This window comes from Oratosquilla oratoria, chromosome 33 (assembly GCF_046742065.1).
Source record: "Oratosquilla oratoria isolate Oo_2021 chromosome 33, ASM4674206v1, whole genome shotgun sequence".
NCBI classification, from domain to species: Eukaryota; Metazoa; Arthropoda; class Malacostraca; order Stomatopoda; family Squillidae; genus Oratosquilla; species Oratosquilla oratoria.
Genome location: NC_134809.1, coordinates 46,854,043 through 46,921,680, shown reverse-complemented (window position 1 = coordinate 46,921,680; position 67,638 = coordinate 46,854,043). Strand labels below are relative to the sequence as shown.

The 67,638-nt window shown below is 41.6% G+C and overlaps 1 protein-coding gene across 1 annotated transcript; it reads right to left on the bottom strand.

Annotated features, from left to right (window-relative positions):
- Positions 1–8,869: 8,869 nt before the first annotated feature.
- On the bottom strand, positions 8,870–59,427 carry LOC143017898 (stomatin-like protein 2, mitochondrial). Its single transcript, XM_076172940.1, has 8 exons — positions 59,314–59,427; positions 52,427–52,516; positions 46,333–46,480; positions 39,269–39,389; positions 22,197–22,324; positions 19,658–19,767; positions 13,086–13,218; positions 8,870–9,243 (listed from the first exon to the last, which is right to left on the bottom strand). Exons 1-8 carry the CDS (start codon positions 59,365–59,367, stop codon positions 9,020–9,022), a joined length of 1,008 nt encoding a protein of 335 aa, XP_076029055.1. The 5' UTR covers positions 59,368–59,427; the 3' UTR covers positions 8,870–9,019.
- Between the last annotated feature and the right edge of the window lie 8,211 nt (positions 59,428–67,638).

Here is a 67,638-nt window from a genome sequence, read left to right as displayed (position 1 = left end):
TACTATCCCATTTTATTAGATCCTCTCTATCAATAGTTTCTATGCCTTTCATGATTCTATAAATAGTTATCAAGTCTCTCTTCTTTGTTCTAATGTCTGTAGTTCAAGTTTTGTTAGTCTCTCTTCATGTGTGTGTGTGTGTGTGTGTGTGTGTGTGTGTGTGTGTGTATAACACCGATAAACTAATGAAAAGTGTCAGTAATTGTATATACCATGAAACCCGATATTGAACATATCTAGGTTCCGTATACTGATGGAAATGGATATACATTGTTAATTTCTTTGGTCACTACTTTTGGGGCCAGAAGAATTTTCCCACTATGGATGTTCGTTGTTAGCTGGCGGGTTTCCCGCCTGAGCCAATATCATCGGCCGATGCGACAACGTGAAGAGCCTTTAAAAGGCGCAGCAATTATATTGCTGTCACCGAGGCTCAAGCCAGAGGGGTTCGTCTCCGAATTCGTGCAGAGAAATTAATTTTGTCCTGCATGGATTTTTCAGCTTTAAAGAACGGGACTGAGTCCCTTGGCTCCTCGACAGTCTTTGGCGGCGCAGCAATTTGCCATCGCCAGGAGATTTGAACGTAGTGGCCGAGGCTCGAGCTGGGCGGTGATCGTTCTTGCGTACCTGTAAGAAAAAATATTTTCCAGCTCCAGCCAAAAGGACTGAACCCCATGACCAATACTACCGCCTCCATATTGTGCGGTGCAGCAAAGCTGTCGCATCTAGAAGAATCTAATACAGGAGGAACCCACATAGAACCTCGCTGTCAGAGGTCATGTAGCAGGGTCCCTCACAGGCGTCTTATTCGGCGCTAGATACGCAAGGTCTCCTGCAAAAAATCAAATGATGAGATGCAAACTGCTGGCTCCAGTTGACATACATTGAGTCAGTGCTACTCATTTTCCCACACTTTTAGCGGGTAACTTCCCTGTAGCCTGGGTTACATGCCAGTGGCAAAGGCTCCAGGCAATATTTTTCCAAGGACCCAGAGATGGCAAAGGCTCTGAGTAACATTTCTACAAGAACTTATAGGAACTTTGTAAAGAAACAAAACATTTGCACTTGAATATAATCATAATAAGTGCAAACTGGAGAAAATTTTAATTTTATTTAAAAATCAACACTTGAAAAAAATAAAGAAAAAATCATGAGTAGAATCTTTTTGGCGACTCTCATCGTATGTAAATATTTCACTTTTCTGAAAAGACTCTCAGGGATCAAAGTACATTCGAGTCTGCGCAAAATATTGACATTTGTTCAGTATCGAATTCTCATCTTGTCGACATTTTGAGCCTATACAAAACATGTCGACAAGATGAGAATTCGATACTGTAGTAATTATGATAATAATAATAATAATAAAAAAGTAATGATAATAATAATAGTAATGATAATAATAATAGTAATGATAATAATAATAGTAATGATAATAATGATAATAATAATGATAACTAGCGGAACCCGTGTAAATTACACGAAAGAGAAGAGGGTAAATCATTGCATCAAGATGGCAAGAGAGGTAGGATATCCTCTCCCTCTGTTGTCCTTCAGGGTACACTATAATGTCACGCTGGACAGGAGGTGCTCCATCATTACCGACAAATATTGCTGCAATTTCATCATTTGTTGGATTATTATATCTCCTCGCATCAGGGCCGGCAATAAATTGCATGGTTATTTTTCTGGGAGGAATATTTTGTAATGTAGCTCTTTGTTGCTCTTCAAGTTCGACAGTTCTCATTTTTTTATATGCCCCTATATAAGGATTATTGACCATTGCTTGAGATATTTTTTTCGAAAACTGAATATGAGCAATTAGAATTTTGATTAGCATTTGACCTCAGATTTAATGCTTCATTTGTTTCAATTATATAGAGCTGTCCATATTTTCTTTCTTCATTTTCATTTGGATGTAAATTTGTTGCATAATGATATATTTGTCCTTGCAATCGAAAACAACATGGACCATGTCCTGGAGGTGGCTTCACTTCAGCGCCGAAGGAAGCAAAGGCAAAGGAGGAGTTATAATTCCTAATGTTGTTTCTAAAGTTGCTAGAATCCCTGTCATTTCCTTCGAACAATTTCCTTAGAATGACCGGATATTCTTGGAGGGGCTCAAGTGATACTTTTCCATTATGACAACAATTCAGAGGCTCTCCCTGAAATCGGAGAGCCTGGCAGTGTTCACAAATAACATTCATTGGCCCAATATAGAATCTATCAGGATTTATAAATTGGACACCATCTGCATTATTTCTCCGTATTTTATTTCCATTTCTCCTATTTTCATGGTTCATCAGTCGTTCTTCTTCAGTCATGTTGTTTCTTCTAACTCTCATCTGCTGTCTGTTGATGCTTCGTTGCGATTGTCTTTCTTCTTCATCCATTGTATCTCTTCTTGTTCGCATCCTTTCTCTTGCTTGAGTGTTATGCAGCTCTCTTTCTTCTTCATTCATTTGATTCATTCTTCCTTGCATTAGTTCTCTACTACGATTATTAAATGCATTTCTCTCCTCTTCGCTCATTTGATTCCTCGTTCTTCGCGTTTGTTCTCTATTTCTATTTCGTTGGGCTTGTCTTTCATTCTCTCTGAACTGCTTTCGTTTCCTTCTTTGTCGTTCCCTGGCTGCCTCTCTTCGCTGCCTTCTTCGTTCGTTCATACTGAAGGTAAACACATAAGGAACAATTAATAACCGTCAGACTTTTTTCCCAATTCGATCGATCGACTAATTCAGATTTCGACGACTATACCTTACTTTATAAATGCTTTAGATTAAAATTGGTTCCAATTTATGATTAGCATACAAAGTAATTGAACTTTTTGAACAAATATTCGGAAGGTCGTTGCGGAACCCGTGTAAATTACACGAAAGAGAAGAGGGATATTTTGTAATGTAGCTCTCTGTTGCTCTTCAAGTTCGACAGTTCTCATGTTTTTATATGCCCCTACATAAAGATTATCGACCATTGCTTGAGATATTTTTTTCGAAAACTGAATATAAGCAATTAGAATTTTGATTAGCATTTGACCTCAGATTTAATGCTTCATTTGTTTCAATTATATAGAGCTGTCCATATTTTCTTTCTTCATTTTCATTTGATCTTCGAGACCTTCCAGAAGTTCGAGACCTTCCAGACCTTCAAGAACTTCGGCACTTTCGAGAACTTCGGCACTTTCGAGAACTTCGGCACCTTCGAGAGCTTCGGCACCTTCGAGAACTTCGGCACCTTCGACAACTTCGGCGACTTCGAGAACTTCGGCGCCTTCGAGAACTTCGGCGCCTTCGCGAACTTCGGCGCCTTCGAGAACTTTGGCACTTTCGAGAATTTCGGCACCTTCGAGAACTTCGGCACCTTCGGCACTTTCGAGAACCTCGACACCTTCGAGAACTTCGGCACGTTCGAGAACTTCGGCACCTTCGAGAACTTTGGCACCTTCGAGAACTTCGGCAGCTTCGAGAACTTCGACACCATGGAAGGTCGTTGCTTTTGATGTAAGCGTGACACACAATATAACACATACGCTATCGTATAATAATAATAATGATAATGATGATAATAATAATAATAATAATAATAATAATAATAATAATAATAACAATAATAATAATAACAACAACAGCAACAACAATAACTGTAACAGCAATAATAACAATAACAATATTAATAATAAAGTCTACTGAACAAACATGACTTATTTCAACCATACAATAAGCGTGACACACAAAATAACACACACGCTATCGTATTAATGTATATGATAATAATAATAATAATAATAATGATAATAATAATAGTAATAAAATAAAATAATAAAAACAATAAAGATGATTATAAATAATTAAATAATAATAGAGTAATAATAAAGATAATAAAAATAACTAAAAATAATAATAAAAATATTGATAAAACAATAATAAAATTATAATTAAAATGTTAATGAAAAAAAAAAAAAAATAATAATAGTACATACATATACCAAGGCCTTTTCCCCCTTACAAGAAAGGTAGCCCCCAAAAAAGGCATAAAACCATTCCCACCCATTCCATCCCTAAATACACTCCACTCCCCTTCACCCTCCCTCTTATCTTAGCACCTCCTGGATGACGGGTCATCCCTGCACCTTGTCCACTGCCCTGGGTCAGAGGCAGTGTGGCAAGACACAGCATATCCACAGCAAGGCCCCTTCATTAAATCGGCGACCCCCCATGCAGAAAAGGAAACGGGGCTGCGTCAATTTTTTCTCACACTACCTCACCCCCATCCCCCCACCCAATCAACCTCATGCTTCACAACATCATCCATATACAACCATTCTCCATTCACCCCTGTCTTCTGTCCTCTCCCGTCCTTCCTCAACAGACATTCCCCTCCTCACCAAAGCCTCCTTCACCCCATCCATCAACCTCATCCTAGGACGCCCCCTCATGTTCACTCCCTCCACATCTGCCTTCCATACCTCTTTTACTAGTCTTTCTTCACCCATTCTTTCCATGTGTCCAAACCATCCTAATACTCTTTCATCAACCCTATCTCCCAACTCCCTTTCCACCCCTGTTCTCCTCCTCATTTCTCACACTATCCAACCTAGTAACCCCATCATACTTCTCAGTCACCTCATCTCAAACACATTCAAACTCCTCTCTTCCTCACTTATGTCCCATGTTTCTGCCCCATACACAATCACTCCTTCATACAGTCTCCTCTTAGCATCCATTCCCAAATGTCTATTTCTTATTACACTTTTTAATCCACCAAGGCATTTACTTGCTTCTCTCAATCTACATTCTACCTCCACTCCACCCTTTCCTGCCATATTTGCACCCAAGTATCTAAAACTATCCATTTCTTCCAGTCTCTCTCCCTTAATGCCGCCCCAGGGCATATGCCCTGGGACGGCAATTCTAGTCTGGACATGCTGCCCACAAGGCTTGTAAAATAATTATAAAATAAAGGTCAAAGAAGCCCTGAATATTTTACCGTAATATACGAATTTTGCGTTATAATAAACAGAATATGAAATATTTTTCCCTTATCCTTTCTGCAATAGGGATATTAAATACAATTTTTAAAACCAGTCTGATTATTTCGCAAGCCAATGGCTAAAACAAGCTGCAAGGGATGGTGGAGATGGAGAAGGGGCGGGGGCATCACTGAGAACTTTGCCCCGGGGCGGCACTTTGCCCCTGGGGGGCATTTTGCCCCGGGGCGGTACTTAGGCATGTAAGGGCTCGGCTCATCACGCTACCCCGCCCTCAGGGTTGAGTCCAACAGGACCGACCTCGACCTCGACGAGGACCTGGCTGCAACAGTAGCTGCCGCAGTCTCTGCTGCAATCACGCAAGCAGGATTCGTGCTGGACGAAGACTGCGTCAGAGAGGCCGCTGCCGCAGACCCATTCTACCAGATGCTACTAGCGAAGGTCTCCGCTGGCAACTGGCACGCTAATAAATCACAAGAAGTGGCTTGCCTTTGCCCCTTCTATGGGGTTAGGGAGAGGCTGGCCGTCGCGACAGATGTCGTGACATACACGTTCGACCAAGGATGCATCCGCCTCGTCATCCCCAAAGCTCTCCGCCAACGAGTAGCAGCTAACCTGCACGCGGGTCACCAGGGCGTCGACTCCATGCTCCGCAGGGCCAGGCAGGCGGTCTACTATCCAGGGATAGAGGGCGCCCTCCAGCATCACAGGTGTAAGGGATGGTCTTGTGAGGAGTGCGAGGCCCACGCCCCGTCCTTACCAGCTGAAACACACACCGTAACCCCTCCCCCTGAATACCCATTCCAATGTACAATGGCAGACATGGTCCAGCACCAGGGCCACATGTACATGGCATATGTGGACAGGCTGACAGGCTGGCTGGAACTGGCCCACTTTCCCAATGGCACCTCATCCAACCGAATCAAGACGCAACTGCGGAGGTACTTCACCCACTGGGTAGCCCCAAAACAAATATCGACAGACGGTGGAACGAATCTGCACAGTGAAGAAATGGCAGAGTTCTTCATGAAATGGGGCGTCTCGGTAAAACTTTCGTCCGCCCATTATCCCCAATCCAATGGCAGGGCAGAGGCCGCGGTCAAGGTTGCGAAACGTCTCATCATGGCCAACTGCGACAGCGGAGGCAGCCTCGACACAGATACAGCCTCACTGGCACTACTCCAGTATCTAAACACACCACTTTGGGGAATCAACAAGTCACCCGCGCAGCTAGGTTTGGGGAGACAATTACGGGACAGGGTGCCCACCGCCGGCCGACACCTCCTAGTCACTCAACACTGGGGCAGGGCACTTCGCCAGCGGGAGAAACAGATGGTCAACAACGGCGAAATCCCGGTCAACAACGGCCCAGCAAGAAGCCTGCCAACCCTCCTCCCCGGTGCCCGCGTGCAAGTGCAGAACCAGGCTTCAACTGCCTGGGACAGGACCGGCACTGTTGTCGGGGCACTCCCACATCGGCAGTAAACCGTCAGGCTGGACGGGAGTGGTCGAGTATCCAGAAGGAATCGTCGCCACATGAAAGCCATGATCACGACACCCAAGGGACTATCTCCATCACCGCCGACATCACACAGCACACCCTCGCCCAAGTCGACCACATAGGCAATCACGGTCACCGGCATGGTTAAAAGACTTTAGTCAGAAATGATGCGACCACTACTCTCTAGAGTTCACTATACAGGGGTCGTGTACCCATGTCACGGGCACATTGTATACCTCTGTTCTTCTCTTTTGTCAAAAATTTGTTTATGTTCATGCTATTCCATATATACTGTATTATAATATTAGTTAACCCATGACAATTATCATGGTTTATCTCGGAGGGCAGCCGAGTGCTGCCCATATGTACCTGTATGCAAGCATGTAAGACAGTATACGCCTGGAGATCTATGGTGTTTGATTAACCCCAAACACAAAGGAATGTCACCTCAGCAACATACAAATATACACTTCAGGTCCTGGGCTGTTATTTACAAACAATGTTTTATTAGCTACACAGAGTGGAAAAGTGGACTCGGACAGCTCACTTGGGCTGTTATTTACAAACCTACCTATAAAAAGCAAAACCAGTCTTCTACCAGCTTCTTACACCCACAGTGCCTTCCTGTCATACACCTTTTCCAAATCTATAAAAGCCCCCCCCCCCAAAAAAAAAAAATCCTAAAACTTTCTCATGTGTCTGCCTTACCACAAAATTCTGATCCACACAACCCTTACCTGTCCTAAACCCACACTGTTCTTCACCAATTACTCCCTCTGTTCCTCTCAATCAAAACCCTCCTAAAGGAATAAGCCCTCCCAACTACACTCAACAAATTGATCCCTCTGAAACCACTACACTCGTACTTGTCCCCTTTTCCCTTGTACAGTGGAACTATACAGGCACTCTTCCAGTCCTCCAGCACTCTACCATCTTTAAGACAAACATTAAACAACCTCACCAGCCAGTCCACCATCACTGTACCTTCCTTTAGACTCTCCACATGAAAACCAACTAAATCTAGTGCCTTACCTGCTCTCATTATCTTAACTGCTTTCACCTCATCTTTCCTTATTTCTCCTCATTCATTTGTCATTTTCTTAGTGCTTCCCACTGCAACTACATTTCCTTCCCTATCCTCCTTCACATTTAGCATTTCCCTAAAATATTTTGCCTATCTTCCTCTTGCTCTTCCATTATCATATCTCCAACTTTTACTTTCTCTACTTGATTTCCATCCCCTTCCTCTTAATTTCCTTTCAAAACATCTTTTTACTTTCAAAATTTTGTCATACTCTTTATTTACCTTTTCTTTGTACCTCTATCATATTTTGTAACCAATCTGTGAATGCTCATTTCTTCTCTTCTACATACTTCTTTGCTTCATCATCCCACCACTATCCTTCCATTTCCTCAGGTCCTCCTTGTCCCACACATCTTTGCACACCTTGTGTCTCCCTCCTTGAAACATCCCCATTCCTTGTACTACTCTATCCTTCCACTATTCTCTCAGCTTTTTCTTGTACTCCTCCTCCTTTAAGCAGTTTATTCTAAGTACCTCCCTACCTTCTGTCCTTTTCCTTTCTTCATCTATCCTTCACTCTCAACTTGCCTTCCACCAAAAAATTACCTGATGTTCCCCTTTTCTATCCCCTTAGAACATGTACATCCAAAACTCTTCCTACTATTTTCCTGGTTACCACTACATAGGCATTAAAGCCCCATCTACCACCCTCTCCCACGTGTACTTATGCTTGACTTTCTTCCTAAACACTGTGTTTGCTATCATCAACTCGACACTTCTCCACCATCAGTTCTCCACTACACTTTTTTCCTGGAACTCCACACTTCCCAACCACTCCCTCTATTGGTTCGTCTCCTACCCTAGCATTGAGATCTCCCAATACCACTACAATGACATTTCTCCTTTAACCCTCTATGCACTCATTTAAATTTATCCAAAAAGACTCCCTTTCCTCTACATTCTTCTCACTACCAGGTCCATATGCACTTACAAAGCCCCACATCTCACTCCCCAGTTTAACTTCATCAACATTAACCTTGAAGAAACCTCCTTTCATCCCACCACACATTTACCTATCTCTTCACTTACTAGTATAGCCACACCTTCTCTTCATTGTCCTCTCTTCACTCCTGACACCCTCCCAACTACACTCACAAACTCAAACTCGTCCCTCCCTTTCAACTCAATGTACAATATGTACAAAATTCTGTCAAATACCATCCCATCTCACATCCACTCTCTTTTTGACCTCCATAACCTTGCATTTTGCTTCCAACTCCTTTACCTTTCATGTCTCCTCATCTGAAAAGCTCGCTACTAAATGCTGAAGATACACTTTTAGATGCTATTTCTGATTAAAAAGCAAAACAACTTAATGCTCCCTTTCCTTTATTTAAGATCTTGTACATATCACATGATAAACCGGTCACATAATTTAGAAACTACACAATAATCAATCTCAGATTCTTCCAAGGAGACAGCTCATTCAGGATTATTTCTTCTTCTATAATTAGGTTTCTTTATTTTCCTCTTCAATCTTCCTCTCCATTTTGCCCAAGTCTGAATTGGCAAGCATTGATTTGGACAGTGTTTGATAAATTCCAATTGCAGATCCTACAACACCAGAAATGTCACTTACATTTGATGGAAGAATGAGGGTATTGTTCTTCTTTGCAAGGTTTTCAAAAGCACCTATGTAATTCTGTGCAGTTGACAGGGAAGCAGCATTCAATCCTGCAAGATAAAAAATTATTATTAAGCACATTACACACTTGTTAGTTAAGATCGTTCTACATCATTTTCAGAGATTATGCCATATACATACATACTAAGGGCTTTTTCCCCCTTACAAGGGAGATAGCTAAAGTCAAAAGGCTCCCACCCATTTCATCCCCCACATACTCCACTCCCATTCATCACCCCTCCCTCCCTTTTTTCTTGGCTCCTGGATGATGGATCATTCCTGCATCTTGCCCACTGCCCTGGGTCAGGGGCAATGCAGCAAGAAACAGCACATCCACAGCAAGGCCACCTCATTTAATTGGCAACCCTCCTCTTCATCACCTCATGTAGGAAAAGAGAAGACAGGGAGAAATTCCTTTGGGCTCTGTCAAAATATCATACACTCATACTCCCTAACCCCCCATCCCCCACAGACTCCCTACCATGCATCACAGCATCATCCATACACAGCCATTCTCCACTCACCCCTATCTTCTGTCTTCTCCCTTCCTCAACAGACATCACCCTCTTTCCCAATGCCCCTTTCACCCCACCTATCTCATCCTTGGTCGCCCTCTCATTATGCCACATATGCCATGAAAACAGTAAAATAACCTGTACTTTATAATCATATGGCACAGACATGTACAATAATACTTAAAGATGGTTGGCCAATCATTTGGCAGGTACAAATGCTTATGTGTCATATAATGTCCAATCGTAGCATACCAGAATCTTTAGGAATGGAGTACCTCAGGGTTCCATTCTATCCCCATCTATATATGCACAATATTCCCACACCCCAGAAATACAAATATCTTTTTATGCAGATGACATAATAACATGCACACAACATAATACATACAGAGCCACAGAAACAGTACAACCACACCTCAACATGCTCAGCACCTGGTTTGCCACAACACTCAGAATAACCCCAACCAAATTGACAGCCACAATTCTCACCAACTGAACATCAGAACACAAATACATACCACTCCTTGGTCTTTCTCGACAATACCTTCATACCACACACACACACACACCCAAGATTCTTGGCATAACATACAATACATCCATGCCATTCAAACATCACATCACAAAGACAAAATGCACACCTAGACTCTATCTATATACAGTGAGTCCTCCTTATATGGTAATTCTTTATCCAGTAAATTCAGTTACGGCATTTGGTAATTACTACCCTCGATTCTATTTACAGTAAGAAAAATTCACAGATATGATATTTGCTAGATATTTTGAAGAGGAAACAGCAGGGAGAAGTTACATCTGCCATATCCTATTATTACATGTTATAATGGGTTCGGTATACGGTAATTTCGATTTGCAGTAAGGTTTTCAGGAACGCATATGTACCGTATAACAAGGACTTACGGTACCAAAGGCTTTTCCCTCTTTATATTGGATGTAGCCAAATCAAAAGGCACATACCCACTCCCACCCTTTTCACTCCCATCCATCACATTTTCCTTCCTCTAATCTTTCTTCTTGTAGATGATGGGTCATCCTTGTATACCACCCATTGCCCTGGGTCTGAAGCAATGCAGCAAGACATCCACTGCAAGACTGCTTCACTTAATAAGTGACCCCCCCCCCCTCCTCTATCCCCTCATGCTGAAAAAGATAAAATTATGAGAAATCCCTTCAGGTTGCATCCAAATATCATTTACACATAACGATTTCCTACTCCCCTGATCCCCCATCTTTGCATTATTGTATCCTTTATAAACAGCCATTCTCCACTCACCCCTAACTCCTGTCTTCTCCCTGCCTTGCTCAACAGACATTCTCATCTTGCTCAAAGCCCCTTTCACCCTATCCATCCATCTAATCCTCAGTCATCCCCTTCAAATTCACTCCATTCACACCTCTTAACTAATATTTCTTCACTCATTCTTTCCATGCATCCAAACCACCCCAATACTCTTTCATCAGCCCTATCTCCTATCTGCCATTTCATTTTCCACCACTGCCCTCCTCACTACCTTGTTTCTCACTCTATCCAACCTTATAACCCCTACCATACTTCTTGGACATTTCACCTCAAACACATTTAAACTTTTCCTCTCTGCCTCTCTTAAATTCCAAGTCTCCACTCCATTGAGTGCCAATTACAATCACCCCTTCATATAATCTCCTCTTTGCATCCATTCCCAGATGTCTATTTCTCATGACACTTTCTAATCCCCAAAGGCATTTACTTCTCTCAATCTACAATTTACCTCCACCTCCACTCTTCTCTTTCCTGCCACATGCAACCCATACCTAAAACTATCCACTTCCTCCAGCTTCTCTCCTTTAAAATTTACTTCCAATTCTCCCCCATTCACCTTGTTTTTACCCACATTCACCTTCAACTTTCTCCTATTGTATAACTCCCCAAACTCCATCACTAACTGTTTTAATCCCCCCTCTGCCCCTGCTACAAGCACAGTGTTGTCGGCAAACAACAAAAGGCTCACCTCCTATTTTTCCCAATTTTCATTAACCATCTCCAGTCCCCTGCCCATTACCCTCACATTTACCTCCTACAGCATCCATGCATGTACACATTGAACAGCCATGGCAACATGACATCCCTAGACTTAACTTGCTGAAATCACTTCCAGGTACAACATTCAAACACAATGAAGAAACTAACATTACAGTGTACAAACAATATATACACTCAGTGTTGAATTATGCAAGCCCCAAATGGGCCTCTAACATCATTGAGACACATCACAACACTCTGGAGACTATAGAGAACAAAGCTATAAAAACAAATACAACACCTACAGACCATCTATACCATGAAATAAAAATCCTCGAAGTCAAGCATCACCTTGGGGTGAGACGGACACAAGCATTTGACACAGCCTCCACAAACACAGTCCACTCACTACATCACATTGCAGAGCACTCAAACATACCAAGAAACATCACAACATCCAAATACTTATATCACACACAAATATTCTATTCTCTCACTCCACAACCAGATACCCAGGCCTCCAGAAGCATATCTATAATCATATCGCTCACTGTTTCATCAACAGACAGAAAGATGACACAGTTCTGCATGCCACACCCCCTGACATCCATCCCTCTGAATCCTTTCTCCCCCAACAAGGCAGAATCCACCTAACCAGGCTGTGGTGTGGCCGTCATCCAGCCCTTCTAAATCATCAGATGCAGATGGATGAAAGCTTTGTGGATATATGTCCAGGATGTAACACTTCACCCCATACTATTCAACACATTATGGAAGATTGCCAATGTACACATTTACACATGCCAGTAACACAACATACACTCTATAAGGGCTTTATGGGAAATCCCCGTTCCAGCCATGGTGTTCCTCAGGGAAACGAGACTGCTTGGCCAGACAATCTTGGGAATGTCAATATCATCATCCCCCTGATAAGGAAGGTAGCATAGTCAAGGCATGCACCCACTCCCACCCATTCCATTCTCATCCACCACTCTTGTTGCCCCAGGTCTCTTGCAAAAAAGACCTGGGGCAACTGGTTGACTGACAGCAACTCTGCCTGTACTTCTCTCTTCCCTCCTTCCCTGTTGTTCCCTGCCTGCTCTCACAAATATCCTCTTCACTCTCTTCTTTTCTGCACCAATTTCTGGAACATACCAATCCCTCTGAAACTACTACATACATATTTGTCTCCTTTCCCCTGGTATAGTGGAACTATACATGCACTCTTCCGATCCACCTGTGCACTACCCTCTCTCAGACCCATATTAAACAATCTCACCAGCCATTCCACCATAATTGCTCCTTTGTACTCATGAGCTTTATTTGCCCTGAAACACAAGAAAGAAAATGTCCAACTTACCCTGTTCATGTTGCAAAGCCTCACATAAGATACGTAATCCTTCTGCTTTGCCAAGAGCTGCATTTATCTGCTCCATTTTGTCTGCCTCAGAAGCTAAAATTCGTGCCTGTCTCTTACCCTCTGCTACATTAATCTGGCAGACACAAGAAAAAAAAAAAAAAAAGAGTATTTCAAGTTGCATATTTTGTTCTTATTACTCTCCAAGCATGACAATTATCACATAATGTGTACCCCTGTACAGGGGTACTGACTGCATATGCCTAGGTCTCTTAATCTAACACTTGGCAACCGCCACTTGTGTGGACATTTGGGCCCAGGACACCTAAGTTTATAACTATGGACTCAGTACTTTAGGAACTTATGTGAAGCCCCTACAGTAGAGTGGTTTAGTGATGCTACTTGGGCAAGAGATAAGGAACGAAGATGGTTCAAGGTTGCACGGTGGCAGGATAGTTCATACTAAGGGTATCATACTACATTTGGGGCACTGTCCTAGCCCTCTCTGCAAGGGGGAGTTCTATGACAACTAAATCATATCATATCCTATGGATAATAGCTACACAATATTATTTTGTCAGCCTTGTCTCCACTCACAGAGGAATTTTGACCCTCCCCCTTTCTTTCTGTCCCTACTTTCTACAGCCACCTTTAAATCTCTCATATACCACTCCAGTTTCCACCTCTTCATTTTTCAGTTCCCGAGGAGGATAAGTATGCCACCACTATGTTCTTATTCATATTATACACATATACCAAGGGCTTTTTCCCCTTTATCAGAGAGGCAGCCAGTCATAATTCCGCTCCCATCCATTTCATCCCATCACACTGGTTCCTCATGGATGACGGGTTATCCCTGCATCTTGCACATTGCCCTAGGTCAGAAGCAATGCAAGACACAGCACATCCACAGAAAGGCTGCTTTATTTAACTGGCAACCCCTTCTGTCTCTTCATGCAGAAAAGGAGATGGGGAGAAATCCCTTTGGGCTGCATCAAAATATCATTCACACATAACCACTCCCTAACTCCGCCCCCATCCCCCACCCACTCCCTTCCATTCATCACAGTATCATCCATACACAGCCATTCTCCATTCACCCCTATCTTCTGCCTTCTCCCTTCCTTGCTCAACAGACTACCCCTCTTGCTCAATGTCCTTTACACCATCAATTCATCCTTGGTCACCCTCCCTCATGTTCACTCTCTCCACCTCTGCCTTCAAGACTTCTTATATTAATCTTTTCTCATTCACTTTCCATGTGTCCAAACCATCCCAATACTCTTTCATCAACCCTATCTCCCATCTCTTTTTTCACACCGCTCTCCTCACCTCTTTATTTCTCACTCTATCCAACCTTGTAACCCCTACCATACTTCAGACATTTTGTCTCAAACACATTTAAACTCTTCCTCTCTTAGGTTCCATGTCTCTGCCCCATACAGTTCTGCTACCATGATCACCCCTTCATGCAATCTCCTCTAAGCATCCATTCCCAAATTCTACTTTACATAAAATTCACATTATATATGGGAACTAAAGGAGACCATGAATGTGTATTTCATCACCAATAACCAATGCTCCTGTCCCTTAGGGATAACATTGTGCTAAACACACGAGTCAAGGTGACAATGGGTAGATTTAAGGTGGGTAGCAGCAAGGAGGAAGAGTACAAGTTAAACTGATGAGTATTTTTATTTGAGTGGGGATAAGTCTCTAATCATAAAAGAAAATTGTGTGATTCTAATCCACAGGTGTGCCACTGAAATCTAAAATATTGACTGCATAAAACTTACATACACATACCAAAGGCCTTTTCCCCCTTATGTGAGAGGTAGCCAAAAGAAAAAGGCATAGAAACCACTCCCACCCATTCCATCCCTAACATACTCCACTCCCCTCTACCCTCCCTCTTATCTTCCCACCTCCTGGATGATGGGTCATCCCTGCATTTTGTCCACTGCCCTGGGTCAGAAGTAGTGTCACAAGACACAACACATCCACAGCAAGGCCACTTCATTAATTCGGCGACCCCACCCCTCCATCCCCTCGTACAGAAAATGAGATGGGGAGAAATCCCTTCAGGTTGTGTCAATTTATTTCTCATACATACTCCCTCACCCCCGACCCACTCTTCATGCATCACAGCATCATCCATACACAACCCTTCTCCATTCACCTTTATCTTCTGACCTCTCCCGTCCTTCTTCAACAGACATTCCTCTCTTTCCCAATGCCCCCTTTACCCCATCCATCCATCTCATTCTAGGATGCCCCCTCATGTTCACTCCTTCCACACTTCTTTTACTAATCTCTCTTCACTCATTCTTTCCATATGTCCAAACCATCCCAATACTCTTTCATCGACCCTATCTCCCAGCTCCCTTTCCACCCCTGTTCTCCTCCTCATTTCTCACTCTATCTGGTCTAGTGACCCCTATCATACTTCTCAGGCATTTCATCTCAAACACATTCAAACTCCTTCTCTCTTCCTCTTTTATGTTCAATGTTTCTGCCTCGTACAGTGCTGTTGGCACAATTACTCCTTCATACAATGTCCTTTTAGCATCCATTCCCAAATGTCTATTTCTTATTACACTTTTTAATCCACCAAGGCATTTACTCGCTTCTCTCAATCTACATTCTACCTCCACCCCTACTCTTCCCTTTCCTGCCACATTTGCACCCAAGTATCTAAAACTGTCCACTTCCTCCAGTCTCTCTCCCTTAATACTCACTTCCAGCCTGCTGCCACTCTCTCCCCTTGTACATCTCATCACCTTATTTTTACCCACATTTATCTTCAACTTCCTTCTTTCACACACCTTCCCAAACTCTGTCACTAACTTCCTCAATCCCTCCTCTGATCCTGCTACAAGCGCAGTGTCATCAGCAAACAACAACTGGCTTACCTCCCGCTTTTCTTCATTTTCTTTAACCACCTCCAACCCTTGACTCACTACCCTTGCATTTACCTCTTGCACCACCCCATTCATGTATAGATTGAACAGCCAAGACAAGATAACACATCTCTGATGAAGTCCCACCTTTCCCTCAAACCACTCACTTTCTCCATTTCTAATCCTAACACAAGCTCTACTACTCTCATAAAAACTCTTGACTACTCTTAACCCCTTCCATACGGTGCCGCACACGTAGGCGTCATGGACTTAGATCTCGGTGGCAGCAGGCAATGCCAGCCGTACGACGTGTCGTAATAATACTCGCATCATAAAATATAGTCACCGCTTATATCGATCGTTCTCTCTTCACCCGTGAATTTTGATAACCATAGAAAATGCGATTACAAAAGAATTAGAAAGAATGTCATTATGGAGGGGCGACTACAATAAATATAATCAAGACGCCGATATGGCAGCCTCGCGAATACACTCGCTCCCCATGACGCCTACGTGTGCGGCACCGTATGGAAGGGGTTAACAGCTTTCCTCCTATCCCATATATCTGCAATACCTCCCACAGTGCCTTCCTGTCTACCCTGTCATAAGCCTTTTCCAAATCCATAAAAGCCCAAAAAACATCCTTACCTTTTCCTATAGCTTTCTCACATACCTGTCTTACCACAAAAATCTGATCTACACAACCCCTACCTGTCCTAAACCCACACTGTTCCTCACCAATTACTCCCTCTGTTCCTCTCCTAATCCTCTCAATCAAGATCCTCCCATAAGCCTTCCCAACTACACTTAACAAGCTGATCCCTCTGAAACTGCTACACTCACACTTATCCCCCTTTCCCTTGTAAAGTGCAACTAAACAGGCACTCCTCCAGTCCTCCGGCACTTTACCCTCTCTTAAACAAATATCAAATAACCTCACCAGCCAGTCCACCATCACTGTATCTCCTTTTTTCAGACATTCTACATGGCATTCATCCAACCCAGGTGCCTTACCTGCTCTCATCATCTTAACAGCTGCTTTCACTTCATCTTTCCTTATTTCTCCTCCATTTTCCTCACTCATCACTATCATTTTCTTAGCGCTTCCCACTGCAACTACCTTTCCCTCCCAATCCTCCTTCACATTTAGCAGCTCCCTAAAATACTCTGCTCACCTTTCTCTCACTGCCTTCTCTTCCATTATCATCTCTCCATCTGCACCTTTTACCTTTTTTTCTCTACTTGATTTGCCTCCTCTTCCTCTTTCAATTTCTTTCCAAAACATCTTTTTATTATTTTCAAAAATTTGTCATACTCTTACCCCATTTCACATCTGCTCTCCTCTTTGCCTCCTTTATCTTATGCTTTACTTCTCTTTACTTTGTACCTCTCATATGATTCCCTCGTCCTAATTTGTAACCAATCTATGAAAGCCTGCTTCTTCTCTTCTACACCCTTCTTTGCTTCCTCATCCCACCACTCACTACCCTTCCTTCTATTTCCTCCTGTCCTCCTTGTTCCACACACCATCTTTGCACACTTTATGACTCCCTCCTTGAACCATCCCCATTCCTCCTCCACTCCTAGTTCTACTCTATCCTTCACTCCCTCCCACTCCTCTCTCAGCTTCTTCTTATACTCCTTCTCCTTTTCTTTCTCATTTAAGCAGTTCACTATAAGTACCTCCCCTACCTTCTGCCCTTTTCCTCTTTCTCCATCTATTCTCCACTCTCAACTTACCTTCCACAAGAAAATGATCTGATATTTCTCCACTCTCTCCCCTTAGAGCATGTACATCCTTAACTCTTCCTACCATACTCCTGGTCACCACTATATAGTCCATTAATGATCTATCTGACACCCTTCCATCCACCACCCTCTCCCATGTGTACTTATGCTTGACTTTCTTCCGAAACACTGTATTTGTTATCATAAACTTTTCCACCATCAACTCTCCACTACAATTTTTTCCTGGAACTCCATACTTCCCAATCACTCTGTCTATTGGTTCATTTCCTACCCTAGTATTAAGGTCTCCCAATATAACTATATTGACATTTCATCCTAATCCCTCTTATGCACTCATTTAAATCCACCCAAAAAGTCCCCCTTTCCTCTATGCTCTTCTTACCACCAGGCCCATATGCACTTACAAAAACCCACATCTCCCTTCCCAGTTTCACCATCCACATCAACCTTGAAGAAACCTCCTTCCACTCTACTACATGCTTACCTATCTCTTCACTTACTAGTGTAGCCACCCCTTCTCTCCCTTGTCCCTTCTTCACTCCTGAGAACCTCCCAACTATACTCCCAAACTCACACTCACCCCTTTCAACTTAATTTCACTCAATGCCAACACATCCATCTTTCTTTTCACAAACATACTGCCTATCTCTTCCCTTTTACTCTCATCTGTACAACATCCATGCACATTAAAAGACCCAAACCTTAGGGTACTGGTTGGAAAACTCCAAGACCCTCTTATGCCTTTACTTTTTTTTAGGAATGTCCCCTGTGGGGCTACAGGTAGAAGGATTCCTAGTCCTATCCCCAATACCATTTTTTTCACCCCTTACGACTCAAGTGGGAAGGCTTGGTGGTAGCTTTCTTTCCCCCCACCACAGGGTAGGCAAAAAAAAAAGGAAATGAATATTCAGAGAAATGGTACAGGACAGTAACAAGGGGTTGGGGGACAGCATAACGGAGGGGCAGTTGCAGTATAGTAAAAGTGTCATCATTTCTCTATGAACAGAGTCTTCCTCTATCACAAACAAAATGATGTGTGGCTCTGGTCCGTAGGGGTGCCCCATTTAGACCCTAAAGTATCAACTGCATGTTACTTTGCCACAATAACATGTTCCCAATACCCTAGAACAGGGGTTCTCATTAGGGGTGAAATTCACCCCCAGGGGGGAATTTTGGATTTTCTGGGGGTGAATTGTAACCACAATAATTTTATGGGGTAAGGAAACCAATTATAGTTTTTGGCCGATCTGGCCTGTCACCTGGGCTGGAATTATACCAGTGCTGACCCAAGTTAATCTTAGGATTAGGAAAAATAAAAGGATTTTAGTAATATTTGCATATTATTTAGAATGCACATTTTGAAACAAACTATCTTGGAGAGGAGGGGGGAATGACACTCTGACAAATGATGAAAGGGGTGTATGGGCCAAGCATGGCTGAGAACCACTGCCCTAGAAGATGTAATGGGTTGAAGGTAGTACTTTCCTAAGGTGATCAGGATGTAACAGTATAAGTATGAATATATGTGGAAAGTGCCTTCAAAACATAAATAATATTAAATTACTTCTACAAATTCTAACTTTGAAGCTGATGCAGTTCACCAATTCAATCACTCAACTAAGCTTAACCTGAGCTTTCATTTGATTTGATCAATTCATATGTTACTCCTGGTCTCTCTTGTAGAGAATTTACAGCATTTGATATTACCAAAAATAAAATTTATTGTAAATTTCCCTGGGATGAAAAATCTAATAGCTTTAAGCTATTAAATTTGTGTATATGACACCTGAATGATGGAATTTAACAGTACAGCAAGCATAAAATTAAAAATCAATACTTTTCTATCAATTCTGAGTTGCACATAATTCCATGAGCTTCTTGGATCTATAAACAGAGAATAATTTTTCAGATCTAGAGAATACTTACATCAGCTTCCCTTATTCCTTCCGACTCTAAAATAGCAGCACGTTTCTTTCTCTCTGCTTCCACCTGCATCTGCATTGCTTCTTGTACTCTCTGTGGTAACTTGATGTCCCCTGTGAAGATGTTAATAGAGAAATATAACAGGAATAATGCTTGGTTACCTCAATAATTATGTATGCAAAACTTTTCTACAGTAGAAAAAAAAAAAAAAAAACATTAAGGAAGGCACCCTCTTACTAGGGGGAAAGGGGCTTTTGTTACATGTAGGTAGAAAGAAAAAGCCTAAACATTTGGAGGTACAGCTTAAAGGACCTACTTTCTCAACTGTTTCACATGAAGACAAATGCCAACTGCTTCCTTCCTCCTACAACTATAAGCCAGTGACAGAAAACAGTCCTACACTTATACAACATAGACAACATTCCAGTATTTCTTACCAGAAAAACCTATGAGAGGGCCCAAAGGCCAGTGCCAGCCAGTGTGGTGCTGTGCTTTTCCAGTCAGAGCAACTTGAGACAACAAATATCATCATACATACATACATATACCAAGGCCTTTTTCCCCCTTACCAGGGGGGTAGCCAAAAAGGACAAGGCACAAAAACATTCCCACCCATTTCATCCCCGAAAACACTCCACACCCCTCCACCCTCCCTCCCATCTTAGCACCTCCTAGATGACGGGTCATCCCTGCACCCTGTCCACTGCCCTGGGTCAGAAGCAGTGTCGCAGGACACAGCACATCCACAGCATGGCCGCTTCATTAAATCGGCGACCCCCCCTCTCTGTCCCCCCATATAAAGGAGAGGACGGGGAGAAATCCCTTCGGGCTGCGTCAAAAATTTTTGCTCACACACACTACCTCACCCCCATTCCCCCGTCCAATCCACCGCCTGCATCACAACATTTTCCCTATACAACCATTCTCCATTCACCCCTGTCTTCTGTCCTCTTCCGTCCTTCCTCAACCGACATTCCCCTCTTCCCCAAAGCCCCCGTCACCTCATCCATCCATCTCAATCTTAGGACGTCCCCTCATGTTCACTCCCTCCACATCTGCCTTCCATACCTCCTTTACTAGTCTTTCTTCACTCATTCTTTCCATGTGTCCAAACCATCCTAATACTCTTTCATCAACCCTATCTCCCAGCTCCCTTTCCACCCCTGTTCTCCTCCTCACTTCCTCATTTCTCACTCTATCTAGCCTAGTAACCCCCATCATACTTCTCAGACACTTCATCTCAAACACATTCAAGTTCCTTCTCTCTTCCCCTCTCATGTTCCATGTTTCTGCTCCATACAGTGCTGTTGGCACAATCACTCCTTCATACAGTCTCCTCTTAGCATCCATTCCCAGATTCCTATTCCTCATTACACTTTTTAAACCACCAAGGCATTTACTCGCTTCTCTCAATCTACATTCTACCTCCACCTTCACTCCACCTTTTCCTGCCACATTTGCACCCAAGTATCTAAAACTATCCACTTTCTCCAGTTGCTCTCCCTTAATGCTCACTTCCAGATTACTGCCACTTTCACCCCTTGTACATCTCATCACCTTACTTTTACCCACATTTATCTTCAGCTTTCTTCTATCACACACTCTCCCAAACTCTGTCACCAGCTTCCTCAATCCCTCCTCCGATCCTGCCACAAGCGCAGTGTCGTCCGCAAACAACAGCTGGCTCACCTCCCACTTTTCTCCATTTTCCTTAACCATCTCCAATCCCTGACCCACTACCCTTGCATTCACCTCTCGCACTACCCCATCCATGTATAAGTTGAACAGCCAGGGTGACATAACGCATCCTTGACGAAGTCCCACCTTTAACTCAAACCACTCACTCTCTCCATTTCTAATCCTGACACAAGCTCTACTACTCTCATAAAAACTCTTGACAGCTCCCAGAAGCTTTCCTCCTATCCGTATATCCGCATAACCTCCCACAGTGCCTTTCTGTCTACCCTGTCGTAAGCCTTTTCCAGATCCATAAAGGCCCAGAAAACATCCTTCCCCTTACCTATAGCTTTCTCACATATCTGTCTTACCACAAAAATCTGATCTACACAACCTCTACCTGTCCTAAACCCACACTGTTCCTCACCAATTACTCCCTCTGTTCCTCTCCTAATCCTCTCAATCAAGATCCTCCCATAAGCCTTCCCAACTACACTTAACAAGCTAATCCCTCTGAAACTACTACATTCACACTTGTCCCCCTTTCCCTTGTAAAGTGGAACTATACACGCACTCCTCCAGTCCTCTGGCACTCTACCTTCTCTCCAGCAAACATTAAATATCCTCACCAACCAGTCCACCATCACTATACCTCCTTTTTTAAGACATTCTGCATGGCATCCATCCAGACCAGGTGCCTTACCTGCTTTCATCATCTTAACTGCTGCCTTTACTTCATCCTTCCTTATTTCTCCTCCATTTTCCTCACTCATCACTCTCATTTTCTTAGCATTTCCCACTGCAGCTATCTTTCCCTCCCTATCCTCCTTTATGCAGAAAAATAAAAAAAGCAACTATGACTTACTGATCTCATATCTGAGGCAGGTTATACCCCAGGCTTCTGCTGCTTTGTTGATTGCATCAACAATAGCTACATTGAGACTCTCTCTTTCCCGGAACACGTAATCTAGTGATATCTTACCAATTTCAGACCTGAAACAATATTGCATTTAGCGTTTGTGTAATAATCACGAAATATGTCAAAAAGCAACCAATCTTATTCAACCTATGGTATACAAATACTAATAATATAGAAAATGCTATGGTTGAAATATTTCTCAAGATCTTATAGTGACATATTTATTTTTTCCAAAACAAATTAGTATTATCACAACCTGCCTATGTACAAGTGCAAAAAATATCTAAGGGAGAGAATACCGAATTTCAATTTCTTAATTTGCTATTTAGCTTCTTCACAAAATAACTCTAGCAACCACAAAATAGCAGCTCAGAACACCCAAGCTTACTTAGACAACTAGAGCATTGACACAGAATGGAAGCCGCACCCCAAGACTTGTTAATAATGCTGCTCACTGTAAACAACCAATGGGAGTGGGGTAGGTTTGATAGAATGAGAGGGAGAAAGGAGCAAAAACTGTGCATGGGTGTATGTGTGTGTATTTACCTAGTTGTATTATACGGGAAGGGAGCTATGCTCACGGTGACCCATCTTTGTATCTCTCAGCATCAAGTTTTCTCTTAAAATCTTTAATAGTGTTTGCACACACTGTTTCTTTGTCTAATTTGCTCCAAGTATCTATCTGTGTTTTTTTTTTCAGATCTCTTCTGTAATTATCTATTTTGAGTTTCTTTTCATGTCCTCTTGTTTTTCCATTGTCCCATTTCAATAAATCATTCTTATCTAACATTTCCATTCCTTTCATAATTCTATAGATAGTAGGTCTCCTCTTTCCCTTCTTTGTTCCTAATTCTAATTTGGACAGTCTTTGTTCATATGTCATTTTGGAAAGAGTTGGTGCCAGTTTTGTTGTTGCTCTTTGTATTCTAATTTTTTTATATTCTTTTTTTGGTACTGGGTGTCCATAGTGTTGCTGCATACTTGAGTTTTGATCTTATTAGTGTAGTTAATTTTTTTTTTTTTTTTTTTATCATTTCCTCATTCAAATAGACAAATGCCACTTTTATTGACCTCAATAAATTGTAGGTTTCTCCGACTATTTTATTAATATATTTGTCCAGTGTCATGTCTTTGCCAATCATCACTCCAAGGGCTTTTTCAGAGTTTACTTTTTTGACCTCTTCTTCACCAATTTTATAATCTCTCGATATTCTGTTTTTACTTTTTCCAAATTCCATTATAATACATTTCTTGATATTGAATTTCACTTCCCACTTTTGAGTCCATTTCCAGATCTTGTCCAAGTCTTGTTGTAATGAGCTGCAATCCTCCTCCATTCTTACTTTCTTTAGTATTTTTGCGTCGTCCACAAAGAAATTCATATAACACTACTCCTTCACCCATGTCATTTATGTACATGGCAAACATGATCAGGGCCAGTACCCTGCAGGACACCATTTATCATTTCTTCCCAATCTGAGAATTTCTCTCTAATTACTACTCTCACTTTCCTCCCAGTCAGGAAGTCTTTCATCCATTCCAATAATTTTCCTCTGATGCCACCTTCTTAGTTTCTTGTGTGGTACAACAGAAAGGCACAGTCTACCCAACCATCTCTCTCTTGTATTATATCTATTAATCTCAAGTAGAAGCAGATCAAGTTTGTTTTACATGATCTTCCTTGTTTGAATCCAAATTGATTTGGATTCAGTATAGTTTTTTCATTAAATCAGCGACCCCCCCTCTCCGTCCCCCCATATGAAGGAGAGGACGGGGAGAAATCCCTTCGGGCTGCGTCAAAATTTTGCTCACACACACTACCTCACCCCCCATCCCCCCCCTCCAATCCACCTCATGCACCAACAACATCTTCCATATACAGACGCTCCTCTACTTACGTTCATTTGTTTTACGTTTTTTTTTTATTTTACGTTTGAACTGACTGTAAAAAAAATGGTGAAAAAAAATTTTGAGTGATTTTTTTAAGTTTAGCGCGCTCTCCGTAGTTCAAACGATACTCACGCATGACGCTGCGTCCATTGTTTACATGGCACAAACGACAGACTGAACATGCCTTGCCTTATCCTCCTCCTCCTCTACCATCTCAATTTATGTTGCTTGAATTTAATTTATTTGAAATTAATGTTATTATTTTACAATGTTATGTGTATAATTAATGATTTAGGGGTGTTTTATAAGATACGGTAATAGAATTTACGGATGTATAGTACAGTAACAACTTATGTTCATTTTCAACTTACGTTCGGCCGTTCGGAACGTAACTAAAACATAAGTTGAGGAGCGTCTGTACAACCATTCTCCATTCACCCCTGTCTTCTGTCCTCTCCCGTCCTTCCTCAACAGACATTCCCCTCTTCCCCAAAGCCCCCTTCACCCACGCAGGTACTACAATAAATATAATCAAGAAGCCGATATGGCACCCTCGCGTACCCACTTGCTCCTCATGACGCCTACGTAGGCATCACCGTATGGAAGGGGTTAATTCCTCCATGCATTCTTTCAGTATCCAATTTGCAATTCCGTCTGGACCATGTGATTTTCTGACATCAAGGGTTTTGATTTGGTTGCTGATTTCCTTCTGTGTTACAATTATTTCTTTCATTGAGGGGGATATCTCTCTATTTCCTCACAGTTAGGTGAGTTTTCTATTGTGAATACTGATTTGAAGTGATTGTTCATAATTTCAGCCATTTCCAGTTCTTCTGTATATTCGTACTTACCCAGGCGCAGCTTTTCTATTTCATGTTTATTCTTCAGTTTGCCATTTACATACCTGTAAAATAGTTTGGGTTCTTCCTTACATTTTTCTATTATTATTACCCCCGTCTGGGGTATTGGCTGCTTGTTATTGTGGCAAAGTAGCATGCAGTTGATACTTTAGGGTCTATATGGGGCGACCCTACGGACCAGAGCCACACATCATTTTGTCTATGATAGAGGAAAACTCTGTTCATAGAGAAATGATGACACTTTTATACTACGACTGTCCCTCCGTTATGCTGTCCCCCAACCCCTTGTTGCTGTCCTGTACCATTTCTCTGAGTATTCTTTTTTCTGTGGTGGGGGAAAAGAACACTGCCACCAAGCATTCCCACTTGGATTGTAAGAGGTGAGAAGAAAGGGACTGGGATTGGGACTAGGCATCCTTCTTGTAGCCCCACAGGGGACATTCCTAAAAGAAAAAGTAAAGGCATAAGAGGGTCTGGGAGTTTTCCGACCAGCACCCTAAGGTTTGGGTCTTTTAATGTGCGTGGATGTTGTACAGATGAGAGTAAAAGGGAAGAGATAGTTAGTACGTTTGTGAGAAGATGGATGTGTTGGCTTTGAGTGAAACTAAGTTGAAAGGGAAAGGCGAGTGTAAGTTTGGGAGTGTAAGTGGGAGGTTATCAGGAGTGAAGAGAGGGCGAGGGAGGGAAGGGGTGGCTATTCTAGTAAGTGAAGAGATAGGTAAATGTGTAGTGGAGTGGAAGGAGGTTTCCTCAAGGATAATGTGGATGAAGGTGAAACTGGGAAAGGAGATGTGGGTCTTTGTAAGTGCATATGGGCCTGGTAGTGAGAAGAGTGTAGAAGAAAGGGAGGCCTTTTGGATAGATTTAAATGAGTGCATGGAGGATTTAGGGAGAAAATGTCAATGTAATAATACTGGGAGACCTTAATGCTAGGGTAGGAAATGAACCAATTGATGGAGTGGTTGGGAAATGTGGAGTTCCAGGAAAGAATCATAGTGGAGAGTTAATGGTGGAAATGTGTCTAGAAAGAGAGTTGTTGGTAGCAAATACAGTGTTTCGGAAGAAAGTCAAGCATAAGTACACATGGGAGAGGGTGGTGGATGGCAGCGTGGCAGATAGAGTGTTAATGGACTATGTAGTGGTAGATAGGAGTATAATAGGAAGAGTTGAGGATGTACATGTGCTAAGGGGAGAGAGTGGGGGAATATCAGGTCATTTATTGGAAGGTAAGTTGAGAGTGGAGGATAGATGGAGAAAGAGGAAAGGGACAAAAGGTAGGGAGGTTCTTAGAGTGAGCTCGTTGAATGAAAAGGAAAAGGAGAAGGAGTACAAAAAGAAGCTACAGGAGGAGTGGGAGGGAGTGAAGGATAGAGTAGAGGTAGGTGTGGAGGAGGAATGGGGATGGTTCAAGGAGGGAGTCATAAGGTGTGCAAAGATGGTGTGTGGAACAAGAAGAACAGGAAGAAATAGAAGTAAGGTAGTGAATGGTGGGATGAGGAAACAATGAAGGTTGTAGAAGAGAAGAAAGCGAGCTTTCACAGATTGGTTACAAAATAGGACGAGGGAGTCATATGAGAGGTACAAAGAAAAGAAAAGAGAAGTAAAGAAAAAGGTAAAGGAGGCAAAGAGGAGAGCAGATGTAAGAGTATGACAGAAAATTTTGAAAGTAATAAAAAGATGTTTTGGAAAGAAATTGAGAGGAAGAGGAGGCGAATCAAGTAGAGAAGAAAAGGTAAAAGGTGCAGATGGAGAGATGGTAATGGAAGAGAGGGCAGTAAGGGGAAGATGGGCAGAATATTTTAGGGAGTTGCTAAATGTGAAGGAGGATAGGGAGGGAAAGATAGCTGCAGTGGGAAATGCTAAGAAAATGACCGTGATGAATGAGGAAAATGGAGGAGAAATATGGAAGGATGAAGTGAAGGCAGTTGTTAAGATGATGAAAGCAGGTAAGGCCACCTGGTCTGGATGGATGCCATGCAGAATGTCTAAAAAAAGGAGGTACAGTGATGGTGGACTGGCTGGTGAGGCTATCTAATGTTTGCTGGAGAGAGGGTAGAGTGCCGGAGGACTGGAGGAGTGCCTGTATAGCTCTTCTTTACAAGGGAAAAGGGGACAAGTGTGAATATAGTAGTTTCAGAGGGATTAGTTTGTTAAGTGTAGTTGGGAAGGATTATGGGAGGATCTTGATTGAGAGGATTAGGAGAGGAATAGAGGGAGTAATTGGTGAGGAACAGTGTGGATTTAGGATGGATAGAGGTTGTGTAGATCAGATCTTTGTGGTAAGACAGATATGTGAGAAAGCTATAGGAAAGGAGAAGGATGTTTTTTGGGCTTTTATACATACATACATATACCAAGGCTTTTTCCCCCCTTCCAAGGGAGGTAGCCAAAAAGGAAAAGGCATAAAATCATTCCCACCCATTCCATCCCTAAATACACTCCACACCCCTCCACCCTCCCTCTTATCTTGGCACCTCCTGGATGACAGGTCATCCCTGCACCTTGTCCACTGCCCTGGGTCAGAAGCAGTGTCGCAAGACACAGCACATCCACAGCAAGGCCACTTCATTAAATCGGCGACCACCCGTCTCCGTCCCCCCATTGCATAAAAGGAGATGGGGAGAAATCCCTTCTATGGATCTGGAAAAGGCTTACGACAGGGTAGACAGAAAGGCACTGTGGGAGGTTATGCAGATATACAGGATAGGAGGAAAGCTTCTGGGAGTTGTCAAGAGTTTTTATGAGAGTAGTAGAGCTTGTGTCAGGATTAGAAATGGAGAGAGTGAGTGGTTCAAGGTAAAGGTGGGAAGTCGTCAAGGATGCGTTATGTCGCCCTGGCTGTTCAACTTATACATGGATGGGGTAGTGCAAGAGGTAAATGCAAGGGTAGTGGGTCAGGGATTGGAGATGATTAAAGAAAATAGAGAAAAGTGGGAGGTGAGCCAGCTGTTCTTTGCAGACGACACTGCACTTGTGGCAGGATCGGAGGAGGGATTGAGGAAGTTGGTGACAGAGTTTGGGAGAGTATGTGATAGAAGAAAGCTGAAGATAAATGTGGGTAAAAGTAAGGTGATGAGATGTACAAGGGGTGAAAGTGGCAGTAGACTGGAAGTGAGCATTAAGGGAGCGTGACTGGAGGAAGTGGATAGTTTTAGATACTTGGGTGCAAATGTGGCAGGAAAAGGTGGAGTGAAGGTGGAGGTAGAATGCAGATTGAGAGAAGCGAGTAAATGCCTTGGTGGATTAAAGAGTGTAATGAGGAATAGATATTTGGGAATGGATGCTAAGAGGAGACTGTATGAAGGAGTGATTGTGCCAACAGCACTGTATGGAGCAGAAACATGGAATATAAGAGAGGAAGAGAGAAGGAGTTTGAATGTGTTTGAGATGAGGTGTCTGAGAAGTATGATGGGGGTTACTAGGCTAGATAGAGTGAGAAATGAGGAGGTGAGGAGGAGAACAGGGGTGGAAAGGGAGTTGGGAGATAGGGTTGATGAAAGAGTATTAGGATGGTTTGGACACATGGAAAGAATGAGTGAAGAAAGACTAGTAAAAGAGGTATGGAAGGCAGATGTGGAGGGAGTGAACATGAGGGGACCTCCTAGGATGAGGTGGATGGATGGGGTGAAGGGGGCTTTGGGGAAGAGGGGAATGTCTGTTGAGGAAGGACAGGAGAGGACAGAAGACAGGGGTGAATGGAGAATGGTTGTATATGGATGATGTTGTGATGCATGAGGTGGAATGGGCGGGGGGATGGGGGATGAGGTAGTATGTGTGAGCAAACTTTGACGCAGCCAGAAAGGATTTCTCCCTGTCTTCTCTTTTTATGCAAGGGGGGGTCGCCGATTTAATGAACCGGCCTTGCTGTAGATGCGCTGTGTCTTGCGACACTGCTTCTGACCCCCCAGGGCAGTGGACAGGGTGCAGGGATGACCCGTCATCCAGGAGGTGCTAAGAAAAGAGGGAGGGTGGAGGGATGTGGAGTGTATTCAGGGATGGAATGGGTGGGAATGATTTTATGCCTTTTCCTTTTTGGTTACCTCCCTTGTAAGGGGGAAAAAGCCTTGGTATATGTATGTGTGTATGTATTATTATTTTTTTTTTTTTTTGTAGTTTCCCTTTTCATCTCTGCGTATTTTTACATAATCATTTCTTAGTTTGATGTACATTTGCCATTTGCTTGTTTTCTTGTCTTTTTTCCATTTCTTCCAAGCTTTGTCTCCTTTATCCTTAGCCACACTACATTTTTTGTTGTACCAGCTTTTTATGTTCTTTCCCTTTTTTGTTGTGGTATGTATTTATTCATTCCCTCATTATAAATTTCTTTTAGTATATTCCATTTCTCTTCCATCCCTGTTTCTTCATTTAGGAATTTCAGGCTCTGTCGTAAGTATTAAATCCAGCCTAGATGGTTCTTCACTACCTCTGTATCTGGTATTTTACCTTATCCACTGAGTCATTGTGTATGCGATGGTCATGTCAAGCAGGACATTGCCCCAAAGTTCCTCTCCACCCTTCACTGTCATTTCCTACCAACATATTTCTTTTGAATTAAAGTGCCCCAAAATACTGTATTTCCTCTGTCCTTCAGTATCTTCTAATATTTTGGAATGATCACTTTCTGTCCAGGATTATGTTTTGGGGGCATATACCGTACACCACTACAAATTTTCTATTCTTCATATGTTTGCTTTCAACTTGTATCATAATTGATTCTACATTATTTTTTCCTTCAGTTATTTTTTGTTACATTTAAATCTTTATTAGTCAAAATTAATACTCTGCTACCCTGTTTATCCTTTCTGTTCTTTGTCCAACAGTTGTATAAACCTTGTCCCACAGTGTTGGGTGGTGGAGTACACTTTAATTTAGTTTCCACTATTCCCATTATGTCTGGTTTTTCTAAGGCCAGGTAATCATTTAATTCATTCATTCCTGAAGTTATTCCATCTATATTGGTATAAGCTATTTTTAATTTCCTTTCTCCTCGTCTTTTTCTGTCTTCTTTGTTTCCTTTTTCCTTATATACCATTTTCTCAGCCTCAGGTCCACCACTCTCCCATTTTTTTTAAATTTCAGTTCTCTTTTCGTTTTTTTTTCATTCGCTTTGTTTCTAAGTTCTTCTTTTTCTTTTTCTTCCTCACTCATTTCTTTTTTTATCCATATATTTTTGTAATGTTCACTATTTGCTAATTTCGTTGTTCTGGATAGTACTTCCTCTGCAATTGTTTGAGATCTAAGCTTTACTTTCAGTGGCCTGTATTGTTTTTCTTTAGAGTATCTGCCCATCCTATAGGTCTCCTCGATTTCCCTTGTGCTACCACTTGTAATTCTTTCAGAATTTCCTTAGCGATCTCTTTCTCCTTCTTTTCCCTCTGATATCTAGGTACATCATGCTTCTCTTTAATGCCACAGATTACAATGCATCTATTTTTATCCACTGTGTCCCTAACTAAGGTGCCTTTCTCTTTAATTACTCGGATCACCGTTTCCTTGGTATTTTCCTTGACCTGTTACTCCATTATTTCTTTGAGGGATACTTTTTGACATTCCTGTTCTACTTTCCACTGTTTATTTCCTGCAAGTAATTTTCTTTTATTTTTTCTTCCACCTTTTCAGTCACTTGCATTTGATCTTTTATCTCCTTTTTTAATGCCTCACTCCGATTTATGTCTTTACTTGTCAACCTTTCATTTTCTGCCTTTAATTTACTTAATTCCTTTTTTAAGTCATCTATCTCCCTATTATTCTCCTCATTGGCTTTCCTTAGAACAGATACTTCTTTGTAAATTGTTTTGTATTCACATTTGAGTTCTATTGAATCATCCAAAATGTCATTAATATCTCTATTTCTCATTATATTTCTATACCTGGGTTCTCTATCCATTTCTAATCCTCTATGCATAATACTTTCTTCCCCTTCAAACCCCCAAAAACCTCTTTCAAACCTTTGGTATTCCCTTGGTGTTTGAGACACGTCTTGTTTCGAATGACAGCAAGTGGAGTCTCAATTCTTTCTTCTAAGCAACTCTTCGCTGATTCTTTGTCTCTCGGAGTTTCTTCGCTTCTTTCCATTTTTTTAAAGACCAATGGAGAGAGAAAAAAAAAAAAAAAAGAGAGATACAAAGACATTTACATTTTGGTGCCAATGAGCTTTCGCTTTCACTACAACATATATATGTAAGCAACTAGGTCAGGTTTCAAATCGTTCGTTCATGAATCGCTAGCTAGCGGCTTGGAGCGTTCATTCTGGCACATCCAGCTTCGATCGTGTCTGCTTTGTGCATGAAGCAGTGATTGTGCCAACAGCACTGTATGGGGCAGAAACATGGAACATAAGAGAGGAAGAGAGGAGTTTGAATGTATAAATCTAGTTGTATTTTACAGGACGAAAGCTATGCTCATAGTGACCCATTTTCATATCTCTCCACATCCAGTTTATTCTTAAAATCTTGTATAGTTTTGGCACTCACTGTTTCTCTGTTTAGTTTGTTCCAGACATCACTCACTCTATGTGGGAAGCTATTCATTTTTAAATCTCTTCTGTAACTGTCCTTCTTTAGCTTCTTTTCGTGTCCTCTTCTTTCTCTTCTGTCCCATTTTAATAAGTTGTCTCTATCAAGAATTTTCATCCCTTTCATAATCCTGTAAATGGTCAACAATTCACCTCTCTCTCTTTTTTGTTCCAGTGTTGATAGATGTAATTTATCCAATCTTTGTTCGTATGTCAAATCTGACTTCCTTGTCACCAAGTTTATATTGACCCGATATTCTATTTTTGCTTTTTCCAAATTCCATTATACTACATTTCTTAATGTTAAAGTTCATTTCACACCTCTGACTCCATTCCCATATTTTGTCTAGGTCTTCTTGTAGTGATCTGCAATCTTCTTCTGTGCTTACTCTTTTGAGTAATTTGGCATGGTCAGCAAACAAGTTCATGTAACACTTCACTCCCTCATCCTTATTATTTATATATATGGGAAACATTAAAGGAGCCAATAGAGCCTTGCAGGACGCCACTTATCTTCCCAGTTCAAATTTTTGTTTCTAAGTACCACTCTCATTTTTTTTCCACTTTAGAAATCCTTCCAGTAGCTTACCTTGTACTCCTCCTATTATTTCAAATTTTCTTATTAACTCTTTATGTGGTACATTTTCAAAAGCCTTCTACAAGTCCAAGAAGGCACAATCTGCCCAGCCATCTCTTCTTGTATTATCTAGATTAATCTCGAGTAAAAGCATATTAGGTTTGTGGTACACGATCTTCCACTTCTAAAGCCAAATTGTTTAAGGTTTGATATTCTATTTTCTTCCAAGTGTTTGATCCATTTGTTTCTGATAACTTTTTCACATATTTTTGCTACTGTGCTTGTAAGGGATACTGGTCTGAAGTTTGTAGGATCTTCTTTGTTTCCTCCTTTATATATTGGTACTATGTTTGCATCTTTCCAATCTTGCAGTACCTTTCCTTCTTTGAGTGAAAAGTCTATTTTCTTATATAATTTGTTCGTCAGTTTGTCTATCCACTCTTTCAGTATCCAATTTACAATTTCATCCAGTCCATGCAATTTCCTAACATCTAGGTTTTTTATTTGGTCTCTTATTTCTTTCTGTGTTACCTTTATTTCTTTCATTTTAAGGGATCTTTCTCGTTGTCCATCTTCCCAAATTTGTGAGCTCTCAATTGTAAAAACAGACCTAAAATGTCTGATCATAACTTCTGCCATCCCTGTGTCACCTATATATTCTTTATCTCCACGCAGTTTTACAATTTCGTGTTTGTCTTTTAATCTATCATTTACATATCTGTAAAAGAGTTTAGGTTGATCCTTACATTTGTCTATAATATCTTTTCATAGTTTCATTTTTCTTTCCTGCACAGGTAAAGGTGGGACTTCGTCAAGGATGCGTTATGTCGCCCTGGCTGTTCAACCTATACATGGATGGGGTAGTGCGACAGGTAAATGCAAGGGTAGTGGGTCAGGGATTGGAGATGGTTAAAGAAAATGGAGAAAAGTGGGAGGTGAGCCAGCTGTTGTTTGCAGACGACACTGCGCTTGTGGCAGGATTGGAGGAGGGATTGAGGAAGTTGGTGACAGAGTTTGGGAGAGTATGTGATAGAAGAAATCTGGGTAAAAGTAAGGTGATGAGATGTACAAGGGGTGAAAGTGGCAGTAGACTGGAAGTGAGCATTAAGGGAGAGTGACTGGAGGAAGTGGATAGTTTTAGATACTTGGGTGCAAATGTGGCAGGAAAAGGTGGAGTGAAGGTGGAGGTAGAATGTAGATTGAGAGAAGCGAGTAAATGCCTTGGTGGATTGAAGAGTAATGAGGAATAGACATTTGGGAATGGATGCTAAGAGGAGACTGTATGAAGGAGTGATTGTGCCAACAGTACTGTATGGGGCAGAAACATGGAACATAAGAGAGGAAGAGAGAAGGAGTTTGAATGTGTTTGAGATGAGGTGTCTGAGAAGTATGATGGGGGTTACTAGGCTGGATAGAGTGAGAAATGAGGAGGTGAGGAGAAGAACGGGGGTGGAAAGGGAGTTGGGAGATAGGGTTGATGAAAGAGTATTAGGGACGTCCTAGGATGAGGTGGATGGATGGGGTGAAGGAGGCTTTGGGGAAGAGGGGATTGTCTGTTGAGGAAGGACGGGAGAGGACAGAAGACAGGGGTAATGGAGAATGGTTGTATATGGATGATGTTGTGATGCATGAGGTGGAATGGGTGGGTAATGGGGGGTGAGGGAGTATGTTTGAGAAAAAAAAAATGATGCAGCCGGAAGGGATTTCTCCCCGTCTTCTCCTTTTATGCATGAGGGGACGGAGAGGGGTGGTCGCTGATTTAATGAAGCGGCCTTGCTGTGGATGTGCTGTGTCTTGCAACACTGCTTCTGACCCAGGGCAGTGGCCAAGGTGCAGGGATGACCCATCATCCAGGAGGTGCTAAGATGAGAGGGAGGGTGGAGGGGTGAGGAGTGTTTTCAGGGATGGAATGGGTGGGAATGATTTTATGCCTTTTCCTTTTTGGCTACCTCCCTTGTAAGGGGGAAAAAGCCTTGGTATATATATATATGTATGTATGATTGTATGTATATATGCATATATTCATATATTCGTTCCTAAGATTTATATATGTTTGCCATTTGGATGTTTTTTTCTTCTATCTTTTCCAGGTTTTGTCTCTTCTGTCTTTAGCCACTTTCACCCCTTGTACATCTCAACACCTTACTTTTACCCACATTTATATTTAGCTTTCTTCTATCACATACTCTCCCAAACTCTGTCACCAACTTCCTCAATCCCGCCTCTGATCCTGCCACAAGCGCAGTGTCTTCCACAAACAACAGCTGGCTCACCTCCCACTTTTCTCCATTTTCTTTAACCATCTCCAATCCCTGACCCACCACCCTTGCATTTACCTCTCGCACTACCCCATCCATGTATAAGTTGAACAGCCAGGGTGACATAATGCATCCTTGACGAAGTCCCACCTTTACCTCGAACCACTCACTCTCTCCATTTCTAATCCTGACACAAGCTCTACTACTCTCATAAAAACTCTTGACAGCTCCTAGAAGCTTTCCTCCTATCCCGTATATCTGCACAACCTCCCACAGTGCCTTTCTGTCTACCCTGTCGTAAGCCTTTTCCAGATCCATAAAAGCCCAAAAAACATCCTTCCCCTTTCCTATAGCTTTCTCACATATCTGTCTTACCACAAAGATCTGATATACACAACCTCTACCCGTCCTAAATCCACACGGTTTCCTCTCCAATTACTCCCTCTGTTCCTTTCCTAATCCTCTCAATCAAGATCTTCCCATAAGCCTTCCCAACTACACTTAACAAACTAATCCCTCTGAAACTACTACATTCACACTTGTCCCCTTTTCCCTTATAAAGTGGAACTATACAGGCACTCCTCCAGTCCTCCGGCACTCTACCCTCTCTCCAGCAAACATTAAATATCCTCACCAGCCAGTCCACTATCACTGTACCTCCTTTTTTTTTTAGACATTCTGCATGGCATCCATCCAGACCAGGTGCCTTACCTGCTTTCATCATCTTAACAACTGTCTTCACTTCATCCTTCCTTATTTCTTCTCCATTTTCCTCACTCATCACGGTCATTTTCTTAGCTTTTCCCACTGCAGCTATCTTTCCCTCCCTATCCTCCTTCACATTTAGCAACTCCCTAAAATATTCTGCCCATCTTTCCCTTACTGCCTTCTCTTCCATTATCATCTATCTGCACCTTTTACCTTTTCTTCTCTACTTGATTCGCCTCCTCTTCCTCTCTTAATTTCTTTCCAAAACATCTTTTTATTACTTTAAAAAACTGGAAGCGAGCATAAAGGGAGAGCAACTGGAGGAAGTGGATAGCTTTGGATACCTGGGAGCAAATGTGGCAGTAAAGGGAGGAGTGGAGGTGGAGGTAGAATGTAGATTAAGAGAAGCAAGTAAATGATGTAGGGGATTTAAAAGTAATGAGAAATAGACATTTGGGTATGGATGCTAAAAGGAGATTACATGAAGGAGTGATTGTGCCAACCGCACTATATGGGGCAGAAACATGGAACATAAGAGAGGAAGAGAGAAGGAGTTTGAATGTGTTTGAGATGAGGTGTCTGAGAAGTATGATGGGGGTTTCTAGGCTAGATAGAGTGAGAAATGAGGAGGTGAGGTGGAGAACAGGGGTGGAAAGGGAGTTGGGAGATAGGGTTGATGAAAGAGTATTAGGATGGTTTGGACACATGGAAAGAATGAGTGAAGAAAGACTAGTAAAAGAGGTATGGAAGGCAGATGTGGAGGGAGTGAACATGAGGGGACGTCCTTGGATGAGATGAATGGATGGGGTGAAGGGGGCTTTGGGGAAGAGGGGAATGTCTGTTGAGGAAGGATGGGAGAGGACAGAAGACAGGGGTGAATGGAGAATGGTTGTATATGGATGATGTTGTGATGCATGAGGTGGAATGGGTGGGGGGATGGGGGATGAGGTAGTATGTGTGAGCAAAATTTGACGCAGCCCAGAGGGATTTCTCCCTGTCTTCTCCTTTTCTGCATGGGGGGACGATTTAATGAAGCGGCCTTACTGCGGATGTGCTGTGTCTTGCGACACTGCTTCTGACCCAGGGCAGTGGACAAGGTGCAGGGATGACCTGTCATCCAGGAGGTGCTAAGATAAGAGGGAGGGTGGGGGGGAGTGTATTTAGGTGATCAGAAAGTAATGACAGTCGGACTCGTAGCTGAGAGACTATAAGTGTTGGGGGGCAGGGAGCAAGGGGCAGCAAGTGTTGCCTGTTGTTACATGTTTGAGCTTGTCACTGTTTGTCTAGCTTACATTTTATTGTTGAGCTGTGCGATTGTGTCATTGTTGGTTTGCCTCTCTAACCGGAAACATGGATTTTTCGAAAGAAGGCTGCAGATTCTACACCTTCACAAAGTGGAAACTTGGGAAAAAAGCAACGGAGATCAGAGAGGAATTGTTGCAAGTTTTTCCCAAGTCTACTCCATCACTGAAAACTGTTTCCCGCTGGATTCGAGCTTTCGCAGCCGGAAAATTGCAGCTAGAAGATGATCATCGTCCTGGCCGCCCTCGGACATCCGTGACCGAAGCAACGACGGTCCGTGCGCGGGCCATCATTGACGAAGATCCAACTGTTACTCTTCGATTCTTATCCTTGGAGCTCGGTGTCAGTTATGGGAGCGCACATGACATCGTGCATGAACACTTAGGGCTGGGGAAGAAGTGTGCTCGATGGATACCTCATTTGCGTACGGAAGAGCAGAAGAGCGAACGGGTGCAGATTTGTCGTCTATGGCTGGCTGAATTCGAGCCAAATGGTCCGAAACGGTTCTCAGATGTAGCTACCGGAGATGAGTGTTGGATTTCTTTCTTCACCACCAGAGACAAGCAGTCTAACATGGTGTGGCTGAGTGATGAAGAACCTCGACCTCAGATTCTGAAGGAAGGATTTCGCAGCAAGAAGCGCCTTTTCACCATCTTCTTCAATTCACAAGGACCAATGTGTGTGGATGTAATGCCTCAACAGTGTACTATCACAGCCCAGTACTACACTGATCACGTCCTTCCTCGAGTCCTGGAATATCAGGGCAAGACTGCACCAACCCGTCGCCGATTGCGCCTTTTGCTGCACCATGACAATGCTGCCCCCCACAAAGCTCGCCTCACTGTGCAGTTCCTGGAGCAGCAGGGGATCACACTTCTCCCCCACCCACCCTACTCGCCTGACCTTGCTCCCTGTGATTTTTGGTTGTTTCCAAAGATCAAGGGTGCGATCGCAGGGAAGCTGTTTCATCGCATCCAAGATCTGGCGCGAGCAGTCAATTCAGAGCTACGAGGCATATCGACTTCTGAGTACCGTGAGTGCTTCATGAAGTGGCGAAAGAGGATGGAACTTGCATAGAGGCAGGAGGGGAGTACTTTGAAGGTATGTAGGCCACTATTTGGATTTACCTCTGTACCGTGAAAATATATGGTATCACTGTCATTACTTTTTGATCACCCCTCGTATGTCTTCAGCCTCACTGCACCTTTTGCTGTACCAACACTTTATATAAATCTCTTTTTGCTTCTTCCTTGTACTATTCTTTGAATATGTTCCATTTGTCTTCCATCTTTGTTTCCTCTTTGGACAATTTATCCCAATTTGTGTTTTGGATTTTTTTTTTTAGTTTTACAAAATCCATTTTGTTGTACATTAATCTTCCTTCTCTTATGTTTATCATTCCTTCTTACATTGTTTTGTTCTTTTAACACAAACTCTATTAGTATATGGTCACTCTTTCCAATTGATGTTTTATATTCCATTTTGTTCACGATATCTGGTTCAGAAGTTAATATTAAGTCTAGTTTCGATGGTTCCTCATTGTTTCTATATCTAGTATTTTCCTTAAATGTGTTTGAGATGAAATGCCTGAGAAGTATGATAGGGGTTATTGGGCTAGATGGAGTGAGAAATGAGGTGGTGAGGAGGAGAACGGGTGGAGAGGGAGTTGGGAGATAGGGTTGATGAACAAGTATTGGGATGGTTTAGACACATGGAAAGAATGAGTGAAGAAAGATTAGTAAAAGAGGTGTGGAAGGCAGAGGTGGAAGAAGTGAACATGAGGGAGCAACATAGGGTGAGATGGATGGATGAGGTAAAAGGTACATTGGGAAAGAGGGGAATGTTTGTTGAGGAAGGATGGGAGAGGACAGAAATTAGGGGTGAATGGAGAAGGGTTGTGTATGGATGATGCTGTGATGTATGAGAGGGAGTGGGTGGGGGATGTGGGGTGAGGGAGTAAGTATGAGAAATAAATTGACACAGCCTGAAGGGATTTCTCCCTGTCTTCTCCTTTTCTGCATGAGGGGACAGAGAGGGGGGTTGCTGATTTAATGAAGCGGCCTTGCTGTGGATGTGCTGTATCTTGCAATATTGCTTCTGACCCAGGGCAGTGGACAAGATGAAGGGATGACCCGTCATCCAGGAGGTGCCAAGAGGGAGGGAAGAGGGTAGAGGGGAGTGGAGTATGTAGGGGATGGAATGGGTGGAAGTGGTTTCTATGCCTTTGTTTTTTGGCTACCTCCCATGTAAGGGGGGAAAAAGCCTTTGGTATATGTATTCTTCTTCCCCTACCACAGGGGTAAGAGGAGAAAATGGAAATATATACTCAAAGAGGCAGTACAAGACCATATTAAGAGGGGGACAGCATATCACAGGGACTGTCAGTGCATTAAAATAGCATTATTTCTCTAAGAGTAGAAATTTCCTTTGACATAAACAAAATGTGTGGCTCTGCTCTGTAGGGTGCCCCATTTAGTCCCTAAAGCATCTATTGCATGCAACTTAGCAATTCATACTGGACAATAACATGCAGCCAATACCCAGATGGGGTATACATCTATTTACCAAGGTCCTTTTTCTCCCTTACAGGGATGTCACCAAGTCAAAAGGCAATTATCTACTCCCACCCATTCCACCATTCTTTCTTCCCTCTCATCTTACTCCTCATGGATGAAGGGTCATCCCTGCATCCTGCCCAATGACTTGGGTCAGAAGCGATGTAGCAAGATGTAGGACATCCACAGCAAGGCTGCTTCATCAAATCGCCACCCCCCCCCCTCGCCACCCCCGCCTGCAGAGAACGAAAAGAGGAGAAATCACATTGGGTTGCATCAAAATGTCTTACAAACATAACCACTCCCTATCTCCCCCATACTTCCTTGGATCACAGAAGAAAAAAAACCACCTACCTCATAGTAGTTTGTGCAAGTTGTGTAATAGCAAACTCAGGATCTTCAACTCCATAGCTGGCTTTAAATGGATCAAGGATACGTAAGTACAGCACACCATCTATATTCAAATTCACGTTATCTGTGGAAGAAATTGGAAATCAGGAGCACTGTAGCCAAATCCCCATTAAACTGTACCACAACTATGTGCTGTGTCTTGCTCATTGCCTCTCCCTCCACATCTGCCTTCCCAACTCCATTTCCAACCCTGTTCTCCTCCTCATCTCCTAATTTCTCACTCTATCTAGCCTAGTAACCCCCATCATACTTCTCAGACACCTCATCTCAAACACATTCAAACTCCTTCTCTCTTCCTCTCTTACGTTCCATGTTTCTGCCCCACACAGTGCTGTTGGCACAATCACTCCTTCATACAGTCTCCTCTTAGCATCCATTCCCAAATGTCTATTCCTCATTACACTCTTTAATCCACCAAGGCATTTACTTGCTTCTCTCAATATACATTCTACCTCCACCTTCACTCCACCTCCCCTGTAAGGGGGAAAAAGCCTTTGATATGTACAACTATGATGTATGAAACTACTCTTCAAAAATATTCATCATCATATACCAAGGCATTCCCCCTTTCAAGGGATGTAGCCAAAAAGAAAAAGGCATGAAATCATTCCCACCCATTCTATCCCTAATTACACTCCACCCCTCTCCACCCTCCCTCTTATCTTAGCACCTCCTGGATGACGGGTCATCCCTGCACCTTGTCCACTGCCCTGGGTCAGAGGCACATCCACAGCAAGGCTGCTTCATTAAATCGGCGACCCACCCTCTCTGTCCCCCCATGCATAAAAGGAGAAGACAGGGAGAAATCCCTTCTGGCTGCGTTAAATTTTGCTCACACATACTACCTCATCCCCCCATCCCCCCCACCCATTCCACCTCATGCATCACAACATCATCCATATACAACCACTCCATTCACCCCTGTCTTCTATCCTCTCCCATCCTTCCTCAATAGACATTCCCCTCTTCCCCAAAGCCCCCTTCACCCCATCCATCCATCTCATCCTAGGACGTCCCCTCATGTTCACTCCCTCCACATCTGCCTTCCATACCTCTTTTACTAGTCTTTCCTCACCCATTCTTTCCATGCGTCCAAACCATCCTAATACTCTTTCATCCACCCTATCTTCCAGCTCCCTTTCCACCCCCGTTCTCCTCCTCACCACCTCATTTCTCACTCTATCTAGCCTAGTAACCCCCATCATACTTCTCAGACACCTCATCTCAAACTCCCTTTCTCTTATGTTCCATGTTTTTGCCCCATACAGTGCTGTTGGCACAATCACTCCTTCATACAGTCTCCTCTTAGCATCCATTCCCAAATGTCTACTCCTCATTACACTCTTTAATCCACCAAGGCATTTACTCGCTTCTCTCAATCTACATTCTACCTCCACCTCCATTCCACCTTATCCTGCCACATTTGCATCCAAGTATCTAAAACTATCCACTTTCTCCAGTTGCTTTCCCTTAATGCTCACTTCCAGTCCGCTGCCACTCTCACCCCTTGTACATCTCATCACCTTACTTTTACCCACATTTATCTTCAGCTTTGTTCTTTCACACACTCTCCCAAACTGTCACCAACTTCCTCAATCCCTCCTCCGATCCTGCCACAAGCGCAGCGTCATCCGCAAAAAACAGCTGGCTCACCTCCCACTTTTCTCCATTTTCTTTAACCATCTCCAATCCCTGACCCACCACCCTTGCATTTACCTCTCACACCACCCCATCCTTGTATAAGTTGAAGAGCCAGGGGGCGACATAATGCATCCCTGACCAAGTCCCACCTTCACCTCAAACCATTCACTTTCTCATTTCTAATCCTGACACTTGCTCTACTATTCTCATAAAAACTCTTGGCAGCTCCTAGCTTTCCTCCTATCCCATATATCTGCAAAACCTCCCACAGTGCCTTCCTGTCTACCCTGTCGTAAGCCTTTTCCAGATCCAGAAAAGCCCAAAAAACATCCTTTCCCTTTCCTATAGCTTTCTCACATATTTGTCTTACCACAAAAATCTGATCTACACAACCTCTAGCCATCCTAAATCCACACTGTTCCTTACCAATTACTCCCTCTGTTCCTCTCCTAATTCTCTCAATCAAGATCCTCCCATAAGCCTTCCCAACTACACTTAACAGGTCCTGGAGCTGCAGCGTCTACGTCGTGGGACCACCCCCCCAACCCCAAGAGTTGGGGGCCAAACGGCTCTACGCAGGTGGCACCGATTCCCAAGAGGAGCTATGCCTACCTTGGGGAGTACCACAATCCTTTTTCTCAACATGCAATATTACGTTTTTTCTGCACCGAGGGGTGATTTTCCGGCGATCACCCCTCTTCTTCTACTTTTAGCTGGTGATGTAGAGAGCAATCCTGGGCCCACCACAAAATACACATGCCCAACATGCTCTAAACCCATTACTTCGAGCAGACAGACAAAGGGCTCAGTTCAGTGCAATATGTGCAAAAACTGGGCCCACCTCACTTGTACAACACTTGCTGACACAAACCAATACACAAACACTTGGACATGTTCTACCTGCCCTCCAGTAACTCCACTCCCACCTCCCCAACCACAGCCAGCACCCTCACCCACTCACAATTTCCCTCTGCCCTTACCCCCGATTAGTACTCCCCTTCCTTTGTCCCCGATCTCTCCTTTCCCCCCCCTCTGACCCAGTTCCTACACCTTCCCCACTACCACCCCGACCTCAACCCCAAACGGCAACATACAACACATACAAAACACACAACATCAACATATTACAACACAACATTGACGGTATTAACACGAAAAAAACATGAACTTGAACACTTTCTTAAACAACACAACATACACATTGCGATTATACAAGAAACAAAACTAAGACACTCACACAAAACACCATCATTTCATAATTACACCACCATCAGACAAGACCGGACTGACGGCTATGGCGGTGGACTCATCACCCTGATCCACCACTCCATCTGTTTTGTGGACACAAGTGCCACAACCAAAATTCTCCTCCCTACCACAGATAACACAACAGAAATCCAATCCATTCGAATCCGCACAGGCAACAAATCAACACTGACAATAGTTAACATGTACATTCCCCCCCAATTCCAAACACCTTCAGGCCTCATTTTAGCCAACTAGCCTCAATCCCCAACCTGATCATGGGTGGAGACTTCAACGCCAAGTCGTCTGCCTGGTATGTCGACAACCCTGACACAGACAGAGGGCTTGATATACAGACTTAGTATGACTCATTGACTATCATGAACAACACACATAATCATACACATATCCCACACCAAGCCCTCTACACTCCCTCCTCTCCTGATATCACCTTTTGCTCCCCCTGCCTAACCCCAACAACATCATGGAGAGTGGTCGGAACCCTTGGCTCTGACCACCTTCCAATCATCATCACCACTAAAACAAGATGCACCCCAGTCGCCCACAGACACACCTACACCAATTACAAGAGAGCAAACTGGGAAGCTTTTACTGAAGAGACAGAACAACATTTTGGAACACTTAACAGTACACCAATCACAAACATAAACAATGCTGTGCACACTTTTAATACAATCATACAAAATGCAGACAAGAGATACATCCCGAGAGGCAACAGAAAATCACACAACCCCAACTTCACCCCAGAAATCCAAGGCCTCATCAGACAACGTGACACACTTAAACACGGTACCCCCACACCTATCCCTCAAAACATAGCAGACCAAATACATACACTAAACACTGTGATTGCCAATAAAATACATGAACAAAAAACACAAAATTGGCAAAACTTTATCAATACACTTGATCACAAAACAAACACCAGCAAATTGTACAAAACACTCAACAGCATTACACTATCCAACAGTAACACTACACGCTCTCACGCAGCAATAATCACAACAACAGATATTCTACCCTCAAACAGACAACAAGCAAACGCACTCATAAGTCATTTTGCACAGACAAGCCATCTCACTTCTCACCCTGACGACCGACGCACAATTCGACGTAAGAAAGACTTTCCCACAGACTTAGACAATATACCCTTCATAGACAGTCAGACTAAACTCATAATACATAAGTCTCAAGCACTCATCTGCCTGTGGCCCTGATAACATAAGCAACATCCACCTAAAACACATTGGACCACAAGGTATACGCGCACTCACAAACATTGCAAACTACAGCTATTCACACAACACTATACCCGACATCTGGAAGCATGGTAAAATAATCACCATTCCAAAACCGAACAAAGACCCAACAATCCCAACATCGCACCGTCCAATCACACTTCTCTGCACCCCCTCTAAAGTCATTGAACGCCTAATACTTAAACTTGTCACACCACATATTCCCCTTGCTGACTCAAAACACGGTTTTAGGCCACTACACTCCACAAACACTCTTCTGACAAACCTCACACAAAGAATTTTAGATGGCATCAATTCAGATAGGCCCCACCAAAGAACACTTCTTATAACATTAGACATTAGTAAAGCTTTTGATGCTATCCCCCGCCACAACCTAACAAATAAAATATATAACACAGACATGCACAATAACACCAAAAGATGGCTGGCCAATTATCTGGCAGGTAGGAATGCTTACGTGTCATATAATGGCCAATCATCGCACATCAGAAACATTAAGAACGGAGTACCACAGGGCTCGGTTCTATCCCCCACACTATTTAATCTATACATGCATGACTTACCCACGCCAGACACCTCAGAAATACAAATCTCTTCCTACGCAGACGACATAACAATCACATGCAAACATCGTAACACAGACAAAGCTGCAGAAATAATCCAGCCATACCTTGACACACTCAACACATGGTTCATCACAAACAGACTCAAAATAGCTCCAACCAAATCTACAGCAACACTTCTCACCAACTGGACAAAAGAACACAAATACATACCTCATCTCTACATCAACAACACTCTAATACCACACACAAACACACCGAAAATTCTTGGTGTAACATACGATACATCCATGTCTTTCAAACAACACATCACAAACATAAAAAACAAATGCACACCCAGACTTAACGCACTTAAGTCAATCACTGGAACAACATTTGGACAAAACAAAGAAACTAATATAACAATATACAAACAATGCATACGCTCAGTGTTGAATTATGCGAGTCCTGCATGGGCTCCTAATCTCAGTGAGACACACCACAACACCCTTCAAATCATACAAAACAAAGCCCTAAAAACAATTACAGGCTGCACAAATACAACACCTACAGACCATTTACACCATGAAACAAAGGTCCTCAAAGTCAAGGACCACCTAGACATGAGAGGCACACAAACACTTGCCGCAGCCACCGCAAACACATTACACCCGCTACACTACATAGCAGAACACCCACACACACCAAGAAACATTAAAACAACACCCAAAGACCTTTATCACGCACAGATACTCTCTTCTCTTCCTCCACAACCTCCTCCGGAAACATATTCTTAATCATATCACTCACCGCTCCATTAACACACTGAAAGACAACACACTGCTGCATGCCAGACCCCCTGATATCCACCCTTCTGAATCCTCTCTCCCACGAAAGGACAGAGTCCACTTGGCCAGACTGCGGTGCGGTCACCACCCAGCACTTCTAAGCTACCAGAAGAGGCTGGATGACCGCATTGTGAACAGCTGCCCAGGATGTAACACTTCACCCCATACCATACAACACATAATGGAAGACTGCATTATACACAATCATGCACGCAAACAACACAACATACACTCTATAAAGGATTTGTGGGAAAACCCAGTTTCGGCTATGGCATTCCTTGGGGAGACGGGACTGCTCGGACAGACAGTCTAGGGAACGACAACAACAACAACAACAACTACACTTAACAAGCTAATCCCTCTGAAACTACTACATTCACACTTGTCCCCTTTTCCCTTGTAAAGTGGAACTATACAGGCACTCCTCCAGTCCTCTGGTACTGTACCATCTCTCCAGCAAACATTAAATAACCTCACCAGCCAGTCCACCATCACTGTACCTCCTTTTTTTTAGATATTCTGCATGGCATCCATCCAGACCAGAAAAGTTTCAGAAAAATACATACATACATATACCAAGGCTTTTTCCCCCTTACAAGGGAGGTAACCAAAAAGGGAAAGGCATAAAAACACTCCCACCCATTTCATCCCTACATACACTCCACACCCCTCCCACCCTCCCTCTCATCTGAGCACCTCCTGGATGACGGGTCATCCCAGCACCCTGCCCACCGCCCTGGGTCAGAAGCAGTGTCACAAGACACAGCACATCCACAGCAAGGCCGCTTCATTTAATCAGTGACCCCCCCTCTCCGTCCCCCCTTGCATATAAATGAGAAGACATAAAAACCAAATGACAAAAGTATACAAGACAGTCATAATTGAGGATGGTGAAAAATATAGGTACCTTTCCATACAAGTTTAGATAATGTATTCTTTTGTAACAATGTGCAATGAATAACAGGGAGGAATTTACATTACATGCAACTCTTAGCAAGCCACTTTCTGGCACCATTTCTAATGTTTAGGATTTTTTTTTTCCTTTTAATTTTTCTTTCCCTGTATATGCAAACAATATAAAATGCTTAAGAAGATTTTTTTATTAACAGTACTGAGATTAAAGTACAATATAACCACACAATTTTCATGCTAGAGTTACTCTGCTAGTGGCAGCACTGGTGATAATATTCTGAAGCATGCTGCAGACTGTAATATTATATAGTTGTATAATGCAATCACTTATATTGATACATTAATTCTTATAGATAAAATATTTAATTTTCTTTATAATGCATGAGCTCATATTTTGAAAAAAAAAGAAAAAAAAAAAGAAAGAAAGACATAACTACAAGTATATTAACAAAATGAAAAATTAATTAACATAAAAGAAATGGTAGGAGTGTGGGCATCTCATATCTTCACCCCAACACCCAAGTAAAACACTCTCTAACCTGAGGTGATGGCAGCTTGTTTAGGCACATCAATAGCAATTTCTTTTAGACTTTGTACATATCGAATACGATCCAGAACAGGAATCAACACATTGACGCCTGGGTCCAAAACACGGTAAAATTTTCCCATTCGCTCCACCACCCATGCCTGTAGAAAAACAGATCTATATTAAAAAAAAAAAAAAGAGAAGTTATGGATCACAAAAACTCAACTTGAGTATTCTAAAACTACTATACCATGGAATTCCTATATTTGAAATAATTTGTTCCTTGGAGTCATTTGTGTGTGGATTTAATAAAACATTGGCTCAGTTTTCCCCATTTGAAGTAATGTAAATTCTAATAATCCACAATAAACTCCTGAAATTATATCTATAAAGGATGTATCCAGCCAAGGCATGCACCTCCATTTCACCCATTTGATTTCCCTTTTATCTAAACTCCTTGTGGATGAAGGGGTATACCTGCCCCCCAACCAATGCCTAGGTCAGACAAAATATGGCAAGACACAGTACTTCCACAGCAGGACCCAAGAGCCAAAGCTGGCTTACCCCTCACTACTTCATCTACATCAGTGTTTCCCAACCTTTTTTTCAGGTGACCCCAATATGATCCTTATATAACTGCGACCCCACTAATCTATTTGTATAGATGTTAATATATGTGACTAGTTGTTGACTGTAAAAAATAGAGGACAAGTATAATGAATATGTGTAAGAAAGGTAATGTAAGGTTATAAAAGAGAAAGTTAACATAATTGAATTTTATTATAGCAATATGAATTTGGGAAAAAAAACATACAAAATGTCTTGGTGACCCTTGGAAAAATGCTTGGCAACCCAACTTGGGATCCCGACTCCAGGGTTGGGAAACCATGATCTACATGGTGACCCTTCCTCCTCATCCACTCATGAGTAAATAGAGAAGACAAGGACAAACATTCCCTTATTCTATTCTACAGTATTTGACACTTTAATAACTGTTCCTTCCTTACTTCTCTCACCTGAAATTCAAGCATTACATGGTGAATTCTTTATATGTACTTCCAAGGACCAATGACAAGTACCTACATGTGGTGGTACTATAAGCTGGACAACAAGTTTCCCATTAATTAACCTGTCAAACTCCCTCACCTCCACTAAGAGATGCAACCCTGAGGGGATGACATTGTATCTAGGACTAGGCCCACAGTCTCTTATCAATTTCATCTGTATTTCTTAAACTTTTTTAAACATAGAAAGCTGACCACCAAAGGCTGCTCCACTTCCCTTGTCACTTTCAGGCAGTGATATGGATTATATTTCCATACTAGTACAAAGTTTCTTCCCAGAGAGGACTCTTGCTAGTCACTGTGGATTTCCTATTTAATGAAACTCAAGGCAACAATTACATAGTATATACTTCAAAAAGTCAATAATATCAAGTTCCTCAAGCAGGAGTGTCTTCTCTTATTGTTGTATCATTTACCCACCAAGTCACTGTGCTGACCATTGCAATATTCAACAAATGATTACCACAGTAATGTTCATTAGCATCCACTTCCCATTCCTCCCAAGTTACCACCTTGCAATTAAAGTCACTGATCAGGATTATACAAAGGATTACAAAGGCGGAGCATGCCGACAGGAGACCTTTTGATCCATATCTAGGTCGGATGCGAAAAAAAATCATATTAATAATAAAATAATAAATAAAAACTATGATAATGTAAATAACAAATAAAATACATAAATAAATGCATAGGTATAGTTAAATAATAAACAAACAGGTAAATATTAAATAATAATAAATTGACATATAACTAATAATAAATGAAAATCAGACAGACAAATGATAACAAAACAAACACAAATAATATAAGATAAATCATAATCATTACAGCATCTTACTTAGGTATTTATCTAAATGATTCTTAAAGCTTCGAACTGAACTACATTGCACTACCTGTGCAGGAAGTTTATTCCATTCATTAACTACACGGTTGGCAAAGTTGTTTCTACCTACTTCCAAATTGAATCTATTTCCGGACAGTTTGAGACCATTGTTTCTTGTCTGATTCTCATTCAATGTAAAAATTTTGTCACTTTTGATGTTGTCAATTCCCTTTAGAATTTTAAAGACCTGTATCAAGTCACCTCTGAGTCTACGCTTTTTTAGGGAAAACAGATTCATATGTTTTAGTCGATTTTCGTTGATGATTTATTTTTTATATTTGGAATGAGTTTTGTGGCTCGCCGTTGTACTTTTTCCAGTCTGTCAATGTCTTTAATGAGATTCGGTGACCATACGGAAACAGCATATTCCAAATGTGGACGAACTAACGATTTATATAGCTTGTTAATGAGTGATGGACTTTTGAAATCAAAAGATCGCACAATCAGTCCTAGAATCTTATTTGCTTTCTCAGAGGCTGAAATACACTGCTTGGATGATTTGAGGTCATTACTGATAATTACGCCGAGATCTTTTTCACTATCCACTTTTGTTAAGGAATTTCCAAATAACTTGTAATCGTACTTACTGTTATTTTTACCTATGTGCATTACCTTGCATTTACTTGTGTTAAATTTCATTAGCCACTTTTCAGACCATTGCTGTAATTGATCTAAATCTTCTTGAATATCTAATTGGTTTGAGTGATCATTTGCCACTCCGCACAGTTTTGTATCATCAGCAAATTTGGAAACAGTAGATTTTAGTCCATGGTCTATATCATTTATATATACTATGAATAGAAGTGGCCCAAGAACGGAACCCTGAGGAACTCCACTTGCAACACTTTTCCATCCAGAAGTTTTCCCATTTAAAACAACTCTCTGTTTTCGACCCTTCAACCAATTACTAGTCCAACCTAATAGGCTACCACTTATTCCATGCAAAGCTAATTTAGTAAGTAGTCTTTCGTGTGGGACGGTATCAAAAGCTTTTGCAAAGTCTAGATATACTAAATCTATATTGTTTCTTTTGTCATAATTAGAGATAACTGTGTGTTGTAGAATGCGAGTAAGTTAGTCACGCAAGAACGTTTCCGTCTGAAACCATGCTGGCTACCATTTATCAAACGGTTACTTTCTAAATGATGTTCGATAGCATCTCTGATGATAGTTTCCATTATTTTTCCTACGATTGAAGTCAAACTTATAGGCCTATAGTTATTTGGTTTCTTTTTGTCAGCTTTTTTGAATATGGGAGTAACGTTAGTTAGCTTCCATTCTCTTGGGACATCTCCGGATATGATGGATTTCTTGAAAATAATTTCTAATGGAACAACAATCTCATTTTTCATTTCCTTTAAGATTCTTGGATGCCAACCGTCAGGCCCTGGTGTTTTATTAACTTTGAGTTTGTCTATACACCTTTTAATTTTTTCTTTTGTTATATTTACCGTAGTAAGTTTACCCTAGACTTTTCACAGGTTTCAGTTTGGAATTCACCTTGAGGTGTTTCGTTTATGAATACCGAGCTAAAATAATTGTTTAAGATATTACACATTCCTTCATTTGAATATTAAAAAATAAAGGATTACAAAGGAGGAGCATGTTAATTTTCTTTAAGAGGGAAGAGGTCTGAAAATATTTTTGTCATCGTTCCACACCATTGCCTTGAGAGCTACATGTACTACCATAAAGTCCCTTGTAGATCTTGTCGACCCACCCAGAGGCTAGTTACCTGACAGTCAAAGGTCTTCTGCAAGAGACTTGGGGCAGCAGATTGATTGAATCATTTAATGCAGCTCTCTAGTTCTGATTTTCAGATTCATTGCCTTAACAACTACCTTCACCCACTTTCCATTTTATTTTTTTCTATATAACCTCTCCAGACTGTATCAACCATTCCCAAGTTGCAGGTCAACATTTCTTGGTAGCCTGGTCTCAATTTAACACAGTGTCAGGTTTACTTACTAATCTGTGCCTATCTAATCTTTTCAATCTATATCTACATACTCTATTGTAGGGGTGGCCAAACTTGCTTAATGTAAGAGCCATATTCAATAAAGTTCAGACATTTGAGAGCTGCAAGACATTAACAAAACTGATTATAAATTATAAGGCTTGAAATTTTTCTTTTTTTACCTTTGATGTTAACTGTGATGAAAAAAGGAGACCAGCCAACATATTTCCATGAGCTGCATATTAAAGGATAAAGAGCTGGACATGGCTCGCAAGCCGTGGTTTGACCACCCCTGCTCTATTGTTTCCCAGTTGTGAGTCAACATTTCTTGGCAGTTCGGTCTCAACAAAGCACAGAATATCAGGTTCACTTACTAATTGGTGTGTATTTCTAGTTGTACCTGGTTGTATTAAATGGGAAGGGAGCTATGCTTGGAGTGACCAGTCTTTGTATCTTTCAGCATCTAGTTTGTTCTTAAATTCTTGTATGGTTTTTGCACATACTATTTTTTCATCCAATTTGTTCCAAACATGTATCATTCTGTGTGGAATGCTATCTTTTTTCATGCATGCATGTGTGTATTTACTTAATTGTAGCATACAGGAGAGGAGCAACACTTGCTAGGTCCCATTGCCTAATCTCTATATATATTTTTATCATACCTAGCCTCTAGCCTCAATTTCATGTACAGTTCTAACTCAATCTATATCCTTGATTTCCAATTATCATATTTAGATTTGAACTTGTGTATTGTTTGAGCTTCTTCAGTCTTTATAAAATATAAAGTCACTGCTGTATTACTTGTTCTCTTTTATTCTGAGTAATAACAAATACAGAAAATGTGATCATACCATTTCACAGAATCTAGGGATAACTCATGTACTTCATGAAAGGAGTGGGTGGTGGCGACTTTAGAAGGGCTGTGAAGAAGCTAGTTGTGGTTGATTGCTTGAATCTTCTTTGCTTTTCTTCATTCAAGGTGTGATTGATTTTGAGTTCCTTTAAAATACTGTTGCAAACTGTCTCACTCCGGGCTGGATTTGGGTCTTTGTCCTTGAAAGTTTGGAGTCCCTCATCAACTAACTCGAATGCAGCATGAAGATCTTTAGCCTCCTGTACTGTAACCCACAGGCTCTACTGTACATACTGCTTTTATCAAGCATAATTCTAACTGAACAGCAATCCTGCATTAGTTTTCTTGTGTCTACATGATTCACAGAGAACAGGCTACCAAGACTGCTCCCTGTACCCTCACAAATTAATAATTAACCAATAATACTACAATAAAGATAATACATACTACAGTAAGAAATTTATGCAAAAACGATGAAAAATGTGGATTGTAGGCAGACTGGCAGAGCAGACAGCAGTAATGGGAGCGTTTGTTTATGTTGTTGTTGTGGAACCGCCTGCTGTGCATCTCTGGCGCCACCAATGCACCAGGTGGGGAATTTGAAAATTTGTAAACTCAAAGCAAGTTTGTATTAGCAGACAAGGGGTAGTAAAACATGGATTTCACATAAGTGAAATTTCATATAGTGAGGATCACCTGTATTCTTTTGGACTCAGTCTGGCCAACACGCGCGTAGACCTCTTTTCACCAGATTAAAGAGCACAAACTAATCCGAGCTTCCTTCTCTCCCTATGTTAATAAATTGACGCAGCCCAAAGCGATTTCTCCCCATCTCCATTTCTGCATGAGGGGATGGAGAGGGGTGGGGTCACTGATTTAATGAAGTGGCCTTGCTGTGGATGTGCTGTGTCTTGCGATACTGCTTGTGACACACGGCAGTGGGCAAGATACAAGGATGACCCGTCATCCTGGAGGAGCCAAGAAAAGAGGGAGGGAGGGGGGTGGAGTGTGTGGGGATGGAATGGGTAGGAGTAGTTTTTATGCTTTTGATTTCTGGCTACCTCACTTGTAAGGAGAAAAAAAGCCTTTGGTATATGTATGTATATTGATTAGTTTTTCTAATGGACTTACTCATCTTTTGGATGTGAAGCCTTCAAAATCATTCATTATTAGAGTAGATATAGCAATGAAAGACAAAGGTTTGTGATTTAATCAATACTAGAAATTGAATTTGATCTTGGGTTTTCTATCATGAGCAACTTTGGAGATGTGATGTGTGTGTGTGTGTATGCATACATATAGGCTTAACATAAGAAAATGTACAAATCAAGGAAACAAATGATAACAAACCTCTTGCTGGGGTACAAAGAGTATGACAGTATTTAGAGGCAGATGAGAACGCCATCGTTGAGATGCATATACTAGATTCTGTCTCTCTGCCTGAAAAAATACACAGAAATGGTGTGAGCTCTTCATTTTCCTTAATAAAGTACATACATTACAAAACTGCTGTGCACAAATTTATTGTAAGATAATGCATGACAGCAGCAAAAGATTGTCTACAAGGATAAATGCTGATAAACTACAGTCCATAACAAGATTCTAGTGAATGTATTCTAGAGATTACATCCAGTTTTTGCATCCTAGGACAAAAACGAATGCTACAAGTTTAATTTCATTATGTTGAATGGTCTCCTAAAGATAAGTCAAAATTTATGCTTCTTCAGTCTTTTAGCATTTCTGCATATATAAGGCTAGCATGCAGGGAAAATAAAAATTCCCCGTTGTAATTTTTCTAAATCAAATGATCAGGCTTCATTTTGTTTGCCAAGACACTATTGACTACCTCAAATGGACAAGCTGAATTAATAACCACTGAATGGAGTGCCCTGGGACTAATAATTATCAACTATTATTGGCAACCAAGTTGTACCATGCAAAATTTCAAGGAGACAATAGAACATATCACCAAACTAACAGAAGATCAATCTATATCTATGCCAGAGATCATACTATATAATTTCCCATTTATTGACTTGGTAGAGGGAACTATATCAAGAGGCACAAGGTAAAATTAGGCACAAGCTAAACTCGCACTTGAACTTGCTGACAAATTCTAATACTACAACTACATCAGCCCACTATACAATGAAACATTCTGACTCTCTTCTTCAGAACAACCAAGATGCTGTATGTATCAGATGGAAAAAACAATTTTCTCAAATCTAAATCACTGTCACAACATACAAAAAAGTACCCACACCAAAACAATCATCTATTGCAGAACACAACTTCTTCAGCAACAGGATAGACTGGGAAACAGTACAGCGAAGTATTGTCTGGGGTCAAATCTCAGAGGGAGATGACCCTAACGAAACACCTTGAGGACCATCTATGCCAAACTACTCAAAACATGCAAGGCACATATACCAACTAAAGGAAACGGAAGAAACCACAAGCATAATGTCATCCCGAGGGATAGAAAAATACTCATGAAACAGAGAACTACACTGAATAAACAACTAAACAAAACCCACCTTGAAGCAAGGAAACTTGCAAGAGAATAGAACAAAGCAATAGGAAACATAAATAATCCAAAGTACTTTTTCAGTTTCATATGGGAAAAGGGGACAAGTGTGAGTGTAGTAGATTCAGAGGGATTAGTCTGTCAACTGTAGTAGGGAAGGCTTATGGGAGGGCCTTGATTGAGAGGATCAGGAGAGGAACAGTATGGGTTTAGGACAGGTAGGGGTTGCTTGGATTAGATTTTTGTGGTAAGGCATAAATGTGAGAAAGCTTTAGGATTTTTTTTTTTTTTCTTTTGAGGGGGGGGGGCTTTTATGGATTTCTAAGGCACTGTGGGAGGTATTGTGGATGTACGGGATAGGAGGAAAGCTGTTAAGAGCAGTCAAGAGTTTTTACGAGAGTAGTAGAGCCTGTGTTAGAATTAGAATTGGAGAGAGTGAGTGGTTTGAGGTAAAGGTGGGACTTTGCCAGTGATGTGTTATGTCACCTTGGCTGTTCAATTTATACATGAATGGGGTGGTGTGACAAGTAAACACAAGGGTAATGGGCCAAGGACTGAAGATGATTAAAAAAAATGGTGAAAATGGGAGATAAGCCAGTTGTTTGCTGATGACATTGCACTTGTAGCAGGATCAGAGGAGGAAATAAAAAAGTTAGTGAGAGAGTTTGGGAAGGTGTGTGAAAGAAGAAGGTTGAAGGTAAATGTGGGTAAAAGTAAGGTGATGAGATGTTTAAGGGGAGAGGTTGGCAGCAAATTGGAAGTGAATATTAAAGGAGAGAGACTGGAAGAAGTGGATAGCTTTAGATACTTGGGTGTGAATGTGGCAGGAAAGGGAGGAGTGGAGGTGGAGGTAGAATGTAGACCAAGAGAAGCAAGTAAATGCCCTGGGGGGATTAAAAAGTATAATGAGAAATAGACATTTGGGAATGGATGCTAAGAGAAGATTGCATGAAGGGGTGATTGTGCCAACAGCACTGTATGGGGCAGAAACATGGAACATAAGAGAGGAAGAGTTTAAATGTGTTCAAGATGAAATGCCTGAGAAGTATGGTAGAAGTTACTAGGCTGGATAGAGTGAGAAACAAGATGAGGAGGAGAACTGGGGTGGAAAGGGAGTTGGGAGGGGGAGGGGGATGGGGGGAGAGGGAGTATGTGTCGCCAATTAAATAAAGCAACCTTGCTGTGGATGTGCTGCGTCTTGCTACACTGCTTCTGACCCAGGGCAGTGGGTGAGATGTGGGGATGACCCATCATCCAGGAGCAGCCAAGAAAAGAGGGAGGTAGGGAGAGGCAGTGAATGGGAGTGGAGTATAAGCTGCCCTGTAACAAGTTAAGGAGAAGCATCCCATCTACAACAAGCCCTTGACACAGTATATGCCTAAGTAAAGAGAAGCAACATGACCTTTAACGAGGGAAAATTTAAAATGCTATGGCTCGGCTCAGATAAGACAATAACTTCACTATGCACTGAGGGAGGACAAGATATTATGCCCCATCCACATGTCAAATGCCTGGGTGTCACCCTGAGTGAAGACTGCTGCTTCCAACAACATATCTCAGAGGCAGTGACAAGAGCCAAAAGGATGGCTGGATGGGGCCTCAGAACCTTTGTCACAAGGGAGCCACAAGTAATGCTGACCCTATGGAAGGTCCTAGTACAGCCCATACTGGACTACTATAGCCAGTTGTGGTCACCTCATAAGAGGAGTGACATACAAATGTGAGAGGCTGTGCAGAGGTCCTATACTAAATAAATAGCAGAACTGAGGGACCTTGACTACCAGGACCGCTTGAAGGAGCTGGAGCTATACTCATAGCAAAGGAGAGAGGACAGATACAGGGCCATATGTATTTGGAAGGTCCTGCAGCAAAAAAGGCCTAATCCTACAGCCTCATGACTCCTGTAACCCATAAACAATGAGAAAAAAATGCATAACTGCAACATAGGGAGTATACCATCCAAAACCCCGCCAAGAGTCAAGACCCTGTTAGTGTCCAATCTTGCACATGATGGGCCAAAACCTTTAATGCACTGTCCATAAATGTGAGGAACATCACTGGTTGCCCAGTGGACAAACTCAAAACTTGCCTGGACAAGTTACTAAAATTTGTGCCAGATGAGTCTCAGTACTGGACTACACTACCAGCAGATGTAGGACCACTAGCACCATACCAAATCAAGTTCATTCTGCACAGGGATGCTAGATCTGGCAGCACCAGTGGACCATCACAATTGTGAGGAAGGCCCTCAAAACATCAGTAAGAATTGGTACCATGATTATATAAATCTAGGGGTTTGGGCAGGGGTGTCAAATTTATGGCCCATGGAGTGGTCTTTAGTGGTCCACAAGGTGACAGATTTTTCAGCTCAAGTTACTATAACTGCTAAAAATTAAAGGAAAATATTAAACTGTTAACATGAGACACATTTACTTTTATCTATATGACTGATTTTATTTAATTCAATGGTAAGCAAAGTAAGGTATAAACTCCAGTCTTGCCCTTATGGTATTACCAAATTTTTTATGGCTCTTGAGACCATAACAAAGTGCATAATTGGCCCTTGAAAGGAATTGTTCAACACCCCTGTCACAGGCAACATCAATATCATCAATAGTACTAACAATGAGAGTAACCTGGCTAAACCAAAACAGAAACCTTACTCAGACTCAATCAGATAATAGAATTACCTCACCAGGTGCCATACCACCTGGGCAGCAAACAATAAATAGTAATGGAAGTAACTACAGACAACTTTTCAAATAACCCACAACACAAGACAAACCAAAATCAATCAGAATCTGTATACATTACAAGAGAAACTCATGCAAATATGGGGTAAAGGGCAATGAATATAAGTACAGCCACCCAAGACCATGCCCAAAACTTGATAAAGTTAGGATGCACCCTGGGCAGGAGGTGCACAAATTATCACCTAAACCTGTGTAGGAATTCAATTAGGACCTGCTCATGCTTCAATGAGAATTACAGGTTCCCACACATCAAGAGAACGGCATGAAGGAGGAAGGAGACTGAAAAGCGAGCTGCCCCCAACATGCACAACCCAAACAATGGGACAAATCTAATTACCCAGCAATACAGGACAACACAGTAGCCCAACAACAATTTATCAAACAATGGCCTACTGTGAAATAACCCCCAGAATTGACGACACACTCAAACCAGTCGGAGTTTTTTTTTTTTAGACCTATTTATGGACAGAATAGAAAGACTGGAAGCAAGAGACTGGGGATACAACCGCCTCTATCACTAATGACCTTCACTTACACAAACATCTGGGGCCTCTATCCTAAAAGTAATCAAAGATTCTAATGCTAGAAGAAATGGCCCATAACAATTATCTACTTTTCCTTGCTTTAACAGAAACCCATCTAAACAGTGATCACCTAAATGCAGAAGTGGATATTAAAAAATATACTGTATTTAGAAGAGACAGAATAAGCAGAAGCCATGGTGGGGTATATATCAAGGAAGAAGCAGCAGCAGCAACAACAAGAAATACGGTTTCTCGAAGTACTAGGACTTTTAGAGAGACCACAAAACCTAGTACTCATAATAGTATACAGGCCTACAAACACCACCCAGGATCAATTCCAAGAAATAATGACAAAAATTGAATCCAATCTGAGAAATCTTCCCACACCAAGCACAGAAATCATACTGATGGAACATTTAAACTTCCCATTCATAGACTGGGCTACCATGAAAACAAAAAGAGGTAATCAGACTGAGAAACAGCAGGCATTAATTTTCTTAAGATTATTAGAAACCTACTATCTAACACAGTGCATAAGAAATCCAACCAGAGGCAACATCATGGATCTCATCATTACCAACAGCTTCAGTCTAATACATTTACAGGAAATAAGCAATACCATTATGTCAGATTAAATCATCACTGTAAGAGCAAACAACCAGGCAGTGAACAACACTCCCAGGCAAAATATTCTACACCCTAGGCGACTTTAACTTCTACAATAAAATGTGAATTGTGGGAAATTGTCTGACAAAATCAGAGAATATGCCTACATGTTCTGCATTAAGGCACATCTGACACATTACCAACAATCTTAAAATTGCTCATTTCTGGGAGAAAATAGAATAAAAAACATGAATATCACACTAAAAGGTTCATATATAGGTTCCTTATTTTTAGATTTCCACACTGAAAACTAATTTGCCACGACTAAGAGCCAAGCTGGCATTTAAATTGATTTTTTTTTTAAATGAGCATACACTTTCAGAACAGCAAGACAATTTCAAAATCCCGCGCATGCGCTGAACGTTACAAGCATTCAAACTGAAGCATACCCATTCAAACGTACCACAAACGATGGTGGTGTAAACATTTCATCCGCAATGGTGGCATTGCCCACGGATTCACATGTACCTATTTTTGTGCTGGTTCCTACCCAAGAAGGGGAAGATTGTACTATGTGAAGACCACCCAGTACATAACACAAAAGGTGCACACACTGGGGAATTATTTTAGTTGTGCACACCTACGCTCTATATTATTAGAAAATTAAATATCAATTTTGTAAATTATAACACATGAACGTAATGTGCGGTTTTCTTGGCAGAAAAAAAAAATCTTGCTACAAGCAAATTTACTAACGAACGAAGCCGCTAGGATACGGTACAGATGCCATGCCAGTCGTGGACCAAGTGTTCTCCAACTCCATGTGATGTTAACAAGTGCTGTTACATAGACAATATGGCTTCCTTGGATTTTACAAGAGAACACGGGGTTCTGCTATCGTCTGTTAATTGCCTGAGGTACAATAATAATCAGGCCATCAGCATCCTTGATGACAACGACAACCTGGATGATCTTAAGAATTTGAGGTACCAAATTACTAAACATTGGTTAGGTTACGTTGGTTAGTTAGGTTAGGTAGGCCAGGTTAGGTTAGGTTAGAATAGACTAATTTATCATTCTTTCATTTCTTTGACCTCGGCACCTATCATTCAACCACCACGACTTCATTAGAAAATACGTTTTAGCAACTTTTTTGTTATTGATTTCCACCAAGACAATTGCATATTACATTGCTCTATTATAATTTACAAAATTGATCATTTATTTTCTATTGCTATATCGCATAGGTGTGCACAACTACAATTTTACCCACGCTGGTGCACAATTCCTTCACACACAATCATCAATGGTACTTCCAGTTTTAACAGTCTCCCTTGAGAGATTTGAGCCCATACAGGCACCTCCCTGGAAAGCGTCAAAAGAAGACTTGACAAGTGGCTGAGCACAATTATACAATACCAAATGAACTTCCAACACAAGGCTATTCAAACTCCCATCACAACACTCAAAGAAATCACACGGAGGGCAGAAGATTCAAGATGAATACCCTAACCCAACCAGGCGAAATAATATCCGAAGTAAGGAAACCCTCCCTTCCCATTTGTATCTTTTGAATTTGTTCTCAGTTTCATGTGATACATTCATCGTCTATGGTGAACAATTAAAACCTAAATGTCTAATAAATCTACAAATTCACTACATAAAAATTCTGGAACAACAAAGTACCGGACACAATCAACGGCAAAAACTGTTGTCACATACTCATGTTTAGAATTGTACAGTCTTAAATCACATGAAATTTGGTCCGAAATTTAAATAGTATGTGTTTATAGAAAATATATCTAACTCCCGACACTGGTGACTTACTAAAAGTCGGGTACTTCTTGAAATACTTTTACTTAATATTCTTGTTGCTAACATCTTCCTGTTTGTCTTCTGCAACACTGACGTAATCTCGTAACAAAACAACAATCATGCCTTCTGTAAAGGATAGATAAGTGTTTCCTTATATTAACGTGAGTATAGAATTAAAATAGAAATTTTTAAATATTCTCATTCATGGTAAAAAAAAATATATAAATCAAAAGTTCGTGTTTTGTAAAAATAAATAAAGTTAGCAATTGCGAGTTATATATAAACAATTAAGAAAAAATAAGATTAAATCATCGTTAGTTAAAAACACATCTAATTAAATCTGTCCCATACATTCATATATATTGGATTATTCTATTCCTATGAACAAATGTTTAAATTTAGATTCTTCTTCCCTATATCAATGTATATGCAAGTTTTTGTTGACAGTTAAAATTAAACCTTGATTTCGCAGTTGGTTATGATCTACTTTCTGAAAATGAAGACTGGTGCAAGTTAAAATATTTAACGTATTTGTCGTAATTACGGGTCACTCTCTGAAAAGTAAGATAATTTTAAAGAAGTTAAAGCACTATAATCTAAACTGGCTAAGAATTTAGCTTTACATTTGACCAGACGTACATAAACCTTGGATTTTTATTTCCGCAATTCTTCAAGGATATATGGATCAACAGCTGGGCATCGTAAGCTTTCTGATGTCTTGTCACAATTTACTATCTTGTTTCTCAGTTTACATTTATCATTTTCAGTTGTGGATCGTAACACTTCTGAAATAGAAATGTTTTGGCTTTCTTTTTTATTGTTAAATTTCTGAGGGGCCCTATAGTCACAGTGACAGTCAGCTGGGAACTAATTAAAGTCTTGGGTGCAGTTTTCAGATATTTTATCTCTTCTCATTTTATTGGGCTTTCAAACATTCTGATGCATTTCTAATTGACATATGTTCAAATGGTTCAGTCTTTCAAATACTTGGGTGTTCCAGATATTATATAATTATGTAAGAAGACCTATATATCAGTATGAGTATAAGATTATAGATAATGAATAAATGATTACGATTCATATTTTTATTGACAACTGGTAGAGGCTAAGAGGTTTGACTAAATTAACACAGTCACAGTGGCAGGGTTTAGAAATTATGCTGAAATCCTAAGAGTGACATAAGTTCTAAGGTAGTTAAGAAAATTCTAATTGAGTGTTACTACTACTACTACTACTACCACCATTACTACTACTACCACCACCATTACTACTACTACTAATACTAATACTACTACTAGTACTATTACTACTAATACTACTATTACTACTACTAGTACTATTACTACTACTACTACTATTACTACTATTACTACTACTACTTGGCATGGATCAGGAGATGATTCATCCATGCACAGACTTTCTTGAAAGTTTGGGTGTTACTCATTTCAACCTATGAAATCCACCTCTGTTGCAACTCAACTATTTGTACCACCAAGTCCAAAGTTTCACAAAAATGTCCAGGTTTCTATGAGGCCAGGAGTGGTGAACAGAGGGATACAAATGAACAGAACCATGACCCAAGATGTCAGTGCCCAACTGAATGGTTGCACAGATATCTATGCGTCCTTACCCAAGGCAGTTGCCTTATCTGAGCCAAAGGGGGACAAACCCTTGGGTCTTGGGTGTAGTAGTAGTGAGGAGGATCCAGTGGTAGACAACATGATGGATACCAATCCTGATTAGGAACCAGACATGCCAGACACTGGACACATGGACTTTGATGAACCTGACATGTAGGTTTTTACTATCACACTGACTTTTTTAAATAAACCAAAACAAGGATAGTAAAGCACAAGGATAGTACATACATACATATACCAAATGCATTTTTCCCTCTTGTAAGGGAGGTAGCCAAAAAAACAAAGGCATAAAAAACACACCCACCCATTCCATCCCTAACATACTCCACTCCTCTCCACCCTCTTCCCTCTCTCTTATCTTGGCTCCTCCTGGATGATGGGTCATTCCTGCATCTCGCCCACTGCCCTGGGTCAGAAGCAGTGTCGCAAGACACAGCACATCCACAGTAAGGCCACTTCATTAAATCGGTGACCCCCACTCTCTGTCCCTTCATGCAGAAAAGGAGATGGGGAGAAATCCCTTCAGGCTGTGTCAGTTTATTTCTCACACATACTCCCTCATCCCCCACCCACTCCACCTCATGCATGACATCATCCATACACAACTCTTCTCCATTCACCCCTATCTTCTGTCCTCTCCTGTCCTTCCTCAATTGACATTCCCCTCTTTCCCAGTGCCCCTTTTACCCCATTCATCCATCTCATCCTAGGTCACCCCCTCATGTTCACTCCTTCCATCTCTGCTTTCCACACCTCTTTCACTAATCATTCTTCACTCATTCTTTCCATGTGTCCAAACCATCCAAATACTTTCATCAACCCTATCTCCTAACTCCCTTACCACCCCTTTTCTCTTTCTCACCTCCTCATTTCTCACTTTATCCAGCCTAGTAACCCCTATCATACTTCTCAGGCACCTCATCTCAAACATATTCAAACTCCTCCTCTCTTATGTTCCATGTTTCTGCCCCATACAGTGCTGTTGGCACAATCACTCCTTTGTAAAATCTCCTCTTTGCATCCATTTCCAAATGTCTATTTCTCATTACACTTTTTAATCCCCCAAAGTATTTACTCACTTCTCTCAGTCTACATTCTTCCTCCACCTCCATTCCTCCCTTTCTCGCCACATTAGCACCCAAGTATTAAAAACTATCCACTTCCTCCAGTCTCTCTCCCTTAACACTCACTTCCAGTCTGCTGCCACTTTCTCCCCTTGTACATCTCATCAGTTTACTTTTACCCACATTTATCTTCAACTTCCTTCTTCGCACACCTTCCCAAACTCTGTCACTAACTTCCTCAATCCCTCCTCTGATCCTGCTACAAGTGCAATGTCCACAAACAACAACTGGTTTATCTCCCACTTTTCTCCATTTTCTTTAACCATCTCCAATCCCTGACCCACTATCCTTGCATTTACCTCTCACACCACCCCATCCATGTATAAATTGAACAGCCAGGGCGACATAACACACCCCTAATGAAGTCCCACCTTTACCTCAAACCACTCACTCTCTCCATTTCTAATCCTAACACATGCTATACTACTCTTGTAAAAACTCTTGACTGCTCTTAACAGCTTTCCTCCTATCCCATATATCTGCACTACCTCCTACAATGCCTTCCTGTCTATCCTGTCATAAGCTTTGTCCAGATCAAGAAAAGCCCAAAAAACATCCTTACCTTTTCCTATAGATTTTTTACATATCTATCTTACCACCAGAATTTGATCTATGCAACCCCTACCTGTCCTAAACCCACACTGTTCCTCACCAATTACTCCCTTTGTTCCTCTCCTAATCCTCTCAATCAAGACCCTCCCATAAGCCTTCCCAACTACACTTAACAAGCTGATTCCTATGAAACTACAACACTCACACTTGTCTCCCTTTCCCTTGTAAGGGGAACTATACAGGCACTCCTCCAGTCCTCTGGCACTCCATCCTCTCTTAAACAAACATTAACCTCTTCAGTACGGGCCTTAATCTTGCGGGCAGCAGCCGATGCCAGCCGTACGACGTGTCATAATAATACTCGCATCATAAAATATAGTCACCGCTTATATCGATCGTTCTCTCTTTCACCCGTGAATTTTGATAACCAGAGAAAATGTGATTACAGACAGTTTAGAGAGTATGTAGGGGCAACTACAATAAATATAATCAAGACGCTGATATGGCAGCCTCGTGTATCCACTTGCTCCTCATGACGCCTACGTATGCGGCACCGTATGGAAGGGGTTAAATAACCTCACCAGCCAGTCCACCATCACTGTACCTCCATTTTTCAGACACATGACATCCATCCAACCCAGGTGTCTTGCCTGCTCTCATCATCTTAACAACTGTCTTTACACCATCTTTCCTTATTTCTCCTCCATTTTCCTCACTCATCACTGTCATTTTCTTAGCACTTCCCACTGCAACTACCTTTACTCCCTATCCTCCTTCACATTTAGCAACTCCCCTAAAATACTCTGCCCATCTTCCTCTTACTGCCTTCTCTTCCATTTTCATCTCTCCATCTGCATCTTTTCTCCTGTACTTGATTTGCCTCCTTTTCCTCTCTCAATTTTTTTCCAAAACATCTTTTTATTACTTTCAAAATTTTCTGTCATACTCTTACCCCATTTCACATCTGCTCTCTTCTTTGCCTCCTTTATCTTATGCTTTACTTCTCTTCTCTTTTCTTTATACCACACATATGATTCCCTTATTCTATTTTGTAACCAATCTGTGAAACTTGCTTCTCTTCTACAACCTTCTTTGTTTCCTCATCCCACCTCTCACTACCCTTCCTTCTATTTCCTCCCATCCTCCTTGTTCCACACACCATCTTTGCACACCTTATGACTCCCTCCTTGAACCATCCCCATTCCTCCTCCACTCCCAGTTTTACTCTGTCCTTCACTCTCTCCCACTCCTCTCTCAGCTTCTTCTTATACTCCTTCTCCTTTTCTTTCTTATTTAAGCAGTTCACTTTAAGCACCTCCCTACCTTTTGTCCTTTTTCTCTTTCTCCATCTGTCCTCCACTGTCAACTTACCTTCCACCAGAAAATGATATGATATTACCCCACTCTCTCCCCTTAGAACATGTACGAGGTTTGTTCAAAAATACGTGGACTGTTTGAATTGTGCGGCTCCAGTTGGTTCCAGGGGAATCCGCTTGGTGTCACTAGGTTTGCACAGATCAGCTGATTACGACGCCATTTCCTGATTGCAGATATCTTTATTTGTGTATTATCTATGCGGTTTTTAGTGAAGTGAGATTTTTTCGTTTGGCAGATTTCAGAATGAATGACATGAAGGAGCAACGACATGCTGTGAAATTTTGTGTTAAACTTGGATAATCTGCAACTGAAACTTTTGCTATGCTTAGCACGGCTTATAGTGATGTTGCTATGAAATATACAGCATGTTTCAAGTGGCATGAGTGTTTTAAGGATGGTCATCAGTCCATTGAAGATGATGAGCATCCTGGACATCATTCTACGTCAACTGACAACCCACATGTCAACAAAATGAACACCCTGGTGTGGGCAAATCGACCTCTGACTGTCAGGGAGCTTGCTGAAGAGTGTGGGATATCAGTTGGATCTTATTACGAGATTTTGACAAAAAGATTGAAGATACACCGTGTTACTGCAAAATTTGTGCCATGCCTGATGACGGACGAACAAAAAGCCCATCACGTCCAGGTTCATCAGGAACTGCTTGATCATTCAGAAGAAGATGAAAACTTATTGTCCAGGATCATAATAGGTGATGAATCGTGGGTGTATGGTTTTGACATTGAAACGAAGTTCCAGTCATCCTAGTGGATGAGTGAAACATCCCCCAGACCCAAAAAAGCTTGCCAAGTTTGATCCAAGGTCAAGGTGATGCTGACAGTTTTCTTCAATGCTAAGGGTGTTGTTCACCACGAGTACCTCCCCAAAGGCTCCACAGTGAACCAGACTTACTACACTGAAGTTCTGAAATGTCTGAGGGATGCCATCCATCGCAAAAGGCCAGAAATGTGGAGTGGCGACTGGTTTTTCCATCACGACAATGCACCAGCCCATTCAGCCCTCAGAACTTGTGAGTTTTTGGCCAAACACTCAATCACTGTTCTTCCCCCACCCCTACTCACCTGACCTTGCTCCTTGCGATTTTTTCTTGTTCCCCAAACTCAAAAAACCCTTGAAAGGAAGAAGATTTGAGATGATTCCCAAGATTAAGGCAAATGCGACAAAGGAGCTGAAGGACATTACAAAAGAAGTGTACCAGGACTGTTTCAACAAGTGGAAACACCGTTGGGATAAGAGCATGCATTGGGGAGGAGATTACTTTGAAGGGAACCCAGATCTGTAACTTCTAAATAAAGTACATTTTGCTTTATGACATCAGTCCGCGTATTTTTGTAACAGACCTCATACATCCTTAACTCTTCCTACAATACTCCTGGTTACCACTATATAGTCCATTAATGCTCTACCACCCTTCCATCCACCACCCTCTCCCATGTGTACTTATGCTTGACTTTCTTCCTAAATACTGTATTAGCTATCATCCGTCTGGGGTATTGGCTGCATGGTATTATGGCAAGTGGCATGCAGTTGATACTTTAGGGTCTATATGGGGCGCCCCTACGGGCCAGAGCCACATATCATTTTGGCTGTGATAGAGGAAAACTCTGTTCATAGAGAAATTATGACACTTTTATACTACGACTGTCCCTCCATTATGCTGTCCCCCAACCCTTGTTACTGTCCTGTACAATTTCTCTGAATATTCATTTCCTTTTTCGCCTACCTTCCCTGTGACGGGGGAAAAGAATACTGCCACCAAGTAATTCCACTTGGATCGTAAGAGGTGAGAAGAAAGGGACGGGGATTGGGACTAGGCATCCTTCTCCTTGTAGCCCCACAGGGGACATTCCTAAAAGAAAAAGCAAAGGCATAAGAGGGTCTGGGAGTTTTCCGACCAGCACCCTAAGGTTTGGGTCTTTTAATGTGCATGGATGTGGTACAGATGAGAGTAAAAGGAAAGAGATAGGTATGTTTGTGAGAAGAAAGATGGATGTGTTGGCTTTGAGTAAAATTAAGTTGAAAGGGAAGGGCGAGTGTAAGTTTGGGAGTGTAAGTGGGAGGTTATCAGGAGTGAAGAGAGGGCGAGGGAGGGAAGGGGTGGCTATACTAGTAAGTGAAGAGATAGGTAAACGTGTAGTGTAGTGGAAGGAGGTTTCCTCAAGGATAATGTGGATGAAGGTGAAACTGGGAAAGGTGTGGGTTTTTTGTAAGTGCATATGGACCAGGCAGTGAGAAGAGTGTAGAAGAAAGGGAGGGTTTTTTGGATAGATTTAAATGAGTGCATAGAGGATTTAGGGAGAAATATCAATGTAATAGCACTGGGAGACCTTAATGCTAGGGTAGGAAATAATCCAATTGAAGGAGTGGTTGGGTAAAGTGGAGTTCCAGGAAAGATTCGTAGAGGAGAGTTGATGTCGGAAATGTGTCTAGAAAGAGAGTTGATGATAGCAAATACAGTGTTTCGGAAGAAAGTCAAGCATAAATACACATGGGAGAGGGTGGTGGAGGGAAGGGTGGTAGATAGAGCGTTAATGGACTATGTAGGGGTAAATAGGTTTATGATAGGAAGAGTTAAGGATGTACATGTGCTAAGGGGAGAGGGTGGGGGAATATCGGATCATTTTTAGTTGGAAGGTAAGTTGAGAGTGGAGGATAGATGGAGAAAGAGGAAAGGGACAAAAGGTAGGGAGGTTCTTAGAGTGAGCTCGTTGAATGAAAAGGAGAAGGAGTACAGAAAGAAGCTGAAGGAGGAGTGTGAGGGAGTGAAGGATAGAGTAGAGCTAGATGTGGAGGAGGAATGGGGATGGTTCAAGGAGGGAGTCACAAAGTGTGCAAAGATGGTGTGTGGAACAAGAAGAACAGGAGGAAACAAAGAAGGTTGTAGAAGAGAAGAAGTGAGCTTTCACAGATTGGTTACAAAATAGGACGAGGGAGTCATATGAGAGGTACAAAGAAAAGAAAAGAGAAGTAAAGCAAAAGGTAAAGGAGGCAAGGAGGAGAGCAGATGTGAAATGGGGTAAGAATATGACAAAATTTTGAAAGTAATAAAAAGATGTTTTGGAAAGAAATTAAGAGAGGAAGAGGAGGTGAATCAAGTAGAGAAGAAAAGGTAAAAGGTGCAGATAGATGATAATGGAAGAGAAGGCAGTAAGGGAAAGATGGGCAGAATATTTTAGGGAGTTGCTAAATGTGAAGGAGGATAGTGAGGGAAAGATAGCTGCAGTGGGAAAAGCTAAGAAAATGACCGTGATGAGTGAGGAAAATGGAGGAGAAATAAGGAAGTATGAAGGGAAGGCAGTTGTTAAGATGATGAAAGCAGGTAAGGCACCTGGTTTGGATGGATGCCATGCAGAATGTCTAAAAAAAGGAGGTACAGTGATGGTGGATGGCTGGTGAGGTTATTTTTGTTTGCTGGAGAGAGGGTAGAGTGCCGGAGGACTGGAGGAGTCCCTGTATAGTTCCACTTTACAAGGGAAAAGGGGACAAGTGTGAATGTAGTAGTTTCAGAGAGATTAGCTTGTTAAGTGTAGTTGGGAAGGTTTATGGGAGGATCTTGATTGAGAGGATTAGGAGAGGAACAGAGGGAGTAATTGGTGAGGAACAGTGTGGATTTAGGACGGGTA

Coding starts and splice junctions, on each gene's coding strand:
- LOC143017898 (XM_076172940.1), bottom strand. CDS start 59,367: ATGTTAGCAACAAGAATATTAAGTAAAAGTATTTCAAGAAGTACCCGA. Junction 19,768..22,196: donor CTGCCTCAGATATGAGATCA/GTAAGTCATAGT, acceptor ACATCTTCACAG/GGGACATCAAGTTACCACAG. Junction 9,244..13,085: donor GGCTTTGCAACATGAACAGG/GTAAGTTGGACA, acceptor TTTATCTTGCAG/GATTGAATGCTGCTTCCCTG.